General features: G+C 45.2%; 1 protein-coding gene across 1 annotated transcript; it reads right to left on the bottom strand.

The window, feature by feature from the left end:
- Nucleotides 1-35,964: 35,964 nt before the first annotated feature.
- On the bottom strand, nucleotides 35,965-37,562 carry LOC123079019 (uncharacterized). Its single transcript, XM_044501689.1, has 2 exons — nucleotides 36,369-37,562; nucleotides 35,965-36,238 (listed from the first exon to the last, which is right to left on the bottom strand). Exon 1 carries the CDS (start codon nucleotides 37,486-37,488, stop codon nucleotides 36,370-36,372), a length of 1,119 nt encoding a protein of 372 aa, XP_044357624.1. The 5' UTR covers nucleotides 37,489-37,562; the 3' UTR covers nucleotides 35,965-36,238; nucleotide 36,369.
- Between the last annotated feature and the right edge of the window lie 34,527 nt (nucleotides 37,563-72,089).

Genomic DNA, 72,089 nt, shown 5'->3' with positions numbered 1-72,089 from the left:
AGAACAAACGAAGAGATTACGGTAGGGTACGAAACCACCTCAAAGTTATTCTTTCCAATCAATCCGTTGGGCTATTCCTATAAGTGTCACAAACAGCCCTAGAGTTCGTACTAGAATAACACCTTAAGACACAAATCAACCAAAATCCTAATGTCACCTAGATACTCCAATGTCACCTCAAGTATCCGTGGGTATGATTATACGATATGCATCACACAATCTCAGATTCATCTATTCAACCAACACATAGAACCTCAAAGAGTGCCCCAGAGTTTATACCGGAGAGTCAAGACGAAAACATGTGCCAACCCCTATGCATAGGTTCATGGGCGGAACCCGCAAGTTGATCACCAAAACATACATCAAGTGAGTCACGTGATATCCCATTGTCACCACAGATACGCACGGCAAGACATACATCAAGTGTTCTCAAATCATTAAAAGACTCAATCCGATAAGATAACTTCAAAGGGGAAACTCAATCCATTACAAGAGAGTAGAGGGGGAGAAGAAACATAAGATCCAACTATAATAGCAAAGCTCGCGTTACATCAAGATCGTGCCAAATCAAGAACACGAGAGAGAGAGAGATCAAACACATAGCTACAGGTACATACCCTCAGCCCCGAGGGTGAACTACTCCCTCCTCGTCATGGAGAGCGCCGGGATGATGAAGACGGCCACCGGTGAGGGACCCCCCCTTCGGCAGGGTGCCGGAACAGGGTCCCGATTGGTTTTTGGTGGCTAAAGAGGCTTGCGGCGGCGGAACTCCCGATATATTCTGTTCCCCGATCGTTTTAGGGTATATGGATATATATAGGTGGAAGAAATACGTCAGGGGAGCCATGAGGGGCCCACGTGGGTGGAGGGCGCGCCCAGGGGGGTGGGCGCGCCCCCTGCCTCGTGCCTCCCTTGTTTCTTTCCCGACGTGCACTCCAAGTCTATCGAGTTGCTTTCTTTCCAAAAATAACTTCTCCAGAAGGTTTCATTCCGTTTCGACTCCGTTTGATATTCCTTTTCTTCGAAACACTAAAACAAGGGAAAAAACAGAAACTGGCACTAGGCTCTAGGTCAATAGGTTAGTCCCAAAAGTAATATAAAAGTGCATAATAAAGCCCAATAATGTCCAAAACAGAATATAAGCATGGAACAATAAAAAATTATAGATACGTTGGAGACGTATCAAGCATCCCCAAGCTTAATTCCTGCTCGTCCTCGAGTAGGTAAATGATAAAAACAGAATTTTTGATGTGGAATGCTACTTGGCATAATTTCAATGTAATTCTTCTTAATTGTGGTATGAATATTCAGATCTGAAAGATTCAAGACAAAATTTTAATATTGACATAAAAATAATAATACTTCAAGCATGCCAACTAAGCAATTATGTCTTCTCAAAATAACATGGCCAAAGAAAGTTATCCCTACAAAATCATATAGTCTGGCTATGCTCTATCTTCACCACACAAAATATTTAAATCATGCACAACCCCGATGACAAGCCCAGCAATTGTTTCATACTTTTAGTGTTCTCAAACTTTTTCAATCTTCAAGCAATACATGAGCGTGAGCCATGGACATATCACTATATGTGGAATAGAATGGTGGTTGTGGAGAAGACAAAAAAGGGAGAAGATAGTCTCACATCAACTAGGTGTATCAACAGGCTATGGAGATGCCCATTAATAGATATCAATGTGAGTGAGTAGGGATTGTCATGCAACGGATGCACTAGAGCTATAAGTATATGAAAGCTCAACAAAAGAAACTAAGTGGGTGTGCATCCAACTCGCTTGCTCACGAAGACCTAGGGCATTTTGAGGAAGCCCATCATTGGAATATACAAGCCAAGTTCTATAATGAAAAATTCCCACTAGTATATGAAAGTGATATCATAGGAGACTCTCTATCATGAAGATCATGGTGCTACTTTGAAGCACAAGTGTGGTAAAAGGATAGTAACATTGTCCCTTCTCTCTTTTTCTCTCATTTTTTTATTTGGGCCTTTTCTTTTTTATGGCCTCTTTTTTTCTTTTCTTTTTTACTTTTCGTCCGGAGTCTCATCCCGACTTGTGGGGGAATCATGGTCTCCATCATCCTTTTCCTCACTTGGGACAATGCTCTAAAAATGAAGATCATCACACTTTTATTTTCTTACAACTCAACAATTACAACTCGATACTTAGAACAAAATATGACTCTATATGAATGCCTCCGGCGGTGTACCGGGATATGCAATGAATCAAGAGTGACATGTATGAAAGAATTATGAACCGTGGCGTTGCCAAAAATACGATGTCAACTACATGATCATGCTAAGCAATATGGCAATGATGGAGCGTGTCATAATAAACGGAACGGTGGAAAGTTGCATGGCAATATATCTCGGAATGGCTATGGAAATGCCATGATAGGTAGGTATGGTGGCTGTTTTGAGGAAGGTTTATGGTGGGTGTATGATACCGGCGAAAAGTGCGCGGTATTAGAGAGGCTAGCAATGGTGGAAGGAAGAAAGTGCGTATGATCCATGGACTCAACATTAGTCATAAAGAAGTCATATACTTATTGCAAAAATCTACAAGTTATCAAAGCAAAGTATTACGCGCATGCTCCTAGGGGGATAGATTGGTAGGAAAAGACCATCGCTCGTCCCCGACCGCCACTCATAAGGAAGACAATCAATAAATAAATCATGCTCCGACTTCATCACATAACGGTTCACCATGCATGCATGCTACGGGAATCACAAACTTTAACACAAGTATTTCTCAAATTCACAACTACTCAACTAGCATGACTCTAATATCACCATCCTTATATCTCAAAACAATTATCAAGCATCAAACTTTTCATAGTATTCAACACACTCATAAGAATGTTTTTACTAATCTTGAATACCAAGCATATTAGGATTATTTAAGAAAATTACCATGCTATTTAAGACTCTCAAAATAATCTAAGTGAAGCATGAGAGATCAATAGTTTCTATAAAACAAATCCACCACCGTGCTCTAAAAGATATAAGTGAAGTACTAGAGCAAAACTATATAACTCAAAAGATATAAGCGAAGCACATAGAGTATTCTAACAAATTCCAAATCATGTATGGCTCTCTCAAAAGGTGTGTACAGCAAGGATGATTTTGGTAAACTAAAAATCAAAGACTCATATCATACAAGACGCTCCAAGCAAAACACATATCATGTGGTGAATAAAAATATAGCTCCAAGTAAAGTTACCGATGAACGAAGACGAAAGAGGGGATGCCATCCGGGGCATCCCCAAGCTTAGACGCTTGGTTATCCTTGAATATTACCTTGGGGTGCCTTGGGCATCCCCAAGCTTAGGTTCTTGCCACTCCTTATTCCATAGTCCATCGAATCTTTACCCAAAACTTGAAAACTTCACAACACAAAACTTAACAGAAAACTCGTAAGCTCCGTTAGTATAAGAAAATAAATAACCACTTAGGTACTGTTGTGAACTCATTCTAAATTCATATTGGTGTAATATATACTGTATTCTAACTTATCTATGGTTCATACCCTCGGATACTACTCATAGATTCATCAAAATAAGCAAACAACACATAGAAAACAGAATCTGTCAAAAACAGAACAGTCTGTAGTAATCTGTATCAAACGTATACTTATGGAACTCCAAAAATTCTAAAATAAATTGGTGGACCTGAGGAATTTGTCTATTAATCATCTTAAAAAAGAATCAACTAAATATCACTCTCCAGTAAAAAGTTGAAGCAAATCTCGTGAGCGCTAAAGTTTCTGTTTTTTACAGCATGATCATAAAGACTTCACCCAAGTCTTCCCAAAGGTTCTACTTGGCACAAACACTAATTAAAGAACAAAACCACATCTAAACAGAAGCTAGATGGATTATTTATTCCTAAACATAACCAAAAAACAAGAAACTAAAATAAAGTTGGGTTGCCTCCCAACAAGCGCTATCGTTTAACGCCCCTAGCTAGGCATGATGATTTCAATGATGCTTACATAAGACATAAGAATTGAAACATAAAGAGCATCATGAAGAATATGACTAGCACATTTAAGTCTAACCCACTTCCTATGCATAGGTATTTTGTGAGCAAACAACTTATGGGAACAAGAATCAACTTGCATAGGAAGGTAAAACAAGCATAACTTCAAAACTTTAAGCACATAGAGAGGAAACTTGATATTATTGCAATTCCTACAAGCATATATTCCTCCCTCATAATAATTTTCAGTAGCATCATGAATAAATTCAACAATATAACCAGCACCTAAAGCATTCTTTTCATGATCTACAAGCATACAAAATTTACTACTCTCCACACAAGCAAAATTCTTCTCATTCGGAATAGTGGGAGTATCATAAGAGACTTGAATACTATAAATTGTTTCCACATTAAAAGAGTAATATTCAGAGAAAGGGTACTCATAATCATGAAATTTTTTATAAATATAATCATCACTACTCTTTATAGCATAAGTTTCATCACAATAATCATCATAAGTAGAAGGCATGCTACCATCATAACAACTTTGCATATCAAAACTTGGGAGGCTAAAAATATCATCATTATTAAACATAGCATCCCCAAGCTTGGGACAAACATTAATTTCAGCAAATATATTCTCAAATATGTCATCCTCATCAAACATAGCTTCCCCAAGCTTGGGCCTTTTCATATCATAAGCATAATCACTCTCATCATTAATAGTATGGATAGGACCAATAGTATAGCAATTATCATATTCTTCCAAGAAGTGCCAAAAAGATTCTCAAGATCATAAGAAGTATCATTATCTTCCCAATCATAATCATCACAACAAGACATAGGCATAACGAGATCATCATCAAGTGCATCATCTTCCACAATTATTTTTGATTCATTTTCATGAGGCACAACAATAATAGGAGCAACATTATTTGGGAGAGATATCTTTTTACCTCTCTTCCTTTTTCTTTTCTTCTTCTTCACCTCATGTGTGGGTTCAATCCTCTTTTTGGAGCTCCTTATTAATGAGATTGGTTGAATAGAAGGCTCCTCCTCGTTACCTAGTTCATCATAAGAAATAATAGGAGGATATTGGGAAATCTCTTCCCTTTCATTAGTGTTCTCTTCATCTTCTATTTGCTTTCTTTTCTTTATGTACTTGGCAATATAAGGATTTTCAATGCAATTCACCGCGCAATACATATAAATCTTCTCTAGATCAAAATCAATAAATCTATCAAGATTAAACTTTGGAATACCCTCAGTTATACGTTTCATTTCCTCATACCCCAAAAGAAGACTAAGCTCTTTATGATGCTCAAGGGTAATCAAATTATCACAATTTTTGGACACGATTCGGTCATGAAACAATTTGCATTGGAGATTTAAATGACCATGTTCATTGCAAAGTTCACAAGGATCGCGAAAAATATTGAATTTTTCAGCATAAACATCAAGACTTTCTTGCAACAATTTAGTTTCTAAATGCTTATGCCTCTTGCAATATCTATCTCCCCTATTTGGTGTGTACTTGCAAACCCAATGCACTCCACAAAAATTGACATGTTTATAGGAGGCATTTTCATCATAACTAGTGCAATCATCATTAGTACCATGGATATTCAAGGAGTTCATACTAACAACATTGCAATCATGCTCATCATTCAAAGATTTAGTGCCAAACATTTTAAGGCATTCTTCATCTAACACTTTGGCACAATTTTCCTTTCCATCATACTCAGGAAAGATATTAAAAAGATGAAGCATATGAGGTAGACTCAATTCCTTTTTTTGTAGTTTTATTTTATAAACTAAACTAGTGCTAAAACAAGAAACAAAAAGATTCGATTGCAAGATCTAAAGATATACCTTCAAGCACTCACCTCCCCGGCAACGGCGCCAGAAAAGAGCTTGATGTCTACTACACAACCTTCTTCTTGTAGACGTTGTTGGGCCTCCAAGTGCAGAGGTTTGTAGGACAGTAGCAAATTTCCCTCAAGTGGATGACCTAAGGTTTATCAATCCGTGGGAGGCGTAGGATGAAGATGGTCTCTCTCAAGCAACCCTGCAACCAAATAACAAAGAGTCTCTTGTGTCCCCAACACACCCAATACAATGATAAATTGTATAGGTGCACTAGTTCGGCGAAGAGATGGTGATACAAGTGCAATATGGATGGTAGATATAGGTTTTTGTAATCTGAAAATATAAAAACAGCAAGGTAACAAGTGGTAAAAGTGAGCGTAAACGGTATTGCAATGCTAGGAAACAAGGCCTAGGGCTCATACTTTCACTAGTGCAAGTTCTCTCAACAATAATAACATAATTGGATCATATAACTATCCCTCAACATGCAACAAAGAGTCACTCCAAAGTCACTAATAGTGGAGAACAAACGAAGAGATTATGGTAGGGTACGAAACCACCTCAAAGTTATTCTTTCCAATCAATCCGTTGGGCTATTCCTATAAGTGTCACAAACAGCCCTAGAGTTCGTACTAGAATAACACCTTAAGACACAAATCAACCAAAACCCTAATGTCACCTAGATACCCCAATGTAACCTCAAGTATCTGTGGGTATGATTATACAATATGCATCACACAATCTCAGATTCATCTATTCAACCAACACATAGAACCTCAAAGAGTGCCCCAAAGTTTATACCGGAGAGTCAAGACGAAAACGTCTGCCAACCCCTATGCATAGGTTCATGGGCGGAACCCGCAAGTTGATAACCAAAACATAAATCAAGTGAGTCACGTGATATCCCATTGTCACCACAGATACGCACGGCAAGACATACATCAAGTGTTCTCAAATCATTAAAAGACTCAATCCGATAAGATAACTTCAAAGGGGAAACTCAATCCATTACAAGAGAGTAGAGGGGGAGAAGAAACATAAGATCCAACTATAATAGCAAAGCTCGCGATACATCAAGATCGTGCCAAATCAAGAACACGAGAGAGAGAGATCAAACACATAGCTACTGGTACATACCCTCAGCCCCGAGGGTGAACTACTCCCTCCTCGTCATGGAGAGCGCCGGGATGATGAAGATGGCCACCGGTGAGGGATCCCCCCCGGCAGTGTGCCGGAACAGGGTCCCGATTGGTTTTTGGTGGCTAAAGAGGCTTGCGGCGGCGGAACTCCCGATCTATTCTGTTCCCCGATCGTTTTAGGGTATATGGATATATATAGGCGGAAGAAATACGTCAGGGGAGCCACGAGGGTGGAGGGTGCACCTAGGGGGGTGGGCGCACCCCCCTGCCTCGTGCCTCCCTCGTTTCTTTCCTGGCGTGCACTCCAAGTCTATCGGGTTGCTTTCTTTCCAAAAATAACTTCTCCAGAAGGTTTCATTTCGTTTCGACTCCGTTTGATATTCCTTTTCTTCGAAACACTGAAACAAGCGAAAAAACAGAAACTAGCACTGGGCTCTAGGTCAATAGGTTAGTCCCAAAAGTAATATAAAAGTGCATAATAAAGCCCAATAATGTCCAAAACAGAATATAATATAGCATGGAACAATCAAAAACTATAGATATGTTGGAGACGTATCAATCCGCCACCTGGCGTAACAGCCATTGGTTGTAAATGGGTCTTTAAGAAGAAAACCGATGTGGATGGAAATGTTCAGATCCACAAAGCTCGGCTTGTCACTAAGGGTTATTGAGGGGGTCCTGGACTAAGGGGTCCTCGGGCGTCCGGCCTGTTAGCCATGGGCCGGACTGATGGGCTGTGAAGAACATGAAGACCGAAGACTGCACCCATGTCCGGATGGGACTCTCCTTGGCGTGGAAGGCAAGCTTGGCGACCAAATATGTAGATTCCTTTCTTTGTAACCGACCTTGTGTAACCCTAGATCCCCCCAGTGTCTATATAAATCGGAGGACTTAGTCCGGAGGGGAGAGACACATTACCATAGTCATACAGGCTAGGCTTTTAGGGTTTAGCCATTACGATCTCGTGGTAGATCAACTCTTGTAATACTCATATTCATCAAGATCAATCAAGCAGGAAGTAGGGTATTACCTCCGTAGAGAGGGCCCGAACCTGGGTAAACATCGTGTCCTTTGTCTCCTGTTACCATCGACCTTAGACGCACAGTTCGGGACCCCCCACCCGAGATCCGCCGGTTTTGACACCGACATTGGTGCTTTCATTGAGAGTTCCACTATGCCATCCCTAAAAGGTTTGATGGCCCCTTCAATCGTCGGTAATGACGCTGTCCAAGGAGAAACTTTCCTCCCCGGACAAATCTTTGTGTTCGGCGGCTTCGCACTGCGGGCCAACTCGCTTGGCCATCTGGAGCAGATCGATAGCTACGCCCCTGGCCATCAGGTCAGATTTGGGAGCTTGAATTACGTCACGGATATCCGTGGAGACTTGATCTTCGACGGCTTCGAGACCACGGCAGCCACTCCCTGTTCCCACAGTGAACATGACTTAAATCTGTCGCCGATCCATGCTCTGGAAATCGCACCTGTGACTACTCTGGCCTTAGATCCGGAGCAAATCGCGCCGTCCAAGGATGGGAAGCTCAACCCCGCCACGGAGGCCGCAGACTCTGCGGCGATGGAGCCGCACACAGACCTAACCTTGGGTGAGGCCTGTGTCATCGGAACCTCGGACTCGTCTCTGGCTCTAAGTTCTGAACCATGCGAGACTACGGACGCCGAACTTGATCGCTTATCGATCTTCGAGTTCAGCGCCGCAGACATCTTCCAACACTTGCCCTTCGGCGATGTACTAAACTCATTAAAGAACCCGTCCTTGTGAGAGGACTCACAGCCGAATTGTATCTGGTTCAAACTGGAGGCTGATGATGGAGAATCTCGTTTCCCACCCACCACCCACTTCATAGCCATTGTTGAAGACCTAACCGACACGCTTGACTATGACTCTGAAGACATCGACGGTATGGACGACGATGCCGGAGAAGAGGAGGCCCAAAACCCGCCATTCACGGGACGATGGACAGCCACTTCCTCATATGACGTATACATGGTGGATACACCAAAAGATAATAGCGGCGACGACAAGGAAAACCCAGAGAAGAGTGACCCTCCTAAGACACAACCAAAGCGCCGGCGTCAGCGACGCCGCTCTAAATCGCGCCGCAGTAGAGACAGCAACACCGGCACAGGAGACGACAACGCTCCAGATGGCGCCGACGACACAGAGGAACCCGATGAACAAACTGCCGAACAAGACAATCAGGAAGATGGGCAAGTCAGCCCTGATGGACAGGCCATAGAAGAAGACTCGAAGGATGGCAGTTATCATCCGCCCTCCGAGGAGGAGGTGAGCCTCGGCAACAATGTTCATCATGCCCGAGGAACCTCTCGAGCAGGAGCGCTTTAAGCTTCAGCTAATAGCCACTGCGAGGAGCTTGAAAAAGAAGTAGCAGCAGCTTCAAGCTGATCAAGACCTGCTCAACGACAGATGGACCGATGTCCTAGCAGCCGAGGAATACGGCCTTAAACGCCCAGCCAAAAGTTACCCGAAGCGCAAATTGCTACCTCAGTTCGATGACGAGGCGCCAGAGCCCGCACCAGCATCACGCAATGCGGTTGATTGGCCACCACGCGGTCAGGATAAAACGGCAACTCGAGCCGAAAACCAGACTGTCCCACCTCACCGTAAAGGCAGGGATAAGACAGCTCGGGGCTATACATATGACCTTCGTCAAGACCTGGACAGTAGAGCAGGACATACAAGATCGATCTATGGATCGCGAGGACGTGCCTTGACACGCGAGGATGGCTATCTATTCGGACGTGACAAACCTAGTCACGCTCGGGCCGAAAACCGCAGACGGACTCCATCGGAGCTACATCGCGATGCGGCCCGATATAGAGGTGCCGCACACCCTCTTTGCTTCACTGACGAGGTAATGGATCATGAATTCCCAGAAGGGCTCAAACCCGTAAACATCAAATCATACGATGGAACAACCGATCCCGTGGTATGGATCGAGGATTTTATTCTCCACATCCACATGGCCCGCGGGGACGACCATCACGCCATCAAATACCTCCCACTAAAGCTCAAAGGGCTAGCTCGGCACTAGCTAAACAGTCTGCCTGAAAATTCTATTGGCAGCTGCAAGGACTTGGAAGAGGCCTTCCTCGACAACTTCCAAGGTACATATGTCCGGCCACCAGACGCTGATGACTTGAGCCACATAGTTCAACAGCCTAGGGAGTCAGCCAGGAAGTTCTGGACTAGGTTCCTAACTAAAAAGAACCAAATCGTCGACTGTCCGGATGCCGAAGCCCTAGCGGCCTTTAAACATAGCATCCGCAACGAATGGCTCGCCCGCCACCTCGGCCAAGAAAAGCCAAAATCCATGGCAGCCCTCACGGCACTCATGACCCGCTTCTGCGCGGGTGAGGATAGTTGGCTGGCTCGTAGTAAAAACACAGCCAGCGAGACAGGACCCTCAGAGGTCAAAAACAGCAACGGCAAGCTCCGACGCTACAGACACAAACGCCGAAGCAATGGCGATAATACCAATGACACTACAGTCAACGCCGGATTCAGCGGCTCCAAGTCCGGCCAGCGGAAGAAACCGTACAAAAGAAACAATCAGGGACCATCCAGCCTGGACCGCATACTCGATCATCCGTGCCAGATACATGGCACCCCAGACAAACCAGCCAATCATACCAACAGAGATTGTTGGGTTTTTAAACAGGCCGGCAAATTAAACGCCGAGAACAGGGAAAAGGGATCGCAAAGCGAGGACGATGACAAGAAGCCCCAGCAACCGAACACAGGGGGACAGAAGAAGTTTCCCCCTCAAGTCAAAACAGTGAACATGATATATGCTACACACATCCCCAAAAGGGAGCGCAAACGCGCACTAAGGGACGTCTACGTGATAGAGCCAGTCGCCCCAAAATTCAATCCATGGTCGTCATTCCCGATCACCTTCGATCATCGGGATCATCCGACTAGTATCCGTAAGGGCGGTTCAGCTGCACTAGTCCTCGACCCAATCATTGATGGATTTCACCTGACGCGCATCCTTATGGACGGAGGTAGCAGCCTCAATCTGCTCTGTCAGGATACAGTGCGGAAAATGGGCATTAATCTGTCACGGATCAAGCCCACAAAGACTACCTTCAAAGGAGTCATACCAGGTGTAGAGGCCCGTTGTACGGGCTCAATCACACTAGAGGTTGTCTTCGGATCTCCGGACAATTTCCGAAGTGAGGAGTTAATCTTCGACATCGTCCCCTTTCGCAGCGGCTATCACGCACTGCTCGGACGAACCAGATTCGCTCGATTCAATGCAGTACCACACTATGCATATCTCAAGCTCAAGATGCCCGGTCCACGCGGCGTCATAACAGTCAATGGAAATACGGAATGCTCCCTCCGTACAAAAGAGCACACAGATGCCTTAGCAGCAGAAGTACAGAGCGGCCTTCTCAAGCAGAACCTTAATTCGGCTGCCGAGCCCATAGACACCGTTAAGAGGGTCCGAACTACCCTGCAGTAGGACAGCTCGGCTCGTCAGGAGCTCGACTAGCAATCCGGCCTCCGTCTCAGTCCCGATCAAGCGGTGGCATTCGTGCCGCGCGTACATAACTACGCACTCAAAATTCCATGGGCATCGATGGAGGCATAGCTACTTGTGATCCATAGTACGGCTCAACCGACACCGGATACACACATACTTTCACTTTTATTCCTTTCCTTTTCAGGTTTCAATCTCGCAGGCCCCATCGGCTGGCCTGATCACCAGTCCTCTTGAAGGATAGACACACCAAGACAGCGAGGAACGCAGACATATGGGGGACTTTCTAGGTGGTTTCATTCACGATCACTCTACCTATTTTTCAGGACCCACATGCAGCTCTCCCTTAGTTTTGGCATGTTAAATAGCCTGTTGCTCATCACACTACTTGTATCAAATGCGCCTTGACGTATTAATCAAATTACAATGGAAACAGTTCGCGGCCCGAGCTTTAGGGCCCTAGCTTATTATCTTTGGACCCTGTCTGTTTTCCTTTCCCTTTTTCTTTCCCTCCTATGGGTAACCTTATCAGATAGCACCCGTACACTTCGGTACGTTTCATATTTGCCAGGGGCTTCGTAGCACCCCTCACTACGACAACAAAAGTCCGAACACTTTTTATAGTATAGTTCGGCACCCCGAATTTAGCACTATATGCATCGGCTCCGAATCATGTCTTTGGCTAATAGTTGGGTTGCCCGGCTCCTGTGCTTGCTACCTTACGTTCCGCTATATCGGCTAAGGTAGTAAAGGGAGAACTACTGCGATTGTGCCTTGGTTTACCCAAATGAGCACCTCAGTAGAGAAAGCCGAAAACTGACTGTCATGATGCGGCGAGAGCCGGTCAGCTCTTCGGAGGTTGCAAATCGTTGGAGATTTCTTCCGCATTATGTGAAGGATCGGTACTTCCCGGTCAGGCACTTATAGCACTCTAGTCCGAATACTAGGGGCTGCGCCAACATTTTTTTATTGTCAAACTCCTATGGCTAAGTGAGGGCGTTAAAGCCGCATAGTCTGATTGCCTGGTTCATTGCGCTAAACAACTCCTTCAAGGACCATATAATTGGATCAAGAGTGTTTAGATTCCATCCTGAACACCCCCGTATTACCTACGTGGGGGCTGAAGCCGACGACTGGCCAACCCTCAGATTTAATAAAAACGGCCGCACAGGAGGTAAAATCTAACACAAAGCATTATATTACATAAATTGTCTTTGTTTCATCATACAGGGCGAGACAAAATACGAATGTATTCATTCAAAGATCACGTCTTTTGCACACTGCCCCGCAACAATGCGGGACCCCTCCAGGACGTCCCCAAAATATCGCTCGGGTGTGCCGTGCTCCTTGCCCTCGGGCGGCCCTTTGGTCGCTAGCTTGACGGCGTCCATCTTCGCCCACCACACCTTCACATAGGAGAAGGCCAGGCGCGCGCCCTCGATGCAGACGGACCGCTTGACGGCGTCCAGCCGAGGACATGCATCCACCAGCCACTTCACGAGGCCGAAGTAACTGTTGGGTATAGCTTCGGCTGGCCACAGCCGGATTATTAAATCCTTCATGGCCAGTTCGGCCACCCTGTGCAGCTCGACCAGCTGTTTTAGCTGATCGCTGAAGGCCACCGGATGCTCTGGCGCAAGATATTGCGACCAGAACAGCTTCTCTGTAGAGCTCCCTTCTTCGGCCCGGAAGAACTCCGCGGCGTCGGACACACTACGTGGCAGATCAGCAAAAGCCCCTGGAGAACTCCGAATCCGGGTTAGTAAAATATACTTCCTCTTCACATACTTGCTTTGCATACTAAATCCCTTACCTGCCGCGATCGTCCTGGCCTCCTGGATCTCCCGGAGGGCGCCCTGGGCCTCACTCCGGGCCGTCTCCGCACTCTGACGAGCCTTGGCGAGTTCGGTTTCTTGAGCCGACGCATCGCGCTCCAAGGTCTCACACTTCCTCACCGCGTCCTGCACCTCCTGTTGGACCTCGTTGACCCGGGCTTTGAGCTTCTTACGGGCGGCCTGCTCCTTGACAGCCTTCCCCTCGGCTTCGGCCAGGGCCTTTCTCAGGGCCTCAACCTCGGTCGTCGCTTCTATACATATCATGACACTTCGGTCAATGCATATCATTTTACTTTTTTCAAATATATAACAGGTTATTACATACCTTGTTTTTCTTGGAGCTGCCTCCTCACCTGGCCGAGCTCCTCCGCGGCCTGCTCCAGTCTCTGCTTCAGTCCGGAGACTTCGGCAGTATGCGAGGCTGCGGCCAACAGCGACGCCTGCGTATTCATTTTAGACCAACTTAGTTAGTTTCCTGCAAAAAGGGATTGATCCTCTGTCCGGCTTTTCCTTTCCGAACACCGGACAATGTCTCAGGGGCTACTGTCTATATTGGGATTTTCTCTCTTCGCATCGTTTACCTCAAAACCTGTCAGCAGGCTGCTGCAGGCTTCAGTTAGTCCGATCTTGGCGGACTGAACCCTTTCAATTACCATGCCCATAAGAACACGGTGCTCATCCACAATGGAAGCGCCTCGCAGCGCTTCCAGCAGATTATCCGGTGCCCCTGGTTGGACAGGGGTCACCGGCGGAATAGGCATACCCCCTTCTTTCAAAGGAGGTTGCGCGCCGGATTCCAGAGCCGTATCGGTCTCCGGAATCGAATCCGGCTGAGGGCCGAACTGGGTACGGCCCTCATCGCCAGTCTCCATGGGGATCGGTTCCCCCTGGTGTCCGGCGATGGAGGCTTCGCCTCCTGGCGCCTCCTGAACCTCTCCCCGGCCCGGGAAAGTCCTTCGGGACAGCACCTCTGCGTCGTCCTTGGCCTATGACTCGCTGGCCATCGCCTTTGAATCCAACGAACCTCGTGACGAGGATCGCTGGGAGCTGTCGTGGGCCGGACTGCAATAGCATAACTAACCATGTCAATACAACAAAGAGGAGAGGCCAGATTTATGAGCATATGTGAGTCCTAGCACTTACGATGCAGCCCGAGGCTTAGTGCGGGAGCGTCGCTCCGGACTGCTGTCAACGTCCCACGCGGAGTTATCCGCGAGGGAGCCCTTCCCTTTCTTGGACGTCTCCGCCTCCAGGTTCGTGGAGGCCGCCCTCTTCTTCTTTCCCTCATCAGGGGAGGGTTGTTCTCCTCCTCCTCCTCCTCCTCCTCGTCGTCCTCGGCGGAAGAGGAAAGGGTCACTTCGTCTTCGGACGTCACGTCTGAAGCACCCTTGCGACGGGGGCCACCTTTGGTCCCCTTGGCCTTCTTCTTGGCCTTCTTTTCCGGCGGCCTATAGGGCACCGGAACCAGCATCTTCGCCAGGAGCGGGATGACTGGCTCTTCGGGCAGCGGAGCCGAACTATGGATCCGCTCCACTCTCTCCATCCACGCCTGAAAAAACAAAAAATATAGCAAAGGGTAGGTATCCTCCCTGAACAAATAAGTAGAAGGTACGCCTTAAAGAACTTACCACATTGGCGGGATGGGTGTGATCGTGCCCACAGTCCGAATCTATGACCGGCAGCCTTTTGTTGCCCTTGAAGAGCAACTTCCAGGCATCTTCGTGAGTAGTTCCAAAGAGCCCTCCCAGGGTTTGGTGTTTCTCCGGATCGAATTCCCATAAAGGGAAGCTTCGGCGTTGGCAGGGGAGAATCTGGCGAACCAGCATCACCTGGATTATGTCGACAAGCTTGATGTTTTTATCCAGCATGCTCTGAATGCGCGTTTGCAGCACTATCAGCTCGTCTGACGCAGACCAGTTGGGGCCTTTCTCCGTCCAGGAGGTGAGCCGCATTGGAGCTCCGGCCTTAAACTCGGGAGCCGCCGCCCAAGTGGCGCCGCGTGGCTCTGTGATGTAGAACCACTGCTTCTACCACTCCTTGACAGTCTCCATGAAAGTGCCTGTGGGCCAAGTGACGTTGGGCATCTTGCTCACCATGGCGCCTCCGCACTTCGCGTGCTGACCATCCACCACCTTCGGTTTCACAATTAAGACCTTGAGCCATAGGCCGAAGTGGGGCTGGATGCGGAGGAAGGCCTCACACATGACAATGAATTCCGAGATGTTGAGGAAGGAGTTCGGGGCTAGATCATGGAAATCTAGCCCGTAATAGTACATCAGTCCACAGACATAAGGGTGAAGTGGAAACCCCAATCCACGGACGAAGTGAGGGAGGAAAACTACCCTCTCAGTAGGCTTCGGGGTGGGGATGACTTGCCCCTTGGTGGGCAGACGGTGGGCGATTCCTTTCGCCAGATACACCGCCACCCGGAGCTGGGTGATGTCCTTCTCCTTGATGGAGGAGACCATCCACTTGCCTTGGCCTCTGGATCCGGACATGATTGAGTGCTTCCTGGAGATAAAGAAGATGGGAACTTGGGCGCTGGAGCTCGAGAATGGAAGGATAGAGAGGAAAGAGAAGGCGTGGGTGAAGGAGGGGAGTCCTTATCTCCTTATAAAGGCCATGAATATTGAACGCCTCCCCACTCGCCTTAAAACTCGCCCATTCACAAGGATTGTGTAAATGGCACGGTTGGGTTACCCACGCCCGTATTGATGAGAATCCCGCAATAAGGGGACACGATCTCTGCTTTGACAAGACGTGCCAATGGCAACCGCGTCTCGAAACATGGAGCGGCACACGAAAAACGGTTCGGAATTATGACCGGGCAGACGTGATGTCATGTTACCAAAAGTTGTCAGTGGCTTGGATTCGTGGAATATTATATTCTCTGTGTGGTGGTGTGTGGTGTGTGTGTTATAGGTCTGGACACGTTCAATACGTCCGAAGACTATCTTGGAGTTCAGAAGGAGGAACCCGCCTTGCAATGCCAGAGATAGATCTACGCGCCAGATACCTTGTCATTGAAGCCAGGTTCAGGGGCTACTGAGGGATTCCTAGACTAAGGGGTCCTCGGGCGTCCGGCCTGTTAGCCATGGGCCGGACTGATGGGCTGTGAAGAACATGCAGACCGAAGACTGCACCCGTGTCCAGATGGGACTCTCCTTGGCGTGGAAGGCAAGCTTGGCGACCAAATATGTAGATTCCTTTCTTTGTAACCGACCGTGTGTAACCCTAGATCCCCCCGGTGTCTATATAAACCGGAGGACTTAGTCTGGAGAGGAGAGACACATTACCATAGTCATACAGGCTAGGCTTTTAGGGTTTAGCCATTACGATCTCGTGGTAGATCAACTCTTGTAATACTCATATTCATCAAGATCAATCAAGCAGGAAGTAGGGTATTACCTCCGTAGAGAGGGCCCGAACCTGGGTAAACATCGTGTCCCTTGTCTCCTGTTACCGTCGACCTTAGACGCATAGTTCGGGACCCCCTACCCGAGATCCGCCGGTTTTGACACCGACAGTTATGGACAAGTTCAAGGAATTGACTACGATGAGACTTACTCGCCGGTAGCGATGCTGAAGTCGGTGAGGGTCGTACTAGCTATAGCTGCATATTTCAATTACGAGATATGGCAGATGGATGTCAAGACGACTTTCCTCCATGGAAATTTAACCGAGGACGTGTATATGATACAACCCGAGGGTTTCGTTGACCCGACTAGCACTAGTAAGGTATGCAAGCTCAAGAGATCCATTTATGGGTTGAGGCAAGCATCTCAGAGCTGGAATATTCGTTTTGATGAGGTCGTCACTGGTCTCGGTTTCATCAAAAGTGACGAGGACGCTTGTTTATACAAGAAGTTAAGTGGGAGCTCGATAGTGTTTTTGATCTTGTATGTGGATGACATATTGTTGATCGGAAACGATGCTTCGATGCTGAACTCGGTCAAGGAGTCATGAATGGCAAGTTTTCGATGAAGGACCTTGGTGAGGCAGTGTATATTTTAGGCATTAAGATCTATAGCGATAGGTCGAGGAGGCTTCTCGGCTTAAGCCAGAGCACGTACATAGATAAAGTGTTGAAGCGGTTCAACATGAGTGAGGCGAAGAAAGGGTTCTTGCCACTCTCACATGGTATAAGGCTAAGCGAGACTCAGAGTCCTTCGACATCTGATGAGCGAAGCAGGATGAGTAGGATTCCGTATGCCTCGGCAATCGGATCCATCATGTATGCCATGATATGTACAAGGCCTGATGTTGCTTTTGCAATAAGCCTAACAAGTAGATACCAGGCCAACCCAGGTGAGAGTCACCGGGCAGCGGTAAAGACTATTTTGAAGTACCTAAGAAGGACTAAAGAGATGTTCCTACATTATGGAGGTGAGGAAGAGCTCGTCGTAAGGGGTTACGCCGATGCTAGTTTCCAAACCGACAGAGATGATTGTCGATCACAGTCCGGATTCGTGTACGTCATGAACGGAGGAGCAGTGAGTTGGATGAGTTCCAAGCAAGATATGGTGGCCGATTCTACCACAGAAGTCGAATACATTGCGGCTTGTGAAGCTGCAGAGGAAGGTGTTTGGATCCGGAATTTTCTGGATGATCTTAGTATTTTCCCAGCATCGGTAAAACTTGGACCTTTATTGTGATAATTCTGGTGCCATCGCATAAGCCAAGGAGCCGAGGAATCACCACAAGGTCACACACATAGATCAGAAATATCACCTGATATGAAAGATCGTAAAGAATGGTGATGTAGGGTTATGCAAAATTCACACGGATGCAAATGTTGGAGATACGTTGACTAAGCCACTTCCACAACCCAAGCATGATGGGCACGTTAGAGCTATGGGCATTCGATGTCTATTTGATTGACTCTAGTGCAAGTGGGAGACTGTTGGAGATATGCCCTAGAGGCAATCATGTATGATGATATTTCCTATGTGTTTATGAATAAAGATAGTCCTTGGACATTATCAATGATGTGTATCAGCAAGTACGTGACTTGTTTGTGGGACTATGCATTGTATGATGACTATCCTAAAAAGGTCCCTAGTCGAAAGGGTTGTTGATACGTCTCCAACGTATCTATAATTTTTGATTGCTCCATGCTATATTATCTACTGTTTTGGACAATGTTGGGCTTTATTATCCACTTTTATATTATTTTTGGGACTAACCTATTAACCGGAGGCCCAGCCCAGAATTGTTGTTTTTGCCTATTTCAGAGTTTCGCAGAAAAAGAATATCAAGCGGAGTCCAAACGGAATGAAACCTTCGGGAGCATGATTTTTGGAACGAACATGATCCAGGAGACTTGGACCCTACGTAAGAGAAGCTTCCAGGAGGCCATGAGGTAGGGGGCGCACCCACCCCCCCAGGACGCGCCCTCCACCCTCGTGGGCCCCACGTTGCTCCACCGACGTACTTCTTCCTCCTATATATACCTACGTGCCCCCAAACGATCAGAGACGGAGCCAAAAACCTAATTCCACCGCCGCAACCTTCTGTACCCACGAGATCCCATCTTGGGGCCTGTTCCGGAGCTCCGCCGGAGGGGGCATCCATCACGGAGGGCTTCTACATCAACACCATAGCCTCTCCGATGATGTGTGAGTAGTTTACCTCAGACCTTCGGGTCCATAGTTAGTAGCTAGATGGCTTCTTCTCTCTTTTTGGATCTCAATACAATGTTCTCCCCCTCTCTCGTGGAGATCTATTCGATGTAATCTTGTGTTTTGCGGTGTGTTTGTTGAGACCGATGAATTGTGGGTTTATGATCAAGATTATCTATGAACAATATTTGAATCTTCTCTGAATTCTTTTATGTATGATTGGTTATCTTTGCAAGTCTCTTCGAATTATCAGTTTGGTTTGGCCTACTAGATTGATCTTTCTTGCAATGGGAGAAGTGCTTAGCTTTGGGTTCAATCTTGCGGTGTCCTTTCCCAGTGACAGTAGGGGCAGCAAGGCACGTATTGTATTGTTGCCATCGAGGATAACAAGATGTTTTTTTATCATATTGCATGAATTTATCCCTCTACATCATGTCATCTTGCTTAAGGCGTTACTCTGTTTTCATGAACTTAATACTCTAGATGCATGCTGGATAGCGGTCGATGAGTGGAGTAATAGTAGTAGATGCAGGCTCGGTCTACTTGTCTCGGACGTGATGCCTATATACATGATCATACCTAGATATTCTCATAACTATGCTCAATTCTGTCAATTGCTCAACAGTAATTCGTTCACCCACCGTAAAACACTTATGCTCTTGAGAGAAGCCACTAGTGAAACCTATGGCCCCCGGGTCTATCTTCATCATATTAATCTTCCAACACTTGGTTATTTCCTTTGCTTTTTACTTTGCTTTTATTTTACTTTGCATCTTTATCACAAAAATACCAAAAATATTATCCTATCATATCTATCAGATCTCACTCTCGTAAGTGACCGTGAAGGGATTGACAACCCCTTATCGCGTTGGTTGCGAGGAGTTATTTGTTTTGTGTAGGTACGAGGGACTCGCGCGTAGCCTCCTACTGGATTGATACCTTGGTTCTCAAAAACTGAGGGAAATACTTATGCTACTTTGCTGGATCACCCTTTCCTCTTCAAGGAAAAACCAACGCATTGCTCAAGAGGTAGCAAGAAGATTTCTGGCGCCGTTGCTGGGGAGTCTACGCAAAAGTCAACATACCAAGTACCTATCACAATCCCTTATCTCCCGCATTACATTATTTGCCATTTGCCTCTCGTTTTCCTCTCCCCCACTTCACCCTTGCCATTTTATTCGCCCTCTCTCTTTCGTTCGCCTCTTTTTCGTTTGCTTGTCATTATGGCTAGTCCTCTATCTTCTCCTTTGTCTCCCGAGAATGAATTTCTAAATTTTAAGCAAAGGGAGGGAGAAAATCTAAAAGATGCTTGGTATAGAATTTGCAATGCTCAAAATAGATCTACCAGGAAGCAATCTACTTATGTTCTTCTCCGCAATTTTTATGTAGGTGCTAATCCTTGGTATAGATATATCCTCGATACCATTACCGGAGGGAATTTCTTAGGTAGCTATACTTTTGATTCTTATAATGCTATGATAGATTTGTTTGGCTCACCCCCTCTATTGGTTAATGGAACTATGTTAACTTTGGAGCATGTAATGCAAAGGCTTGAAATTATTGAAAATAAGGTTGCTACCGTAGAATCAATTGAAAATTTGGATAACAAGATCCACAACCGAATCTCTCAATATGGATCTAAAGTAGGAGTCACTTTGAAAAATATTAAAGAGAAGGAACCCATAGTTAATGAGAAAATAAATCAGGATTCCACTAGGATCGATAAATTTGAAGATATCATTACCAACTTGGGAACCGCTTTTTCTTCCGTAAAGAATACTCCAAGTCCTCCTACTAAAATTGCCAAGCTTATGTATGTTCCTAAAAATAAGGGTGAATCCTCTAGTAAGGAAACTGCGGATCTTAAATCTATAAGTATTCATCCCAACCTTGTTGCTATCATTAAGGAACCATTTGCTACAAATGAATTTTTCGATCTTGTGCCTAAAAGTTTGATAATTACTAAAAATAAAGAAATTTCTAAGGATAATATATGTCTCATTGAAGAATTGCCTACCAAAAATGGCAATACCTAGATCTATCCTCGCTTTTATGCCTAGCTAGGGGCGTTAAACGATAGCGCTTGTTGGGAGGCAACCCAATTTTATTTTTAGTTTTTTGCTTTTTGCTTCTGTTTAGGAATAAATCTTTGTTCTAGCCTCTGGTTAGATGTGTTTTTATGCTTTAATTAGTGTTTGTGCCAAGTTAAACCTATAGGATCTTCTTGGATGATAGTTATTTGATCTTGCGGAAATTTCCAGAAACTTTCTGTTCACGAAAATAATTTTTAAAAATCACCAGAACGTGATAAAATACTGATTCCAATTACTGCTGATCAATAAACAAATTGCCTAGGTCGTCCTATTTTTTCTGATTTTTTGGAGTTCCAGAAGTTTGCGTTAGTTACAGATTACTACAGACTGTTCTGTTTTTGACAGATTCTGTTTTCTATGTGTTGTTTGCTTATTTTGATGAATCTATGGCTAGTAAAATAGTTTATAAACCATAGAGAAGTTGGAATACAGTAGGTTTAACACCAATATAAATAAATAATGAGTTCATTACAGTACCTTGAAGTGGTCTTTTGTTTTCTTTCGCTAACGGAGCTCACGAGATTTCTGTTGAGTTTTGTGTTGTGAAGTTTTCAAGTTTTGGGTGAATTTTTTTGATGGATTATGGAACAAGGAGTGGCAAGAGCCTAAGCTTGGGGATGCCCATGGCACCCCCAAGATTATCTAAGGACACCAAAAATCCAAAGCTTGGGGATGCCCCGGAAGGCATCCCCTCTTTCGTCTACTTCCATCGGTAACTTTACTTGGAGCTATATTTTTATTCACCACATGATATGTGTTTTGCTTGGAGCGTCTTGTATGATTTTAGTCTTTTCTTTTGAGTTCACCACAATCATCCTTGCTGTACACACCTTTTGAGAGAGCCATACATGATTTGGAATTTGTTAGAATACTCTATGTGCTTCACTTATATCTTTTGAGTTATATAGTTTTGCTCTAGTACTTCACTTATATCTTTTAGAGCACGGTGGTGGATTTGTTTTATAGAAACTATTGATCTCTCATGCTTCACTTAGATTATTTTGAGTGTCTTAAATAGCATGGTAATTTGCTTAAATAATCCTAATATGCTAGGTATTCAAGATTAGTAAAAACTTTCTTATGAGTGTGTTGAATACTAAGAGAAGTTTGATGCTTGATGATTGTTTTGAGATATGGAGGTAATAATATCAAAGTCGTGCTAGTTGAGTAGTTGTGAATTTGAGAAATGCTTGTGTTGAAGTTTGCAAGTCCCGTAGCATGCACGTATGGTAAACGTTATGTAACAAATTTGAAACATGAGGTGTTCTTTGATTGTCCTCCTTATGAGTGGCGGTCGGGACGAGCGATGGTCTTTTCCTACCAATCTATCCCCCTAGGAGCATGCGCGTAGTGCTTGGTTTTTGATGACTTGTAGATTTTTGCAATAAGTATGTGAGTTCTTTATGACTAATGTTGAGTCCATGGATTATACACACTCTCACCCTTCCATCATTGCTAGCCTCTTCGGTACCGTGCATTGCCCTTTCTCACATTGAGAGTTGGTGCAAACTTCGCCGGTGCATCCAAACCCCGTGATATGATACACTCTTTCACACATAAACCTCCTTATATCTTCCTCAAAACAGCCACCATACCTACCTATTATGGCATTTCCATAGCCATTTCGAGATATATTGCCATGCAACTTTCCACCGTTCCGTTTATTATGACACGCTCCATCATTGCTTAGCATGATCATATAGTTGACATAGTATTTGTGGCAAAGCCACCGTTCATAATTCTTTCATACATGTCACTCTTGATTCATTGCATATCCCGGTACACCGCCGGAGGCATTCATATAGAGTCATACTTTGTTCTAGTATCGAGTTGTAATCATTGAGTTGTAAATAAATAGAAGTGTGATGATCATCATTTAATAGAGCATTGTCCCAATAAAAAAAGAGAAAGGCCAAAAAAAGGAAGGCCCAAAAAAAGAAATAAAAAGGGGCAATGCTACTATCCTTTTTTCCACACTTGTGCTTCAAAGTAGCTCCATAATCTTCATGATAGAGAGTCTCTTGTTTTGTCACTTTCATATACTAGTGGGAATTTTTCATTATAGAACTTGGCTTGTATATTCCAACAATGGGCCTCCTCAAGTGCCCTAGGTCTTCGTGAGCAAGCAAGTTGGATGCACACCCACTTAGTTTATTTTGTTGAGCTTTCATACATTTATAGCTCTAGTGCATCCGTTGCATGGCAATCCCTACTCCTTGCATTAACATCAATCAATGGGCATCTCCATAGCTCATTGATTAGCCTCGTTGATGTGAGACTTTCTCCTTTTTTTTCTTCTCCACATAACCCCCATCATCATATTCTATTCCACCCATAGTGTTATATCCATGGCTCACGCTCATGTATTGCGTGAAGGTTTATAAAGTTTGAGATTACTAAAGTATGAAACAATTGCTTGGCTTGTCATCGGGGTTGTGCATGATGAGAGCATTCTTGTGTGACGAAAATGGAGCATGATTAAACTATATGATTTTGTAGGGATGAACTTTCTTTGGCCATGTTATTTGAGAAGACATAATTGCTTAGTTAGTATGCTTGAAGTATTATTATTTTTTATGTCAATATGAACTTTTATCTTGAATCTTTCGGATCTGAATATTCATACCACAATTAAGAAGAATTACATTGAAATTATGCCAAGTAGCACTCCGCATCAAAAATTCTGTTTTTATCCTTTACCTACTCGAGGACGAGCAGGAATTAAGCTTGGGGATGCTTGATACGTCTCCAACGTATCTATAATTTTTGATTGCTCCATGCTATATTATCTACTGTTCTGGACAATATTGGGCTTTATTATCCACTTTTATATTATTTTTGCGACTAACCTATTAACTGGAGGCCCAGCCCAGAATTGCAGTTTTTTTGCCTATTTCAGAGTTTCGCAGAAAAAGAATATCAAACGGAGTCCAAACGGAATGAAACCTTCGGGAGCGTGATTTTTGGAACGAACATGATCCAGGAGACTTGGACCCTACGTAAGAGAAGCTTCCAGGAGGCCATAAGGTAGGGGGCGCGCCCACCCCCAGGGTGTGCCCTCCACCCTTGTGGGCCCCATGTTGCTCCACCGACGTACTTCTTCCTCCTATATATACCTACGTACCCCCAAACGATTAGAGACGGAGCCAAAAACCTAATTCCACCGCCGCAACCTTCTGTACCCACGAGATCCCATCTTGGGGCCTGTTCCGGAGCTCCGCCGGAGGGGGCATCCATCACGGAGGGCTTCTACATCAACACCATAGCCTCTCCGATGATGTGTGAGTAGTTTACCTCAGACCTTCGGGTCCATAGTTAGTAGCTAGATGGCTTCTTCTCTCTTTTTGGATCTCAATACAATGTTCTCCCCCTCTCTCGTGGAGATCTATTCGATGTAATCTTGTTTTTGCGGTGTGTTTGTTGAGACCGATGAATTGTGGGTTTATGATCAAGATTATCTATGAACAATATTTGAATCTTCTCTGAATTCTTTTATGTATGATTGGTTATCTTTGCAAGTCTCTTCGAATTATCAGTTTGGTTTGGCCTACTAGATTGATCTTTCTTGCAATGGGAGAAGTGCTTAGCTTTGGGTTCAATCTTGCGGTGTCCTTTCTCAGTGACAGTAGGGGCAGCAAGGCACGTATTGTATTGTTGCCATCGAGGATAACAAGATGGGGTTTTTATCATATTGCATGAATTTATCCCTCTACATCATGTCATCTTGCTTAAGGCGTAACTCTGTTTTCATGAACTTAATACTCTAGATGCATGCTGGATAGCGGTCGATGAGTGGAGTAATAGTAGTAGATGCAGGCAGGAGTCGGTCTACTTGTCTCGGACGTGATGCCTATATACATGATCATACCTAGATATTCTCATAACTATGCTCAATTCTGTCAATTGCTCAACAGTAATTCGTTCACCCACCGTAAAACACTTATGCTCTTGAGAGAAGCCACTAGTGAAACCTATGGCCCCCGGGTCTATCTTCATCATATTAATCTTCCAACACTTAGTTATTTCCTTTGCTTTTTTACTTTGTTTTTATTTTACTTTGCATCTTTATCACAAAAATACCAAAAATATTATCCTATCATATCTATCAGATCTCACTCTCGTAAGTGACCGTGAAGGGATTGACAACCCCTTATCGCGTTGGTTGCGAGGAGTTATTTGTTTTGTGTAGGTACGAGGGACTTGCGCGTAGCCTCCTACTGGATTGATACCTTGGTTCTCAAAAACTGAGGGAAATACTTACGCTACTTTGCTGCATCACCCTTTCCTCTTCAAGGAAAAACCAAGGCAGTGCTCAAGAGGTAGCAGCTGTGTGGACGCGCAGCCGAGTAGACTAGCATATGACACGGTCGATGGCTTGGTCTCACTAGCCATGGAGCATTGGATGCTAACCGGATGATATGGACTTGGAAAGGTCTGGTCGGATTCGACGTAGTCGGATCCGAGCCGAGATAAGGTCCGAGTCGGACAGACCGAACTATGAGACGCAACGATATATCATATGTGAGTCTCTAGTACAACATACGTTCTATGTCCTAAGACCTGAGCTGGCACATGTTCTCGGGATGGTGACAGACTTGCTTTGGGCCGACCAAACGCTACTCCGTGACTGGGTAGTTACAAAGGTAGGTTTTAGGCTTGTCCGGACCCATGCTGCGAGTCATGGTCGAGCAAGATGGGATTTGCCCCTCCGACCAGGAGAGATATACTCTGGGCCCCTCGTGTGATCCGACCAGGATAAGCATGGCCATGCGACAAGGATTATGAGATAATTCGGATAGTGGTCGGCATCACTGGAACGAGAAAGAGGTCGGGCTGGCACAAGAATGACAGACTCGCCTTGAGCTCGACAACATATATCGTGTGGCAAAAGGAATGGAAGTGTGATGTACAGGTTCGCTAACCAGCTTCATAGTCTGCTTGGTGTTCGGCATGCCTTGCTAGAGGCCGCTACCAACCGTGCAGTTCGGAGGTAATCCGAACTGCAACCAAGCCGGCTTGAACCTAAGGGGTCGCGCGCTTAAGGGAAGGAACCTACGAGGTCGGATCTGAGGACACTGGTCGGATGTGATCCGAGCTGTATTCGGATTGTGGCCGAGTAGACTTATGGGCTTTAGGGTCCGTGTGAGGCCCAAGTGTTGAGCCCGCGACGGACGCCTATATAAAGTGGAGGTGCCGCACACTCAGGCGATTGATCGCTTCGGCGCTGTCACTAGGGTTTGCATGTGTTGCGAATAGACACCTCCACTCGCCGCCGGTTGTGTGATCGGACCTAGCAGTCCGCCGCACGATGTTCCTCCTGCATGCGCGGATACCGTTAGAGGCGGTGCACCTGTGCCGCTCTGGCGAACTTGTACGTGGGATCGGACGACCGGCCATTCGAGGGAGATCGCACGAGGAGGAGACAATCCACGTGGACGCGCTGCCCCAACTCTTCTTCCGCTGCACGACACTACGCGTCTAGTGGTAACGATCTATGATCCATCTCCCGCAGCATGTTCTTGGTTGTTCTGCGAGTAGGAAAATTTTAATTTGCAGGCGACGCACCCTACGGTAGAACCCAACACTTGCCACACCCATCAATGTCCGGTTCTTCCTCTCCGCTACACCATTTTGTTGAGGGGTGTAAGGTGCGGAATATTGATGCTTGATCCCCTCATCACTAAGAAACCCATCCAAGGTGTAGTTCTTGAACTCGGTGCCGTTGTCACTTCTTATCGTCAAGATCTTTGCATTGTGTGGACGTTGAGCTTCATTTGCAAAGTCGATGACGGTTTGTTGGGTCTCACTCTTCCTCTTGAAGAAATATACCCAAGTGTATCTTGAGTAATCATCCACAATCACCAAGAAATACTTTCTACTCCCAAGACTATCAAAGGATGGAGGTCCAAAGAGATCCAAGTGAAGGAGCTCCAAGGGCCTCTTCGAGTAGATGATAGTCGTGGGAGGGTGAGCCTTCTCATGTAGCTTTCCTTCGATACAAGCACTGCAAGCACGATCTTTAGCAAAACTAACATTTGTTAGTCCACGGACATGGTCCCCCTTGAGAAGACTTTGCAAAGATCTCATATTGACATGGGCTAAACGGCGATGCCAAAGCCATCCCACGTCAACTTTAGCCATTAGGCATGTCGCGGTCTTAGTGGGTCGCTCTGAAAAGTTAATCACATAAAGACCGTTCTCGGCATGCCCAACAAAGGCTACTTTAAGAGTCTTGCTCCACAAGAGGGCCACGGTATCAATATCAAAGAAGGTGGCAAAGCCCATGAGTGCAAGTTGACGAACGGAAAGTAAATTGTATGCAAGGGACTCAACAAACATGACTTTCTCGATCATGAGATCATGAGAAATGACAACCTTGCCAAGACCCAATACCTTAGAAGACGAGGCAACACCCCACTCGACATTGGTGGGCATAGATGAAATCTTGTGCACGTCCACCACCAAGTCCTTGCTCCGGGTCATATGATTTGTGGCTCCACTATCGAGCAACCATGATCCCCCACCGGAAGCAAACACCTACAAGAGATCAATGCTTGGTTTTAGGTACCCATTTTGTAATGGGTCCTTTGATGTTAGTAACAAGGGTCTTAGGAACCCAAATAGACCATTCAATGTACTCATAAGGAGAACCAACAAATTTGGCATAAACATGCCCATCACTCGCACGACATAACACATAAGAAGGGTTAAAGTCGCTGGCTTTGTTGGAAGGGGTGGCATTGCCCTTCTTGACACCACCGCCCTTCACATTGTTATTCTTCTCCTTAGGAGCACCCTCTCCCTCCTTCACAAAAGTTTGCTTGAGAGGAGGAGGTCGTCTGGCCTTGTCATTCTTCTTCTTGTTCTTGGACTTGGGTGCAAACCCAATTCCCTCCTTACCCGCAACTTCCTTTTGATTGCTCAAAAGTTCGTTGAGGTTCTTCTCACCTTGTATGCAAGACACAAGGCCTTTTTCAAGTTGCTCCTTCAATTTTGCATTCTCCTCCACAAGATGCACATGCTCACAACACGGGTTAGTAGCATTTGTATTATCAATTAAAACCATATGAGGAAATGTGGCTTTCTCCTTGGTTACCTTCAGTTGGAGTTGATCATGAGACTCTTTGAGGCTAGCATGAGCACCCTTCAAGGCCTTGTGAGCCTTGTCAAGTATATCAAACTCCTCCTTGAGTCTAGCAAGATCAACCCCAAGTTTGGCCTTCTCGGAATTGAGCACACGAGATACAACAAGAGCATGATCAAGATCTTTCTTTAATTTCGGATGATCATCGTTGTGTGACTCCTCAAGAGCCAAACGATGACCACGCTCTTCCTCAAGCGCATTAGAGAGATCCGATATCTCATCGGCATAGTCACGACTATGCCCCTCCATCTTAGAGATGGTTTGTTCGTGAGCCTCGATCATGTCATTGGCTTCACCAAGTTGTTCCAAGAGAGCAACAAAGTGCTTCTTGGGTTTCCCCTTGAGCTTACTCAGAAAAGACTCAAATTCATTTTCTTCCTCCTTCGACCCCTCACTTTCATCAATGCAATCTGTCAAGGAGGGATTAGTAATGATGGTGGTTTTTATGTTGGGGGTTACCTTGTTGGTGGCTTTGGCCATGAGGCACTTGGCGGTGATGTTCTCGTTGGGTGAGTCGAGGAGGGACACCCGTGGAGTTGTTGCAATGGCAACGGAGGCCATGGCAACCGTCTCACCTTCATCATCATCATCATCATCCTCATTGTACTCTTCTTGTGCCACCAACCCCTTGGGAGGAGTCTTCTTGGTGAAGTTGTTCTTGTTGGGGAAGGACTTGGCCTTGTCTTTTCGGATAAGCTTGCCACCATTGTGTTCCCTCTTCTCGTATGGGCACTCCGCAACAAAATGGCTCACATTGCCACAATTCTAGTGTGTCCTCACACGTTGCTTGACCCTGGCGCCACTTGAGTTGTTCTTGTTGAAGTTGGGCCTTGAGTTCTTCTTGCTCCAAAATTGTCGTGAAGCAAGAGCCATGTGCTCATGATAAGCATACTTGGTATCTTTGGGGCAACACTCCTCTTCTTCCTCTTCACCCTCTTCTTCCACACTAGCCTTGGCCTTCAAAGCAAGGTTGGTCTTCTTTGCTCGTTGCGAATGCAACACCGCATTGTCGGCGGTCTTGTCCAAGATCCTCATTGCAACAAACTTATCCAACACTTCACTTGAGGACAAGGCGTGAAAGTCCGGCCTTTGACAGATGACGGAGGACATGGCCTTATGGTAAGGCATCATGGCCTTGATAAACTTGCGCTTGATCCAATTGTCATCCATATCCTTGCTCCCATGATCTCGGAGTGAGACCGCGGGAGTGGTTAATCTCCGGTAAAGCTCACGAGGTTGTTCATCTTCATTCATTGCAAACTCATTGGCTTCATCTTGCACCACTTCATAGTTGGAGCGTTGAATGCTTGCACTTCCCTTGTAAATGGAAACAACATGTTGCCATGCTTCCTTGGCCACGGTGAAAGGTCGGAGATGCGCAATATCTTCGGGTGGAATTGCATCTTGAATAATGAAGAGAGTGGACTCGTTGAATTGATGATCCCCGGCTTCTCTAGGAGTGAGGTTGCTTGGGTCATGCGGGTAGAAACCTTGCTCAATAATTCTCCAAAGATTACTAGAACTATGATTTAAATGACATTTAAAACGGTAGACCCAAGAGGCAAAATCCTCATTTTTCACAAACTTAGGAGGAGGACCAACATGATTCAAACGAGTGGAGGGAACTGGTCCTCCATAAGTAAGGGGTGGTTCAACATGGGCAAAGATGCCGTTTCCACTTCTACCACAAGTCAAAGGAACTTTATCACTAGTAGCTTCCCCCTTGTCGGAGTTAGCATCCGTCACCTTGTTAGTGGGATCGACCACTTCGAATGGTGCGGTGGATAATTTAAGACCGTCAAGAAACTCCTTAAACATGCCTTTGACCTCGGTCGTCATGGAGGTTTTCAATGTGTCCAAAGCCACATTGAATTCCTCACGAGAGACCGAGGATCCCCCATCGGCCGTAGACGAGGACGGATTCACACGGGGGTGCTCCTCCCCACCGTCTACGGTGTCAACCATACTCTTCGGACGGCGAAGTCCTTAATAAAGAGACGAGGCTCTGATACCAATTGAAAGGATCGATATAGTTGACTAGGGGGAGGGGGTGAATAGGCAACTAACAATTTTTAGCTTTTCTTTACCAAATTAAACTTTGCATCAAAGTAGGTTGTCTAGATATGCAACTAGGTGAGCAACCTATATGATGCAACAACGGCAAGCACACAAGCAAGCAAGGGATACAACACAATATAAGCTTGCACAAGTAAAGGTGAGAGATAACCAAGAGTGGAGCCAGTGGAGATGAGGGTGTGTTACCGAAGTTCTTTCCCTTTGAGAGGAAGTACGTCTCCGTTGGAGCGGTGTGGAGGCACAATGCTCCCCAAGAAGCCACTAGGGCCACCGTATTCTCCTCACGCCCTCACACAATGCGAGATGCCGTGACTCCACTATTGGTGCCCTTGGAGGCAGCGACCGAACCTTTACAAACAAGGTTGGGGCAATCTCCACAACTTAATTGGAGGCTCCCAACGGCACCACGAAGCTTCACTATAATGGAATATGGCTCCGCGGTGACCTCAACCGTCTAGGGTGCTCAAACACCCAAGAGTAACAAGATCCGCAAGGGATTAGTGGGGGGAATCAAATTTCTCTTGGTGTAAGTGTAGATCGGGGCCTTCTCAACCAATCGCAAGAAAATCAACAAGTTTGATTGGCTAAGGAGAGAGATCGGGCGAAAATGGAGCTTTGAGCAACAATGGAGCTTGGGGAGGGAAGAGTGTTGGGGAACGTAGCAGAAATTCAAAATTTTCCTACGAGTCACCAAGATCAATCTAGGAGATGCTAGCAACGAGAGGGGGGGGAGTGCATCTACATACCCTTGTAGATCGCGAGCGGAAGCGTTCAAGAGAACGGGGTTGATGGAGTCGTACTCGTCGTGATCCAAATCACCGATGATCCTAGCGCAGAACGGACGGCACCTCCGCGTTCAACACACGTACGGAGCGGGGACGTCTCCTCCTTCTTGATCCAGCAAGGGGGGAGGAGAAGTTGATGGAGATCCAGCAGCACGACGGCGTGGTGGTGGAAGTAGCGGGATCCCGGCAGGGCTTCGCCAAGCGCAAGCGGGGAGGAAGAGGTGTCACGGGAGGGAGGGAGGCGCCAGGGCTTGGGGCGCTGCTCCCATGCGCCTCCCCACTATATATAGGGGTGGAGGGGGCTGGTTTCTTGCCCTCCAAGTCCATTGGGGCATTGGCAAAGGTGGGGGAAAGAAATCCCATCATTTCCCTTCCCCACCGATTGTTATCCCCCTTTTTTAGGGATCTTGATCTTATCCCTTCGGGATATGATCTTATTCCTTCTAAGGTGGGATCTTGGTGCGCCTTGACCAGGGGTGTGGGGCCTTGCCCCCACTACCCACGTTCATGTGGGTCCCCCCATGCAGGTGGGCCCCACTTCAGAACCTTCTAGAACCTTCCCGGTACAATACCGAAAAATCCCGAACATTTTCCGGTGGCCAAAATAGGACTTCCCATATATAAATCTTTACCTCCGGACCATTCCGGAACTCCTCGTGACGTCCGGGATCTCATCCGGGACTCCGAACGACTTTCGGATTTCCGCATACTAATATCTCTACAACCCTAGCGTCACCGAACCTTAAGTGTGTAGACCCTATGGGTTCGGGAGACATGCAGACATGACCGAGACGACTCTCCGGTCAATAACCAACAACGGGATCTGGATACCCATGTTGGCTCCCACATGTTCCACGATGATCTCATCAGATGAACCACGATGTCGGGGATTCAATCAATCCCGTATACAATTCCCTTTGTCAATCGGTACGTTACTTGCCCGAGATTCGATCGTCGGTATCCCAATACCTTGTTCAATCTCGTTACCGGCAAGTCACTTTACTCGTACCGTAATGCATGATCCCGTGACCAAACACTTGGTCACATTGAGCTCATTATGATGATGCATTACCGAGTGGGCCCAGAGATACCTCTCCGTCATACGGAGTGACAAATCCCAGTCTCGATTCGTGCCAACCCAACAGACACTTTCGGAGATACCTGTAGTGCACCTTTATAGCCACCCAGTTACGTTGTGACGTTTGGTACACCCAAAGCATTCCTACGGTATCCGGGAGTTGCACAATCTCATGGTCTAAGGAAATGATACTTGACTTTAGAAAATCTCTAGCAAACGAACTACACGATCTTGTGCTATGCTTAGGATTGGGTCTTGTCCATCACATCATTCTCCTAATGATGTGATCCCGTTATCAATGACATCCAATGTCCATGGTCAGGAAACCATAACCATCTATTGATCAACGAGCTAGTCAACTAGAGGCTTACTAGGGACATGTTGTGGTCTATGTATTCATGTATTACGGTTTCCAGTTAATACAATTATAGCATGAACAACAGACAATTATCATGAACAAGGAAATACAATAATAACCATTTTATTATTGCCTCTAGGGCATATCTCCAACAAAGAGGTGGTCAACTTGGAGAAGAAGACCCCCCTTATATAGTGGGAGGAAAGGTCCAACCGTTACCCACTTATTCAGCCCACGACATGCGGTACTACCGCACATGCCCACGGTACTACCACAAGGGCATGCGGTACTACCGCTAGGCAGTGCGGTACTACCGCTCGCACGACAGGGGCCAGATGAGGCCCTGTTGCGAAAAGCAACGAGCGTTAGAACCGCCCGAGCGGTACTACCACGCGCCCTTGCGGTACTATCGCGCGCCCTTGCGGTACTACCGCAAGGCAGGGTTCAACTGGGCTGAGAAGGCACAGACTAATAAAATTACATCCGTGGCTAATTCCGCCGAGTTTCGGTCTGTGTAAAAATCCGGCACGGTACTACGGCTCACAGGGAGCGATACTACCGCGTAGGGCGCGGAAGTAAAAAATTACTTCCGCACCTACTTCCGTGAGTGTCAGCGTTCTGGGCTAGATGCCATGGTACTACCGCACGCTAGGAGCGGTACTACCGTACCATGCGGTACTACCGCTACCCTGGGCGGTACTACCGTGGCCTGCTGCGGTACTACTGCTCCCTTGAGCAGTACTACCGCACGCCACAGAACTATAGCACTTGGAGGCCTTCATCTTCGCAAAGACAAGGGAAAACGACCGATACTCCAATAAAGCGAAGGAAAGGTGGTGCAAAGGAACAGATGTGTACGTGTTGATCCCGCCCTAACCTTTCCGAAGCGGACCCCCTCTTAATAGTACGGCTTTGCTACAACTCAAATCCACCGAAAAGAAACGTAGAGAAACGCCGTCTTCGATATGCTCTGAGGGGCACCAAATTGTCTTGTGCCTAGACATGAGATATCTGAAATGCTCAATGCACACGATTAGTCCGCAAATGCATTGTCATCAATCACCAAAACCACATAAGGAGAAATATGCCCTTACAATGATGATTATATTCATCGTGAACTACATTGATCGTAACATTTAACGATTTGCTTTTGAGTTTTTGTATGATAAAAACTTATTTGTGTTTGAATTAGAACTCTATGTGCTTGGTAAAGATATTTATATTGGTTTAAGGTTTATTACTAAGTAATTTCATGCCCGTAAATTAATTCTAAAAGGGTTACCTATTTAGTTGTTCTTACAATAGTTCCACCAGGTGGATCATTTGTGTTATTGTTAATGCCAGCATTCTTCATATCTAGTTAATTGGCTACTCCCATGTGACCAACAATGCATGGGAGCCAAACCTGCAATTGAAAATGAGTCACTGGCTGGCCCTATGTAATAGCTTCTCAAAAGAGGCCGAACTCACAAGATTGAAAACACACTGGATTATCAGGAGATATATCATCTTACCAACCAGTAACGGGGAAATCATCACCCAAAAAATCATTGTTCGAACCTCCCCTGCGTACCCACTGCCCACAATGCTTACATGTTTAGAGAACAAGTCTCAAAAGATGCTTATCTGTTGTACTAAGCAACAAGATTATTAAAAACAACATCGCTAAACTGAGGGAAGGAGCAGCATAGTTCATAGAAACCTCTGACGGCTTCCTTCACCCTGCCGATGAACTCATCTTTGCTACTAACCCCTTGAAGCGTCCCTCGCCAGCTGCAGCAAAGTTCAAACAGCAGTAGTTAAATATACATAACTGTAATAATGTTGGCAAAGTTCAAACAGCAGTAGTTTGAACAATACCACCAGAGAATTGAACAAAACGACTTTACCTGCCCAACACAAGTCCAGGTCGACGCAAATCTCCCCAGACGCTCCCCGCTGCGGCCGCCGTTCTCTTGCACGAGCGTGCCCCATACCGCCGGGAGCAGATCCCGCTTCGGCAGCGCGTCGCCGACGACCTCCTCGAACCATATCCACCGGCACCGGCCGGCCAACCTAGCACGGTGAAGAAACGCTATTGCTTTTCCACATCGCTCGCTGACCACCGAACGATTCGAGGATTTCGCGAGGCCGGCGAGGGAGATCGAACAGAGGAGGAGGAGGCCACTCCAGAACAGGGCAGAGGGGATTGTGGGAAGAGGCAAGGAGGAAGGACTAGGATAGCGGCGGCGGGAGAGCCGGGGAAGAGGAGACCACCAGAACGAGGCAAGGAGGAGAGGAGGCGGGACGGCGGCGACGCGGGTCCTGGGGCTGAAGCAGAGGAAACGAGAGAGAGATGGCGTGTGTGGGTTTCAAGCCTTCATGTGGACGGCAACGCACGAACCGTCACTTCCTTTTCTTTTCTCTCGGCACAGTAATTGGGCACGCGCAAATCTCTCTCCCGATTCACCTCCCAGAACAGTTCGCCCTGATGACGTGGCTAATCCCAGCGATCGCCATTTGCGCGACTCTTATTGTGTTTTATTGTCATACGAAACGCAAGGGCCATCCACCCACACTCAGTCACAACCAATACAGTAGTCTATGTTTCCCCAAACCCCACTCGACCTTGCCGATTTCCACAGGTCGAACTGAACCATTTTTCTAAGATGCAAACTGAACCTTGATAGTAGCGGAAGTTACATTTCTATAGCACTTAGCAAAGAACCGCTCCTGCTGATGGTCCAAACTCTGCTTTTCAGTCAAATTGCCCCCCAACTGGATTGTGACCAAAAGCATTATTGGTGACGGAAAAACACACACGATGATTTCAGTCGGCTGCAAAACCGACGGCATTGCAATCACAAACGATAAAAACAGAATACCCCTGAGAGGTTATTGTACCCCAAAATTTATTGCCCATAAGTTTCAACATGCCACAACCAGCTCAAATGAAGCTTAATCAGCAAATCAACAAAACCATATTACTGAGAGAGGTCATTGTACCCCAAAATTTATTGCCCATAAGTTTCAACATGCCACAACCAGCTCAAATGAAGCTTAATCAGCAAATCAACAAAACCATATTATTGACACTTGGGCCATATCCTCACTCACAAAGTCACAGTTAAAAAGAACAGAGAAGATTTCGAAGGTTGCATATACCTTGTCATATTTGCAGCAAAATGAATGATGAAGGACGGAATAGGTAACCCAATGCAAGTGTACTTGGAGATAATAGTAAATGTGCTTACCGTCAGAGGGTAAACATCAAGTGTGAAAAGGAAAAATATTATATTGTACTCACATAAAGATATCGAGCTTAGCTCTACTGACCAAGAACTTTTAGTTTTACCGCACCCACTAGCCAGTAACTGCACCATGGCCAGGCTCCGTTATCTTATCAACCAAACTAAAACAATGATTCAGCTTCAGAGTACGATGGTTCAACGAAACACACAACATTCATGCAATGCTGGCTCTTAAGAACGCAAAAAAAAACATTCATGCACAAATTCATGTACATAAAGGCATGGCCTACATTAAAGATCAGAGCAAAACTTACTAAACTATCTTTGTTTATGCTTCTTCTCCCCCCTTCATTTGCACAAGAGCCAACTGAAGGAAATGTACATATTCGCATCAAGTCAATTTGTTACTCAACATTATGCCTGTATGTTCTGTAGTTCAGTGTCGATTCATGTTAGATGAATTCCCAGAGCTAAACCCCATAGTTTCCTGTCCAATTTCACCAACCAGTGTATCAGTTTCTTCTTCTGCGACACAACTACTAGCACCATTTCATCCTAAGACAGTAAGTCCATATGACAGACAGCTACGAACAATTAATCAAGTATCAACAACAAACCTCATTTCAGGTGCTCCTCAATCCAATTCAACATCTCATCATTCTGCAAGCTTGTCATCTCATGGTATCCATAAGCAAGATTCAGCTCCTCCTGGATGTGCTCAGCCCACTGGGATACCTCCTCCCAGAACCCCCTCTTCACCACTGCATTCTTCCATGGAGTTGCCCGGCCATCCTTCCTCATGTACCCTCTATCATCAGTGAACCCTTCCTCACTGAAAATCTTCCAAATCCTTTCAGACAACCCATGATCCAGCCCTGGTATCCTATCGGACAGCAGCGTCGGCGTCAGAGGAAGCTCCAGGCTCTGAAGCTCCCTCACCTCAACGCCATTGCTCCTCAGCATCTTCACATTCCTTCCCACCAGTGCGGCCGTCTTATAGTCCTTGGGCATGTGAAGGAACATGGACGGCGGGTAGCCCGGGGGCGCTCCCGCCGGGTCGAACACGCCCTCAGAGATCATCATCACGACGGCGGCTAGGCTCATCTTGGCCGCAAGCCGGGAGACGAAGTACCCACCTGACGACGCGCCGAGAGCGACCACTGGCAGGCCTCCGAGGCCGTTCTTGGCGGTCCAAGACTGGATCGCCCGCTTGGCGGCGCCCACCTCCTTCCCCAGCGACCAGCAGTCCCCGGCGCTCGCCACTGCCAGCACCGCTAACCGCCTCCGTAGCGCGCGGGCCGTGATGGCGACGTCCTCCGGCAGCCCGACGCATCCGGGGCAGCGCTGGGACGGCGGCCAGAAGTTCTCCGGGCGGCAGCGGCAGCCGTGGGCTAAGAAGAGGACCCCTCTGGCCGGCCCCGCAGGGAGCTCCCAGATGGAGCGCGCGCCCTCGATGGACTCCACTGTCGGGGAGGAGGGCGCCGTCGACGCCGTACTGGATTCCTTTGAGGTGCCGACGATTTGGGACGCCGGGGTGGTTTTGGAGTAGAGGAGGACGCCAGCGGCGGCACATAGGAGGAGGGCCAGCGACGCGAGGGGGGTGGTCAGACGCAGTGCTAGCCGCTTCGCGGCGTGAGATGGCGGGGGCGGCTTGCCCGGCCGGCGAGTCGTGCCAGCCATCTGGATCTGGCTGGCCGAGTGGAGCGGTGACGGGGAGGAGTTGGGTACGAGTGACATGACACGAGGGGGATGAGATCTCGTCGCAGGGTTTCGGTTGCCATTTCCGGGCACCCGCAGCTTCGAGGAGAACCGTTGAGTGATGGGCTTAAAGTCTGAGGCAACTCCACCGCTCGACCCAAACGGACGTCCGTTTTGTCCGGATTCTATCCGTTTGAGTAGGGATTTAGGGTCGTGTTCGGGCGTGTCTCGGGATGCGGTGGCCGTGCGCCCAGCGCGCGACCGCATCCGTTTGCCCCATCCTGTCCGCGTCTATTTACAAAAAGAGCAACGTTTCAAATGCCAAGCCCTAGTTCACGGCCCCAGTTCATCACGCCGGCAACAAAGCCAGCGGTCTACACGTCCATCTCCGGCATCGGCCAGCGGCCGGCAACACAGCCAGCCTCCAAAATGAATAGTTGTCCTCGCCGGCAACACAGCCGGCCTCCAAAATGAATGTTTTCTCGCAGGCACACTGCCAGCGGCCCAGCGGGCGGGCGGCACCCATGCCAGCCTCAAAAAGAACGGCCACGCCGATCGAATGACCTAGTTCAGGCCTTCGGCGTTGAGCATCTCCTTCTGCCTGGCCTCGAACCAAGCCCTCGTCTTGTCGCTCATCTTCGACAAGTCCACGCTCATGATCGCAAGGGCCACCTCCTTCGCTTTGGTGGCGGCATTGGTGGCCTCGATGTCGAGCTGCCTCTGCCTGGCCTTGACGTTGTCGGCCTCGATGTCGAGCTGCCTTTGCCGGGCGGCCTCTTCCATGTCGAGCTGTCTTTGCCGGGCGGCCTCCTCCATGTCGATCTTCCTCTTCTTGGCCGCCTCCTCCATCTCAAGCTTCTTTCTTTGAAGGTCTAGGTATTGCTTCATTTGCTCGTCCTTGCTTTGCCGCTTCTTCTCGTCCCTCACATCCTTTTGAGACATCATGTCATGCAATGCCATGGATGAGGCATCACGTATGTCATCAACCTTGGAGTTGGTCTTGCCCCTCGGCCTCTTCAACGCCTCGCCATCTCCACCTCCGGCGAACTTGGCCGTCTTCAGTCCTCTCTTCCTTTGTAGTTCACGGTATTGGTCCTTGAACTTAGGGCAATTGTTGATGAGCGTCCAACAATGCGTAAGAGTGAATGGCTTGTCATTGTGTCGGGACTTGAATGCCTTCAAAGATTGAAATGCCTACAACACATGATCAACAAGAAGTGAACATGCAAACATATACAAGGCCGAAGTCTCATGGCCGTAGCAAGGAAAGGGCTAGGAAGAGGAGAGCATACCGTGTCCCCAACGCCGAGACCACTCACGAGTCGTGCTTCAACGCTCTCAAATGCGGCTTGATACTTGTTGCACTCTTGTTGGATGAACAACCATCTCTTTTGAATCGAGCCGATGCCACGGTTGCTTGAAATTTGGTAGGGCTCGAACATCTTCCTTTCATGGAATGTTTTGTGGACTCTCGTCCAAAAAACAATGCCCTTTTGTTGCGCGCCGGTCCTCGGATCTTGGCTAATCTCCATCCAAGCTTGGCAAATCAACTTGTCCTCATCTTGTGTGTATGAACCCGTGCGAATGCTCTTCCTCTTCTTTTGTGCTTCCGCTCTTTGGGTCAGCTCGTCGATGAACAATGGGGCTCCACTAATATCAACGTCATTGCCTTCTTCTTCTTCATCATCACCATCACCTTCGACATAGATGTCATCGTATTCATGCCACGAGTCACCATGGTCATAGTCTGCATGGTCGTCGGCCTCTTCATCGGGGACGTACTGGGCGCGGCCATCCTAACTTTGGGTCTCCTCGGGGTCGTAGGCACGTCCGTGCCCAGCCTCGAAGATCATGTTCTCCATGTACTGGTTGTAGAAGGGGTCGTCGACCGGTGCCGTTGCTGTTGGCATTCCGTCAAACAACACGCGGGGGGCCGGCATGGTGCCCGTGAACGGTGCCCGTGCTTGCTTGCTCTGCATCTTGACTGACGGACGGCCGCCGCTGCTGGACCCAGGCGTGACATTAAGGTCGATGACGGCTGCGGGGCGCGGTGTCGACGGCGCGAACAAGACAATGTCCGGCGACCCCGAGAAACGGGTCTGGCCGTCGTGCCTTGGCGGAGGAAAGCCGGGCGACACGGGTGTGGTCCGCGACTGGCAGTGCGTAGGCCGGGTGACGTCCGGATAGTTAAGCTACAGTGAAACTTTGCTTATGGTGCCACGTCACCACGATTACTGTCGCTAATCTCGTGTTAGTTCAAAATGATTCGAATTCAAATTTGGATTTTTAACAAACATCAAAACTTTTGAAACATCAAAACTAAAATGTTCGGTATGTGGCATATTTACATATACTAAATTAGGTACCACCTTGGTATTTTACTAAAACTAAAGTATATTGAAAATTAGGGAAAACAGTAAGGAAAGAAATTAAATTAAAAAGAAAAACAAAAACAAAAAGGAGAAGAAAAGGAAACCCCCTTCCCCCCACTGGGCCACGGCCCAGCCGGCCCAGCCGCACCCCACACCCTCCCCCTTATCCACCCCACTGGGGGAAAACCCTACCCACCCACCCCACTCGCCCCACTCCTCTCTCCCGCTCCCCATTCTGGATCGGGATCGAGCACCCGACGCCCGACGCCCCGGCTCGTCCCCGCCGTCCCACCGTTCATTGGCGACCGCCCCGTCCTCATCTCCTCCCCATCATTCCTTCGTCACCGAGCCGCACCCGCTCGTCGTCGCCGTGTGCCACCACCGCCGCCTGAAGGCCCCGCCGTCGCTGACCACCGTCGCCGCTCGGATCGCCCTCCGCCTCGCGTCTCCGACCTCGTCACCGCCGTCGCCGGACTGCCTCCCCGTCAACGTCGTCGTCTCTGTTCTCCTCCCCAAGCCCCACTGCCCCGTTCCATGCGATCCCCCGTGAGCCCCCTCTCCTCCTCTCCCCTGTCCCCGTGCGCACATACATGCACGCGCTCACGCGCCGTCGCCCCTCGCCCGTGGTCGCCGCGCCGCTGGCGCCGTCCGGCTTCTGCGTCTGCATCCCCGTCCCGGCCAGCCACCGCATCACCGCGGCCCTGCCTCCGCCCCCGCTACCGCGTCGGCCTGCAGTGGCCTTCCCCCCCGCCTCCTGTCGCTGCTTCCCCTTCCCCGACGGCTGCGACCGCTCGCTGCGGTGGCCGCCGGCGCCTCGCCGTTGCCGCGCCCAACTCCGGCGCCCCGCCGCGCCTCGGCGGCCGTCGCCCGCTCACCCAGGCTCGCCCTGTCGGGCGCGCCCGCACCCGCTACCGCCCGAACCGCTATGGCCCCCTAGGGCCAATGACATGTGGGGCCCAGCCCCTAGAACATAAAAAAGATATAAAAAAGAATTAAAAATAATAATAAATACAAGTATTAATTAATTAACTTAATTAATTGTGTTTAATTAACCTAATCAATTAATTAAACTTGTTTAATCTTGCTTAATTAAACCCTAATTAACATGTTAGTCTATGACAGGTGGGTCCCACTGGACCCACAGTCCAGCTTTGACTCTAGTCAGCTGGGTTTGACCTGCTGACGTCATGGTGATGTCATGCTGACATCACCTTTCACTGTTCCCGATAATGTTGAATTAAATTATTTAAATAAATTCTAAAAATGATTTAAAACTTTAAAAATTAAAATAAAATAAACCGTAGCTCGGATCGAAATACTTTGTCCATGATGTTGGGGAACGTAGCAGAAATTCAAAATTTTCTACGCATCACCAAGATCAATCTATGGAGTAATCTAGCAACGAGGGGAAGGGGAGTGCATCTACATACCCTTGTAGATCGCGATGCGGAAGCGTTGCAAGAACGCGGATGAGGGAGTCGTACTCGTAGCGATTCAGATCGCGGTTGATTCCGATCTAAGCGCCGAACCATGGCGCCTCCGCGTTCAACACACGTGCAGCCCGGTGACATCTCCCACGCCTTGATCCAGCTAGGTGAGAGGGAGAGGTTGGGGAGGACTCCATCCAGCAGCAGCACGACGGCGTGGTGGTGATGGAGGAGCGTGGCAATCCCGCAGGGCTTCGCCAAGCACCGCGGGAGAGGAGGAGGAGGAAGAGGGGTAGGGCTGCGCCGAAAGAGAGACGTTCTCATGTGTCTGGCAGCCCCAAATACCTCCAGTATATATAGGGGAGGGGGAGGGCTGCGCCCCCATCTAGGGTTTCCCCCCAAAGGGGTAAGGCCAGCCCTAGATGGGGCTTGGGGGCGGCCAAAGGGGGGGAGAGGGGGGCGCCCCACTAGATGGGCCTTAGGCCCATCTGAGCCTAGGGTTTCCCCCTTCCCCCCTTTCCTGCGCCCTGGGCCTCTTGTGGGGGGGCGCACCAGCCCACCTGGGGCTGGTCCCCTCCCACACTTGGCCCATGCAGCCCTCTGGGGCCGGTGGTCCCGGTACATTACCGATAGCACCCGAAACTTTTCCGGTGACCAAAACAGGACTTCCCACATATAAATCTTTACCTCCGGACCATTCCGGAACTCCTCGTGACGTCTGGGATCTCATCCGGGACTCCGAACAACATTCGGTAACCACGTACATACTTTCCCTATAACCCTAGCGTCATCGAACCTTAAGTGTGTAGACCCTACGGGTTCGGGAACCATGCAGACATGACCGAGATGTTCTCCGGTCAATAACCAACAGCGGGATCTGGATACCCATGTTGGCTCCCACATGTTCCACGATGATCTCATCGGATGAACCACGATGTCGGGGATTCAATCAATCCCGTATGCAATTCCCTTTGTCTATCGGTATGTTACTTGCCCGAGATTCGATCGTCGGTATCCCTATACCTTGTTCAATCTCGTTACCGGCAAGTCTCTTTACTCGTTCCGTAACTCACATCATCCCGTGATCAACTCCTTGGTCACATTGTGCACATTATGATGATGTCCTACCGAGTGGGCCCAGAGATACCTCTCCGTTTACACGGAGTGACAAATCCCAGTCTCGATTCGTGCCAACCCAACAGACACTTTCGGAGATACCTGTAGTGCACCTTTATAGCCACCCAGTTACGTTGTGACGTTTGGTACACCCAAAGCATTCCTACGGTATCCGGGAGTTGCACAATCTCATGGTCTAAGGAAATGATACTTGACATTAGAAAAGCTCTGAGCAAACGAACTACACGATCTTGTGCTAGGCTTAGGATTGGGTCTTGTCCATCACATCATTCTCCTAATGATGTGATCCCGTTATCAACGACATCCAATGTCCATGGTCAGGAAACCGTAACCATCTATTGATCAACGAGCTAGTCAACTAGAGGCTTACTAGGGACATGGTGTTGTCTATGTATCCACACATGTATCTGAGTTTCCTATCAATACAATTCTAGCATGGATAATAAACGATTATCATGAACAAGGAAATATAATAATAACCTATTTATTATTGCCTCTAGGGCATATTTCCAACAGTCTCCCACTTGCACTAGAGTCAATAATCTAGTCCACATCACCATGTGATTAACACTCATAGGTCACATCACCATGTGACCAACATCCAAAGAGTTTACTAGAGTCAACAATCTAGTTCACATCACTATGTGATTAACACTCAATGAGTTCTGGTTTGATCATGTTATGCTTGTGAGAGAGGTTATTAGTCAACGGGTCTGAACCTTTCAGATCCGTGTGTGCTTTACGAATATCTATGTCATCTTGTGGATGCTACCACGCGCTATTTGGAGCCATTTCAAATAATTGCTCTACTATACGAATCCGGTTTACTACTCAGAGTCATCCGGATTAGTGTCAAAGTTCGCATCGACGTAACCCTTTACGACGAACTCCTTTTCACCTCCATAATCGAGAAAATTCCTTAGTCCACTAGATACTAAGGATAAGTTCGACCGCTGTCATGTGATCCATTCCCGGATCACTATTGTACCCCTTGACCAACTCATGGCAAGGCACACTTCATGTGCGGTACACAGCATAGCATACTGTAGAGCCTACGTCTGAAGCATAGGGGACGACCTTCGTCCTTTCTCTCTCTTCTGCTGTGGTCAGGTCTTGAGTCTTACTCAATACTCACACCTTGTAACACAGCCAAGAACTCCTTCTTTGCTGATCTATTTTGAACTCTTTCAAAATCATGTCAAGGTGTGCGTTCTTTGAAAGTATCATCGGGCGTCTTGATCTATCTCTATAGATCTTGATGCCCAATATGTAAGCAGCTTTATCCAGGTCTTCCTTTGAAAAACTCCTTTCAAACAACCCTTTATGCTTTCCAGAAATTTTACATCATTTCGGATCAACAATATGTCATTCACATATACTTATCAGAAATGTTGTAGCGCTCCCACTCACTTTATTGTAAATACAAGTTTCTAACAAACTTTGTATAAACCCAAAAACTTTGATCACTCCATCAAAGCGTATATTCTGACTCCGAGATGCTTGCTCTAGTCCATGGAAGGATCGCTGGAGCTAGCATACCTTTTAGCATCCTTAGGATCGACAAAACCTTTCTGATTGTATCACATACAACCTTTCCTTACGAAAACTGGTAAGGAAACTTGTTTTGACATCCATCTGCCAGATTTCATAAATGCAGCTAATGCTAACATGATTCCGACGGACTTAAGCATCGCTACGGATGAGAAAATCTCATCGTAGTCAACTCCTTGAACTTGTGGAAATACTCTTTGCCACAAGTCGAGCTTCATAGACGGTAACATTACCGTCCACGTCCGTCTTCTTCTCAAAGATCCATTTATCTCGGATTTCATGGCTTCTAACCATTTGTCGGAATATGGGCCCACCATCGCTTCTCCATAGCTCGTAGGTTCATTGTTGTCCAACAACATGATTCTCAGACAGGATCACGTACCACTCTGAAGTAGCACGCATCCTCGTCGTCCTACGAGGTTTGGTAGTGACTTGATCCGAAGTTTCATGATCACTATCATAAGCTTCCACTTCAATTGGTGTAGGTGCCACAGGAACAACTTCCTGTGCCCTGCTACACACTAGTTGAAGTGACGGTTCAATAACCTTATCAAGTCTCCACCATCCTCCCACTCAATTCTTTCGAGAGAAACTTTTCCTCGAGAAAGGACTCGTTTCTAGAAGCAATTACTTTTGCTTCCAGATCTGAAATAGGAGGTATACCCAACTGTTTTGGGTATTCTATGAAGATGCATTTATCCGCTTTGGGTTCGAGCTTATCAGCCTGAAACTTTTTCACATAAGCATCGCAGCCCCAAACTTTTAAGAAACGACAACTTAGGTTTCTCTAAACGGTGTCGTCTCAACGGAATTGCGTGGTGCCCCTTTTAAAGTGAATGCGGTTGTCTCTAATGCCTAACCCATAAACGATAGTGGTAATTCGATAAGAGACATCATGGTATGCACCATATCCAATAGGGTGCAGTTATGATGTTCGGACACACCATCACACTATGGTGTTCCAGGCGGTATTAATTGTGAAACACTTTCCACAATGTCTTAATTGTGTGCCAAACTCGTAACTCAGATACTCATCTCTATGATCATATCACAGACATTTTATCCTCTTGTCACGACGATCTTCAACTTCACTCTGAAATTACTTGAACCTTTCAATAATTCAGACTTGTGTTTCATCAAGTAAATACACTCAGCATCTACTCAAATCATCTGTGAAGTAAGAACATAACGATATCCACTGCATGCCTCAGCACTCATTGGACTGCATACATCAAAATGTATTACTTCCAATAAGTTGCTCTCTTGTTCCATCTTACTGAAAACGAGGCCTTTCAGTCATCTTGCCCATGTGGTATGATTTGCATGTCTCAAGTGATTCAAAATCAAGTGAGTCCAAACGATCCATCTGCATGGAGTTTCTTCATGCATATATACCAATAGACATGGTTCGCATGTCTCAATCTTTTCAAAAACGAGTGAGTCCAAAGATCCATCTACATGGAGCTTCTTCATGCGTTCTATACCAATATGACTCAAATGGCAGTGCCACAAGTATGTGGTACTATCATTACTATTTATATCTTTTGGCATGAACATGTGTATCACTACGATCGAGATTCATTTTAGGTGCAAGACCATTGAAGGTATTATTCAAATAAACAGAGTAACCATTATTCTCCTTAAATGAATAACCGTATTGCGATAAACATAATCCAATCATGTTTGCTCAACGCAAACACCAAATCTCGATGGTAGAGGGAGCATGCGATGCTTGATCACATCAACCTTGGAAACACTTCCAACACATATCGTCATCTCACCTTTAGCTAGTCTCCATTTATTCCGCAGCTTTTATTTCGAGTTACTAACACTTAGCAACCGAACCGGTATCTAATACCCTGGTGCTGCTAGGAGTACTAGTAAAGTACACATTCATATAATGTATATCCAATATACTTCTGTCGACCTTGCCTGCCTTCTCATCTACCAAGTATCTAGGGTAGTACTGCTTCAGTGACCGTTCCCCTCATTACAGAAGCACTTAGTCTCGGGTTTGGGTTCAACCTTGGGATTCTTCACTAGAGCAGCAAATGACTTGCTATTTCATGAAGTATCCCTTTTGCCCTTGCCCTTCTAGAAACTAGTGGTTTTACTAACCATCAACAATTGATGCTCCTTCTTGATTTCTACTTTCGCAGTGTCAAACATCGCGAATAGCTCAAGGATCATCATAACTATCCCTGATATGTTATAGTTCATCACGAAGCTCTACTAGCTTGGTGGCAGTGACTATGGAGAACCATCACTATCTCATCTGGAGATTAACTCCCACTCGATTCAAGCGATTGTGGTACTCAGACAATCTGAGCACATGCTCAACGATTGAGCTTTTCTCCCTTAGTTTGCAGGCTTAAGAAACTTGTCAGAGGTCTCATACCTCTTGACGTGGGCACTAGTCTGAAATCCCAATTTCAGTCTTCGGGACATCTCATATGTTCTGCGACGTTTCAAAACCGTCTTTGGTGCCACAATTCTAAACCGTTAGCATTACGCACTGAACTATCACGTAGTCATCAAAACGTGTATGTCAGATGTTCCGCAACATCTACAGACGACGCTGAGGTTCAGCACACCGAGCGGTGCATTAAGGACATAAGCCTTCTGTGCAGCAATGAGGACAATCCTCAGTTTACGGACCCAGTCCGCATAATTGCTACTACCAACTTTCAACTAAATTTTCTCTAGGAACATATCTTAAACAGTAGAACTAAAGCGTATGACATAATTTGCAAAGACCTTTTGACTATGTTCATGATAATGAAGTTCATCTGATTAATGAACTCCCACTCAGATAGACATCCCTCTAGTCATCTAAGTGATACATGATCCGAGTCAAACTAGGCCGTGTCCGATCATCACGTGAGACGGACTAGTCATCATCGGTGAACATCTCCATGTTGATCGTATCTACTATACGACTCATGTTCGACCTTTCGGTCTCTTGTGTTCCGAGGCCATGTCTGTACATGCTAGGCTCGTCAAGTCAACCTAAGTGTTTCGCATGTGTTCCGAGGCCATGTCTGTACATGCTAGGCTCGTCAACACCCGTTGTATTCGAACGTTAGAATCTATCACACCCGATCATCACGTGGTGCTTCGAAACAACGAACCTTCGCAACGGTGCACAGTTAGGGGGAACACGTCTCTTGAAATTTTAGTGAGGGATCATCTTATTTACTACCGTCGTTCTAAGCAAATAAGATGCATAACATGATAAACATCACATGCAATCAAATAGTGACATGATATGGCCAATATCATTTTGCTCCTTTGATCTCCATCTTCGGGGCACCATGATCATCTTTGTCACCGGCATGACACCATGATCTCCATCATCATGATCTCCATCATTGTGTCTTCATGAAGTTGTCACGCCAACGATTACTTCTACTTCTATGGCTAACGCGCTTAGCAATAAAGTAAAGTAATTTACATGGCGTTATTCAATGACACGCAGGTCATACAAAAAATAAAGACAACTCCTATGGCTCCTGCCGGTTGTCATACTCATCGACATGCAAGTCGTGATTCCTATTACAAGAATATGATCAATCTCATACATCACATATATCATTCATCACATCTTCTGGCCATATCACATCACATAGCACATGCTGCAAAAACAAGTTAGACGTCCTCTAATTGTTGTTGCAAGTTTTTACGTGGCTTGTATAGGTTTCTAGCAAGAACGTTTCTTACCTACGTAAAACCACAACGTGATATGCCAATTTCTATTTACCCTTCATAAGGACCCTTTTCATCGAATCCGTTCCGACTAAAGTGGGAGAGACAGACACCCGCTAGCCACCTTATGCAACTAGTGCATGTCAGTCGGTGGAACCTGTCTCACGTAAGCGTACGTGTAAGGTCGGTCCGGGCCGCTTCATCCCACAATGCCGCCGAAACAAGATAAGACTAGTAGCGGCAAGAAGAATTGGCAACATCTACGCCCACAACTACTTTGTGTTCTACTCGTGCATAGAAACTACGCATAGACCTAGCTCATGATGCCACTGTTGGGGAACGTAGCAGAAATTCAAAATTTTCTACGCATCACCAAGATCAATCTATGGAGTAATCTAGCAACGAGGGGAAGGGGAGTGCATCTACATACCCTTGTAGATCGCGATGCGGAAGCGTTGCAAGAACGCGGATGAGGGAGTCGTACTCGTAGCGATTCAGATCGCGGTTGATTCCGATCTAAGCGCCGAACCACGGCGCCTCCGCGTTCAACACACGTGCAGCCCGGTGACGTCTCCCACGCCTTGATCCAGCAAGGAGAGAGGGAGAGGTTGGGGAAGACTCCATCCAGCAGCAGCACGACGGCGTGGTGGTGATGGAGGAGCGTGGCAATCCCGCAGGGCTTCGCCAAGCACCGCGGGAGAGGAGGAGGAGGAAGAGGGGTAGGGCTGCGCCGAAAGAGAAACGTTCTCATGTGTCTGGCAGCCCCAAATACCTCCAGTATATATAGGGGAGGGGGAGGTCTGCGCCCCCATCTAGGGTTTCCCCCCAAAGGGGTGCGGCCAGCCCTAGATGGGGCTTGGGGGGCGGCCAAAGGGGGGGAGAGAGGGGGGCGCCCCACTAGATGGGCCTTAGGCCCATCTGAGCCTAGGGTTTCCCCCTTCCCCCTTTCCTGCGCCCTGGGCCTCTTGTGGGGGGGTGCACCAGCCCACCTGGGGCTGGTCCCCTCCCACACTTGGCCCATGCAGCCCTCTGGGGCCGGTGGCCCCACCTGGTGGACCCCCGGGACCCTCCCAGTGGTCCCGGTACATTACCGATAGCACCCGAAACTTTTCCGGTGACCAAAACAGGACTTCCCATATATAAATCTTTACCTCCGGACCATCCGGAACTCCTCGTGACGTCCGGGATCTCATCCGGGACTCCGAACAACATTCGGTAACCACGTACATACTTTCCCTATAACCCTAGCGTCATCGAACCTTAAGTGTGTAGACCCTACGGGTTCGGGAACCATGCAGACATGACCGAGACGTTCTCCGGTCAATAACCAACAGCGGGATCTGGATACCCATGTTGGCTCCCACATGTTCCACGATGATCTCATCGGATGAACCACGATGTCGGGGATTCAATCAATCCCGTATGCAATTCCCTTTGTCTATCGGTATGTTACTTGCCCGAGATTCGATCGTCGGTATCCCTATACCTTGTTCAATCTCGTTACCGGCAAGTCTCTTTACTCGTTCCGTAACTCACATCATCCCGTGATCAACTCCTTGGTCACATTGTGCACATTATGATGATGTCCTACCGAGTGGGCCCAGAGATACCTCTCCGTTTACACGGAGTGACAAATCCCAGTCTCGATTCGTGCCAACCCAACAGACACTTTCGGAGATACCTGTAGTGCACCTTTATAGCCACCCAGTTACGTTGTGACGTTTGGTACACCCAAAGCATTCCTACGGTATCCGGGAGTTGCACAATCTCATGGTCTAAGGAAATGATACTTGACATTAGAAAAGCTCTGAGCAAACGAACTACACGATCTTGTGCTAGGCTTAGGATTGGGTCTCGTCCATCACATCATTCTCCTAATGATGTGATCCCGTTATCAACGACATCCAATGTCCATGGTCAGGAAACCGTAACCATCTATTGATCAATGAGCTAGTCAACTAGAGGCTTACTAGGGACATGGTGTTGTCTATGTATCCACACATGTATCTGAGTTTCCTATCAATACAATTCTAGCATGGATAATAAACGATTATCATGAACAAGGAAATATAATAATAACCTATTTATTATTGCCTCTAGGGCATATTTCCAACACATGAAAGTTGCTCAGAACGACGAGACGAATCCGAATACGCAACCCGTTCGCCCGCCACACATCCCTAGCATAGCGAACCTGCAACATTTCACCTCCGGTTCATCTGTCCGAAAACGCGAAACACCAGGGATGCTTTCCCGGATGTTTCCCCCTTCGCCGGTACCACCTACTGCCGCGTTAGGGCACACCTAGCACCGCTCATTGTCATGACACGCATCGTCATGCTTATGTTTGCATTGTATTTATTGTTTCTTCCCCCTCTTCTCTCCGGTAGACTACGAGACCGATGCTGCTGCTACCCCGTTCGACTACGGAGTTGACGACCCCTCCTTCTTGCCAGAGCAACCAGGCAAGCCCCCCTTGATCACCAGATATCGCCTATTCCTTCTCTATACTGCTTGCATTAGAGTAGTGTAGCATGTTACTGCTTTCGGTTAATCCTATTCTGCTACATAGCCTGTCCTTGCTACTACTGTTGTTACCTTTACCTGCAATCCTAAATACTTAGTATAGGATGCTAGTTTTCCATCAGTGGCCCTACATTCTTGTCCGTCTGCCATGCTATACTATCGGGCCGTGATCACGGGTATATACTATATACTTTATATACATGACACATGTGGTGACTAAAGTCGGGTCAGCTCGTTGAGTACCCGCAAGTGATTCTGATGAGGGGGCTGAAAGGACAGGTGGCTCCATGTGTTCCTGACGACCCTCGAATTATAAAAAATGTTTGGCAATTTGAAAAATGTTCATAATATCGAAAAATGTTCACAATTTAAGAAAAAATGTTCGCAAAATTGATAGATGGCCGACCTCATTTTAAAAAAGGTGAAAATAAGGGGAAAAAGAAAAACAGAACATTATAGAAAAGAAAAAAAAGTTAATCAGAAAAGGTAGAAAGAAAAAGGAAATACAAAAGAAAACACCGGAAGAAAAAAACAAGAAAAGAACCAAAAAAGCTGCGGACCCAAAAAGCTGCGGACGCTCAGGGGGGTATGCGCCAACTCGCTAGCGGTCAACCTATGCGCCATATAGGGATCGCCGGCACCTCGGGACACGATCTAAAAATAACAAAAACACAACTCTTGTCTTTCAAAATAACAAATGCTAGTGTTTCAAAAAAAAATCTCCAACACACCCACCATGATTCTGTTCCTCCTCACTTCAGATGGCACATTTCCATCCTAGCTGTGGTGAAAAACTACATGAATACAGTGACAAAGAAGAGAGAATCGGTGGAACAAAAATGGAAGAGACCAGAGGCACGGTTTATAAAACTTAATGTAGATGCTTCATTCCACAATGATGAAGGGGTGGGCTCTATTGCAGGTATACTGCTTGATGATAATGGAAGTTTTATTGCAGGGTTTTGCAAATTCATACCATTGTCAGCGGATGTTGTTACGATCGAAGCAATGGCAATGCCAGATGGATTAAGTTTGGTGAACTCCTTGGGTTTCAAAGTAGAAGTGGAGTCAGACTCGTTGAGCGTCATCAATTGTCGCCGAGGACAAGATCAATGGTGGGATGCAGCTGCAACCATCTTTGCTGAGTGCATAGATTCGGCTACTTCTATAAGAAAGGTCATCTTTACTCATTGTTTTCGTGAAGCGAATTCAGTGGCTCATGAGCTAGCAAAGTTTAGTTTTTGTAATAAATGTGATAACAGTTGGACTAACGAACCTCCTGAGTTCTTAGTTAGCCAATTAGTTCCCGATACTCCCAAGGTGTTGCGAGTATGGATACCAAAGTGATCAAATTACTGATCATGGGACAACAGTGAAAGATGTCACAGAGTACTAGAGTAAGTACTGATGACATGGTTTTCTCGCAAGCAGAGATCATGAAGAGTTCGTTGTAAAATGTTACATCGATACAGTCTTCATCTTTTCTCCATGCGGTTTTCGATTTAAATTAAGGGTTTTGTGTAACACACAATGTGGTGGCAGAATTAGTTGGAATTTGTTCAAACTAGTTACTGTGGCGAATTCTATAACAAGGGCTAAGTATGTTGACGCTTTAGAAGCGACAAAGAAGATGTTGAATCATATAGTTCATTCATGAACTTAGTATAGTTCCAAGATGGCTTTTGACAATGGGACACTACTGCAGGTAGTTGCTCCATAACTCAGTCTGAGGAATCCAGGTTCGACCTGTGATTCACATACATACAAAGCCAAGTCCACACAAAATATGAATTTTGTGAAAACGTGAAAACGCGAGGACATGCAAAGATACACACGGAACTGAAGTCGTCAGATCCGTTGGACATCAGGCTATACCACAAGCGAAGCATATTTACACCGGTGTGCCACAGGTGTGAAGTGCATTAGCATAAGCTAGATTATTGTCTCTAGTGCAAGTGGGAGTCTGTAGGAGATATGCCCTAGAGGCAATAATAAATGTTATTGATTATCTCCCTGTTCATAATTATGTTTATGTTCCATGCTATAACTGCTTGTGGTTCCCGAGCCCGTATATCCATAAAGGCTCTGGGGAGAACCCATATGCACGTGTGGAATAATAAACGGTAAAATGTATTCCTAGTCGTGCCTCTAAGACTAGCTCAAGTGTTGCATGATGATTATGTTTTCCCAATCATGGGCATGTCTATGCCAAGCAACTTTGAGGGCACAATGTCAGGAAGGACATTTGTGTTGAATCGACCCGAATTGATGTTATGCTATGAGATACATTCGTCACAAGTTAATGGTTTATAACACAGAGATAGTTAATGTTTGCATAATTCCTTAGACCATGAGAGTATCGAGTTTCTTCATGCTTGCTTCATGAACTTTGGGGTTTGTTAAACGTCATCCGTAACTGGATGGCTATTACGGCGGCTTACGGGTTCATGGGAAAGTATGTTAAGTAACTTGATAGCTCGAGATTGGGATTTGCTCCTCCGACGATGGAGAGATATACTCGGGCCCTCTCGGTGTTACGGTGTCCATCATCGTCTGGCCAGACACTTTGTGATTTGATCACGGGGATGCCGGAACACGAAACGAGAAAAGAGAACAAAACCGGTAACGAGGTAACTAGCATAGTGGACAAGTTGTTGATCCACGGGAATGCCAACATGTCTCACCTCGGGTATTTGTAACATATCGCGAAGCAACAGGAATAGCACACGGCAACTGGAGGTTCACTCGAATATTTATTCGTGTGGGTATAGGGGTCAATATGGGTGTCCACGGCTCCGATGTTGATCATTGATCGGAAGGGGTTCCGGGTCATGTCTATACTTCACCGAACCTATAGGGTCACACGCTTAAGGGTCATCTATCTGCTGAATACTAGACAGGGAGTCTGAGAGAAAATCACCGAAAAAGTTTCGGACACCGAAAAGTTTCGGACAGCGGAATCGTACCGCAGAGAGAGGTCATCGGATAAGTTTCGATGATACCGAAAAGTTGTTTCGGGATACACCATTAAGTCAAATTGGTTTCGGCACATGCCTGATAATTCTTGGAGGATGCCAGAATCATTCTGGAAGCTTTTTGGAATTTTCAGAAATAAAAACCGAAAATGTTTCGGAGCTGCCGGTACCGCTTTGGTTGTTTTTCGCAGATGAAATTCACTAATCTGAAATTGTTTCAGAACGAATCCAAAATCATTTTAGTGGGTACTGGAATTATTCTAAGACCCACAGAAATATTTTCGGATTTAGTGGACGCGAAAAATTGTCTTCATGAATAGTGAAAACGCATTCTTGTTTGCTTTTCGCAGATGAAAATCACTAAACCGAAATTGTTTCGGAACGCGTTGAAAATTATTTTAGTGGGTACTGGAAATGTTCTGAGCCCACATAAATATTTTCAGTTCGAACGGACGCTGAAAAATGTCGTCATGAATAGTGAAAGTGCTTTTTGCTTGGCTTCTTGGAGAAGCCACCTTGAGGGCCTTTTTGGTATTTCCCCCCTTGGCTTCTTGGAGAAGCCACCCTTGGGCTTGGCCTATAAATAGGGGTGGAGGGGGCTGCCTAAAGGATCATCCCTTGCTCTCATACACATGCCATGCATTATCTGGCTTCTTCTCTCCCTCCCACGAAAAGAGTTTCGTAGAGCCGTAAGGCTGTCTGGGTTCCGGCAGGAACTAGTTCTGGACGGCGAAGCCCTGCCGGATAGATGACACCGTATGTGTGCAACTCTGTAGAGAGATCGTAGTTTCGGTCTTAGTTCGTGAGTGCCTCCCGAAGGGCTGTCCGTGTGACCGTCCGAGTTTCGAAGGTCCTCCCGAAGGGCTGTCCGAGTGACCGTTCGAGTTTCGAAGGTCCTCCCGAAGGGCTGTCCGCGACACCGTCCGGGGGGCTGTTCGACCGCCTCCCGGAGGGCTGTCTGAGGAGCAGATGAGGGTATACATCCTCGCGGTTGGGAGGTTGTAAATCCTAGCTGCGGGGATCTGCACCGCCGATCGTCATCGACTCTACTTCCCGCTGCGCTACGAGTCGGTAACGAAAAAGATCAAACCATGTATGCAGTCTCCATAGTGGTCCTGGGCTGGTGCGTAGGTCGGAAATTTTTTGTTTTCTGCTGCGTTACCCTACAGTGGCATCAAGAGCCGTGCTATGCGTAGATGCAGGTTTCGATCTAGAATACATGGAGATGTATGGGTATTGCATAATATAATTAGGTAGTAGATGAGATCTATTGCTGAAAATTATTTATGCGGGTGACAGATGAAATCTGTTACCCGACGTTCTTGTTGCTTCCCTAGAATTTGCGTTTGCTCAATCTCGAGACAGCATGGTGGAATTTGACAAAGTTCTGGCAATCCGTGATCCTGATTGATCATGGAAGTGCTATCAGTTCTTTGGGTTCTGCCGTAGTCAAAAGAAAGATGAAATTCGCAGATGAAAGGGCATTGCAGATATGATCTGCACGGGGGTCATGCGTATGACGAAGTTTAGTATGGGGCTCGAGATTTAATTATCTCGTGTTTCATACACCCCGAGATGTTAATCTAGCAACTTGAATAATCATACTTGATGATAAAACGTTGGTAGCTGCGGTTTAAGTCAAAACCTTAGAAGCCACGTAAAATAAATTTTGCATAAACCGATTAGAGGCGTCTAACTTGGTTTTGCAGGATGTGCATGTGATGTGGTATAGCAGTGCTCATACTAATTCGATTATGTATGAGATGACTATATGATGTAATTTGATTAACATGACCTGCGTGTCATGATTCGGCATGATGGCTGGAGCCATATGATTGCACTTTAATGACCTGCGTGTCAACCTTAAGTAATGCATTAATTTTATACGCTATGGAGATAGCAATATTATCTGGTGCATCGACAAGGTGGTGGCAATCTTCGCGAAGGTGAACACCAACACGAATGCCGAAGACGAAGAAATGAAATACTTCTCCGTCAGAAAGGGCTATACCATATCATGCTATTATGAATTGCCTGAGATGTTTATCCCTTATGATGCACCCTTCTTGATTGCGCGGTAGTCGCTTTTTATTAGGGTGATCTCTCACAAAAATACCAAGTAGTTAGTGTTCTCCCAAGTGTAGCACCGTCACGGCACCTATCTTTTCGGGGTGCGCCGTGTCACACGGGTACGAACGATTAGAGAAGTGTGAGGCGGGTGAGTTGAGACCTCGCAGCGAGATCACTTGGTTGTCTTGACGTTCAGGCATGACCGTCATGAGCTCGGAACACACGCATCGAAAGATGAACAAGAGTCACATAGAGATGTGATTGGCAAGTTGGCCTACCGGTTGAGATTTTTCGTCATCAGTGGTGTTACACCAATGGCGAACAATTGAAATGTGGGTCTTGTATCACTCACAATCAATTTTGAGAGATATTGATTTGAGTGGGAGCGCACTGTTGAATTAACATGTTTAATTCTCAATGCAATTAATTTTGAACACTGTCTAAGTGTGGTTTGCATAATAGTTGTAGAATAATGGCTCGCATTTCCACCTTCCCTATTAAAATTGAATAGCTGTTAAATATCTGGTTAAAACTTTACGATTGGTAACGTAATATGAGGATTGTCCTCAAAAGTGCCGAGAAGGACTTTGTCCTATCGCATGCTTTCCGTATCCTCCCGCTAATGCTATGGATCATGTGACTCTCGTCCTTCGATCCAAAAGCTAGAATTCTGTTACGGTCAAGTGGAATATGTTTGCTTCCATGAAACCCAAACTTCGAAAGTTGGGATAGTTATATGATATTCATGGAACTGAAAATTATTTTCAGATACAAACAAAGCAATGTTTGTTTGCAAGTATTAGTAAAAGTGTTTACTATGCATTTGACTGTTGGGAAAGGGATCCAGAAGAACGCCTGTCATATAATGAAAGGTGAATAAAACAACAACTTAAAGAGAAAGGAAGTGTCCAAAGGGTGTTAGTATGACTTACACGCCTAGGAAGTCCGGGGCTAATGCCACTCTTAAGTTGGGTGCTTCTTCTGAGAGTAGGAGAAATACTAAAAGTTAAACTGTTAGAAGTATAAAGGCAAAAGGAAAGAAGACTGGAATATCCAGCTCATGTATGAATGTCATACAAGTTTTTGATGTATAGAAGGCTGGTCAAAGATATAGTTCTTGCGAATTATGGTTAAACATGTTAATCACTAATTCTTGGGTATTGTGAGTTCATCACAAAAATGCCCGCTCGATTGCATTCTGTTGCAACTCGATGTAAGAACTACTATGGCCTGAAAGACTAGCTAGAAATGAGGTTAAGGTATACACAGGGAACATAGTAAATGTTACTATACCTTCCATCGGTGTATTGCCGTCTGTATTTATTTTCATAATTCATTTAGAGTTTTACAAACTCTATCCCATTGCATAAGGTATCTTGCAAGAAGGTTGTTCATAAGAGAACTTTTTATGTTCGATGTTATGAATAACACAAGGGCCATACTTTCATTATGAATGAGATGTATGTTATGAATATTGATAATAATACAATACCTCTGGGTTTACTTTCATAATTCATTTTAGAGTTTCATACACTCTAGCCCATTGCACAATGTTTGTTGCAAAAGAGTTGTTCATAAAAACAACAATTGTTGTTAAGTATTATGAATAACATGAAGGGCCATGCTTCCATCCAAGATGGATGTATGTTATGAATATTGATGGTAATATGATACATCCATAACACTGACGCTAAATGTCGCAAGACTAAAAGAATACCACACAAGTGTGGCACTACATTTGGTCACATTGGAGAAACCCGCATGGAAAATTCCATTATGATGGATTTTGAAGTCTTTTGATTTTGAATCATCTGACACTTGCAACTTTCCTCCGAAAAGTGAAGTGACTAAAATACCGTTCACAGGCCATAAGGAACGAACAACAAACTTATTAGTGATCATACATTTGATGTGTGTAGTCCGATAAGTGTTGTTAGTGGTGGATTTATTTATCTTCAGAAATGACTCAAGTAGATATATGGATATTTACTTGATGAGACGTAAGTCTGGATCTTTTGAAATCATTCGAAAGGTTTTCAAAAATGAAGTAGAAGTTATTGTAACAAGAAAATTATGTTTCTGCAATTTGATTGCACAAAGGAATATTTGAGTTACATGTTTAGCGAATGTCTGATGAGTTGTGAAAGGGGTTTCATAACTTGCACCTCCCGGAACACCACTGCAAGTGGAAAGTCCGTGGAGATGTAATCAAACCATTTATGACATGGTAAGGTCAAAGATGACATAAATAAATTTGCCATTATCCCTTTTAAAGTGATGCTTTAGAGACTGCGGCTTTTACACTGAAAAGAGCTACATCGGGTCTGTTGAAATGAAGCCATGGTATGGTACGCCCAACCATGTTATATCTTTTCTTAACATTTGGAATATGGGGCTTGTGTAAAAGGTTACAAACCTATTCCAAATCAGACAAGTGCTACTTTGTAGGTTATACCAAAATGTTGGGTATTCCTCCCTCACTATACCGAGGCAAATAGTTTTGCCGCGAAACGGTGTGCTTTTAAAGAGAATGGTTCTTTCAAAAAGGTGAGTGGGAGAATAGTGCAACTCGACGAGATAAACAGTATCTACGTCATCAGATCAAAGGAAAGAGACCTTGGAAGTAATTCCAGAGTTTCCTACTGCGACTGATACGGAAGTCTCTACAATAAAATGTATGAACTTCGGTCGAACTTGCAGCTGAACCACGTAGGCAAGGCTCGTGCAAACCTCTCAGGTGCGCAAACGAGATATTGTTGTTAGACAACATTATACCTACGATACACAAGGAAGCGTTGATGGGCCCTGACTCCGGAATTGGCTAAATGCCAATACAACCCGAGTTAGTTTCCATATAAGTGATTCAAGATTAAAACCTTGATACACCTTTCGGAAGACTTAGAGTCTAACGAATATTTATGGAACTTAAAACTGATACGGATAAAAATGTTTTATCCATAAAGCTCGACTTGTTGAAATAACAAGTTCAAGAGTTGACTACGATGAGGTTGTTTTCATCGTAGCGATGCTTAAAGTCGGTTCGGGTTGAACTAGCAATTAATACATATTTCAATCATGAGATATGAAACATGGATGATAAAAGGATTTCCATCTGATGGAAATGAAAGCTAGGACTTGTATATGATACAGTCCAAAGTAATTTGTCGATCCAGAGGATGCTAGTAGGTATGCAAACTTCAGAGTTCCAGCAATGGACAGAAGAGAGCAAAATGGAGTTGGAATCTTCGTGTTTTGATGAAATGGTCAAAGGGGTTTTGACTTCATCAATGGGTAACGAAGATGCTTGTAATTCAAGAAAGTAAGTGGGAGCGTAATAATATTTCTAAAAACCTTATGTGCTTGGCACATTGGTAATTGGAAATAAATTTCTTGACACGAATTAGGACTTCATTTGAAAATAGTTTTTCGATGAAGTGCTTAGGCTAAATAGCCTCAATATTAGGCATGATGATCTATGGAGATAGATTTACCTAATGGGGCTAAGCAATGAATACATATTGACAAGATGCTAAAACCTTTTAGCATTTAAAACGCCAAGGAGTGATTCTTGCCAAAGTCACATGGAAAGAGTTTTTGCAAGACTCGGTGTCCCAAAACACTGATGAGTAAAATACATGATGCAGATTCCACACACTTTTGTGTTTGGATTAATCATGTATTCCATGGTATGTAAAACAACCAGATATGTCCGATACTCCCAAGGTGTTGCGAGTATGGATACCAAAGTGATCAAATTACTGATCATGGGACAACAGTGAAAGATGTCACAGAGTACTAGAGTAAGTACTGATGACATGGTTTTCTCGCAAGCAAGATCATGAAGAGTTCGTTGTAAAATGTTACATCGATACAGTCTTCATCTTTTCTCCATGCGATTTTCGATTTAAATTAAGGGTTTTGTGTAACACACAATGTGGTGGCACAGTTAGTTGGAATTTGTTCAAACTAGTTACTGTGGCGAATTCTATAACAAGGGCTAAGTATGTTGACGCTTTAGAAGCGACAAAGAAGATGTTGAATCATATAGTTCATTCATGAACTTAGTATAGTTCCAAGATGGCTTTTGACAATGGGACACTACTGCAGGTAGTTGCTCCATAACTCAGTCTGAGGAATCCAGGTTCGACCTGTGATTCACATACATACAAAGCCAAGTCCACACAAAATATGAATTTTGTGAAAACGTGAAAACGCGAGGACATGCAAAGATACACACGGAACTGAAGTCGTCAGATCCGTTGGACATCAGGCTATACCACAAGCGAAGCATATTTACACCGGTGTGCCACAGGTGTGAAGTGCATTAGCATAAGCTAGATTATTGTCTCTAGTGCAAGTGGGAGTCTGTAGGAGATATGCCCTAGAGGCAATAATAAATGTTATTGATTATCTCCCTGTTCATAATTATGTTTATGTTCCATGCTATAACTGCTGTGGTTCCCGAGCCCGTATATCCATAAAGGCTCTGGGGAGAACCCATATGCACGTGTGGAATAATAAACGGTAAAATGTATTCCTAGTCGTGCCTCTAAGACTAGCTCAAGTGTTGCATGATGATTATGTTTTCCCAATCATGGGCATGTCTATGCCAAGCAATTTTGAGGGCACAATGTCAGGAAGGACATTTGTGTTGAATCGACCCGAATTGATGTTATGCTATGAGATACATTCGTCACAAGTTAATGGTTTATAACACAGAGATAGTTAATGTTTGCATAATTCCTTAGACCATGAGAGTATCGAGTTTCTTCATGCTTGCTTCATGAACTTTGGGGTTTGTTAAACGTCATCCGTAACTGGATGGCTATTACGGCGGCTTACGGGTTCATGGGAAAGTATGTTAAGTGACTTGATAGCTCGAGATTGGGATTTGCTCCTCCGACGATGGAGAGATATACTCGGGCCCTCTCGGTGTTACGGTGTCCATCATCGTCTGGCCAGACACTTTGTGATTTGATCACGGGGATGCCGGAACACGAAACGAGAAAAGAGAACAAAACCGGTAACGAGGTAACTAGCATAGTGGACAAGTTGTTGATCCACGGGAATGCCAACATGTCTCACCTCGGGTATTTGTAACATATCGCGAAGCAACAGGAATAGCACACGGCAACTGGAGGTTCACTCGAATATTTATTCGTGTGGGTATAGGGGTCAATATGGGTGTCCACGGCTCCGATGTTGATCATTGATCGGAAGGGGTTCCGGGTCATGTCTATACTTCACCGAACCTATAGGGTCACACGCTTAAGGGTCATCTATCTGCTGAATACTAGACAGGGAGTCTGAGAGAAAATCACCGAAAAAGTTTCGGACACCGAAAAGTTTCGGACAGCGGAATCGTACCGCAGAGAGAGGTCATCGGATAAGTTTCGATGATACCGAAAAGTTGTTTCGGGATACACCATTAAGTCAAATTGGTTTCGGCACATGCCTGATAATTCTTGGAGGATGCCAGAATCATTCTGGAAGCTTTTTGGAATTTTCAGAAATAAAACCGAAAATGTTTCGGAGCTGCCGGTACCGCTTTGGTTGTTTTTCGCAGATGAAATTCACTAATCTGAAATTGTTTCAGAACGAATCCAAAATCATTTTAGTGGGTACTGGAATTATTCTAAGACCCACAGAAATATTTTCGGATTTAATGGACGCGAAAAATTGTCTTCATGAATAGTGAAAACGCATTCTTGTTTGCTTTTCGCAGATGAAAATCACTAAACCGAAATTGTTTCGGAACGCGTTGAAAATTATTTTAGTGGGTACTGGAAATGTTCTGAGCCCACATAAATATTTTCAGTTCGAACGGACGCTGAAAAATGTCGTCATGAATAGTGAAAGTGCTTTTTGCTTGGCTTCTTGGAGAAGCCACCTTGAGGGCCTTTTTGGTATTTCCCCCCTTGGCTTCTTGGAGAAGCCACCCTTGGGCTTGGCCTATAAATAGGGGTGGAGGGGGCTGCCTAAAGGATCATCCCTTGCTCTCATACACATGCCATGCATTATCTGGCTTCTTCTCTCCCTCCCACGAAAAGAGTTTCGTAGAGCCGTAAGGCTGTCTGGGTTCCGGCAGGAACTAGTTCTGGACGGCGAAGCCCTGCCGGATAGATGACACCGTATGTGTGCAACTCTGTAGAGAGATCGTAGTTTCGGTCTTAGTTCGTGAGTGCCTCCCGAAGGGCTGTCCGTGTGACCGTCCGAGTTTCGAAGGTCCTCCCGAAGGGCTGTCCGAGTGACCGTTCGAGTTTCGAAGGTCCTCCCGAAGGGCTGTCCGCGACACCGTCCGGGGGGCTGTTCGACCGCCTCCCGGAGGGCTGTCTGAGGAGCAGATGAGGGTTTACATCCTCGCGGTTGGGAGGTTGTAAATCCTAGCTGCGGGGATCTGCACCGCCGATCGTCATCGACTCTACTTCCCGCTGCGCTACGAGTCGGTAACGAAAAAGATCAAACCATGTATGCAGTCTCCATAGTGGTCCTGGGCTGGTGCGTAGGTCGGAAATTTTTTGTTTTCTGATGCGTTACCCTACACCGAGGCCCAGCCGAGCCAGGCCGGCCCACCTCCCGTCGTCTCCCTCGCACGCACGACGCCGCCGCCCGAGTCCGCCAGGGACACGCCGCCCGCCGCCGCCTTGCCCTCTCCCCCACGCCACCCCTCCCCCTCCTTAAATACCCCCACCCCGCCTCCTCTCCTCACCCCGCCGCCGCCCCGACCCGCACCCGCCGCCGCCCGCTGCAGCGCCCCGCCGCCGCCCGCCGCCTCCCGCCGAGCCCCGCCGCCGCCTGAGCCTCGCCGCCCCACCGGAGCTGCCCGCCGAGGTAGCCGAAGCCTCCGTCGCCCGAGTCCGGTTTAAAAAAAAAACCGATTCGTTTTTTTAAAAAACCCTAGTTTTCGTTTTTTTCCAGATCGGTTTACTTTTTTTCGGTTTTATTACTTAGTGAACGTTCACCGACCCGTTCGTTTTAACGAACGTGTTCATCGGATTGTCGCTGTTAACGAACGTCCGTTCGTTTAACTGTTCGTCAGTTTTCTTTTTCGTCGGATTTTTCCGCGATTATTCCAGATCGTGATTTCAGATCAGATCTTCGTTTTCGTTTAACTTTTCGCTCGTTTATCGAAATCAGGCGATTCAAGCGCCTAGAGTTTCGTCTCGAAATTCTCTTTCCGTTTAACCTACTCCAACAAGTTTTTGCTACTGTAAAATTTGACCTAGATCCAGATTAGTAAACGAAGCTTGTTCCTTCGCCGTTTGACTTTCGTTGCTTCGTTCGATTTGATTCTTTTTGCAAACCGGAGTTCTTAAGTTGAAATTTCTGGTTAGTTCTTCTATTGGAGTTCTACTCGTGCATTAGATGAGTACTTATTGTTTGCTTGTTTGTTTGCGATAGAGTACCCGGAGTGCGCCGCTTGTTACTTTGAATCTCTAGGTTTCGCGGATCATCAGCAAGGCAAGTAACACTTTGATCATACTTTTCCATACCCAGTTTTTATTGCATTAGATCAATCCTCAAACATTGCATTGTTAGGATCTAATTAAATTGTGGGTATTGGGAAGTAGTTGAGGTAGTACCTATTACCTGTTTTATTATCAAACCCTTGGGAGTTACTTCTACGTTTGCTATTATATTGCTATGCTATGCTTGTAGACGTGGATTGGGTTTGAGAGACATTCACGACAGATGTGAGATTGTTAATTAATGGTTTACTTAAGGTGGCAACTAAAACTCACATCTGGGTGGATTGAGGCACCTGGAGAACCCAGTGTTGCCTGTATTTTTGGATATCCCGGAGTACCCGTGTGATCATCCTATGGACCGCCACCCAGGCTCAAAGGGATCATGAGATTATTCATGCTAGAAACTTCCGTGTGCAGCCACATGCTATTATGGGCTCTAGCATAGTTGATTAAGTTGTGTGAGCTCTTGAAGAGGTAGACTAGCAGATGTAGGGGATGTAGGTGGTACGGTCTACCCAGAGTAGAGAGTTAACGCTTCTGAAAGACTGTGTCTCGGTCATCCGTTTCTCAAACATCATGCAGTGCGAGAATCAAGCGGAGGCGATCGAGTCTTGTGGGGAAAAGTGCACAAACCTCTGCAGAGTGTACAAACTAATCATGGTTAGCCGTGTCCCCGGTTATGGACAACTTGAGTATCTAGTACCTGGATTATCATGTGAATCTCATCACCATGTTACTTTAATTAATTTTGCTGGGTTAATGATGATACTTAATTGGGATTGAGTTGGAGGTACCTTCTCAATGTTTAACAACCACCATGATAGTTAAATAAAATTTATTCCTTTGCAGTAGGGAAAAATTGGCTTTTCGCAAAACTGTAACCATAGAGCTTTCCACCAGCCATATATGCATGTAGTATAGCATTATTATGTTCATTATTCTCTATGTGTTATATTGCCAGCATATTCCATGTGCTGACCCGTTTCCGGGCTGCAACGTTTTATGTTGCAGACTTTTCAGACGACGAGTAAGGTGCCTTAGGTCGTGGTCTTATACTCAGTGATGCCGTTGGAGTTGATGGACTCACTTATCTTCCAAGCCTTCCGCTGTTATCGTATTTAGATGGCCTTAAGCCATATTTATCAGACTTATTCTCTTTTGAGATATTCGTTGTAATAAGTGTGTGATTGCTACTCTGTTATAAATCCTCCATTTGTACTGTGCGTGTCAGCATTACTGATCCAGGGATGACACTGGTGCATAGCAGCACAGACTGTTTGAGGTCTGGTCGCTACATGAAAAGTCTAGTATATTTTTTAGTCCCAATACAAAGGTGGAAGATAAGGCAAATTTGTACAATTCTAAATATTATGACTGAAGCCCTCAATGATAAATATTTGGGTTTGCCTGCTAATGTTGGTGGACAAAAGTGATTGTTTCCAATTCCTGATTGATCAAACTATTATAAAAATTAGTGGATGGAAATAAAAATTGTTATCCGCCGAAGGAAAGGAAATTTTACTCAAAGTTGTTGTTCAAGCTATACCAACTTATGCCATTTCCGTCTTTAAAATTCCTAAAAAAATGTAAAGGAATCATTGACGCGATGCCGTAACTTTGGTGAGGTGATGAGGACAACCAGAAGAGGATGCATTGGATGGCATGGTGGAAGATGTGTTCCCAAAAAGCCAAGGAGGTATGGGTTTCAGAGATATACATTGTTTCAACCTGGCTTTGTTAGCCAAACAAGCGTGGCGTATGCTTGATAACCCCGAATCCTTACGTGCTTCTATCTTGAGAGCTAAATACTTCCCGGAAGGTGATTTAATGAACACTAGCCTTAAAAAAGGTTCCTCTTTTACTTGGCAAAATATTATGGCGGGAGTGAATTCTCTAAAAAATGGCTACATCTGGAGAGTTGAAAATGGACAAAATATTGATATTTCGAGAGATGCATTGATCCTGAAATGTGCGAATAGGAAAATCATTACTCCTAGGGGGGCAACTTCTATCAAAGGTTTCTGAGCTTATTGATCCGGTCACGAGCTCTTGGGGTGAAGATTTGGTGAGACAAACTTTGTGGCCAATTGATGCTCAAAGGGTGCTCACGATTCCCCTTCCAATGCATAATATGTCGGATTTCATTACTTGGAGGTACACAAAATGGTCTTTTCATTATACGATCAACTTATTTGGAGGAATGGAACAAATAACATGGGACAAAATTGCAACATTCAAATAGTATAACCAATGTTAATCCTATTTGGGGTAAGATTTGGAAATTATCTTGCCCGAAAAAGGTAAATTTTTTCATTTGACATACTTTGCATGGAACCCTTCCATGTCGGGTTACGCTTGCTAATAGACACATGAAAGTTTCGCCCACTTGCCCATCATGCTTGAATGGGCCAGAAGATACAAAACACATCTTGTTTCTGTTCCATAAGGCGACAGAGGTTTGCGGCAAGCTAGGATTGCACAAGGTGATCAATACAGCTTGTGTAGTTGATCATGCGGGAGATGCGGTACTTGATTTCTTACTTCTTAGAGCAACTCCAACCGGGCGACCCAAACGGACGTGCCATTTGTCGGCTCTTTGTCCGTTTGGGTTGCCCAACGTACACCCATGTACACTTTCGTGTTTGGGTCGGCGCTTGCGTCCAATGCTGGCCCGACCCATTTTCTAGTTTGCGAACGAAAAAAATAAATAATGCAAATATTTTGAAATAAAAAATGTCAATTAAACAAAAATGCCGGCCACAAAGGCCGGTGAGAGTCCACGAGTCCACATTACATTAATTAAAATATTTAATAAAACTTAAAATGTGGAGGAGGCGCGCTGCCCTAGGTGTCCTCGTCGTCAGTGTCGGGGCTGGTGAGGTCGACGAGCGTCGGCACCAGGCCAGCCCAGGGGAACGCCGTCTCCTGATACGTCTCCTTCATATCTATAATTATTGATTGTTTCATGCCAATATTCAATAACTTTCATATACTTTTGGCAACATTTTATATTATTTTTTGGACTAACATATTGATCCAGTGCCCAGTGTCAGTTCCTGTTTGTTCCATGTTTTTTGTTTCGCAGAATATCCATATCAAATGAAGTCCAAATGCGATAAAAAATTATGGAGATTTTTTTTGGAATATCTGTGATTTTTGGAAAAAAGAATCAATGCGAGACGATACCCGAGGGGCCCACAATCTCGAGAGGCGCGCCCCCTACCCTAGGCATGGCCAACAGGCTTGTGGGGCCCCTGTAAGGCAGTTGATGCCCTTATTTCGCCGCAAGAAAGATAATATTCGGATAAAAGTCGTATTAAAATTTAAGCTCAACCGAAGTTAGGGATCTCCGGGAATTTAAGAAACGGTGAAAGGTAGAAAATAGGAAGGTAGAAACAGAAGAGAACAGAGAAATAGATCCAATCTCGGAGGGGCTCCCAATCCTTCGCCGCCATCAAGGTCATGGACCATAGGGGAAACCCTCCTCCCATCTAGGGGGAGGCCAAGGAAGAAGAAGAAGAAGGAGGGGGGCTGATACATCTCCAACGTATCTATAATTTTTGATTGTTCCATGCTATTATATTATCTGTTTTGGATGTTTTATATGCATTAATATTCTATTTTATATTATTTTTGGGACTAACCTATTAACCTAGAGCCCAGTGCCAGTTTCTGTTTTTCCTTGTTTTAGAGTTTCACAGAAAAGGAATAACAAACGGAGTCCAAACAGAATAAAACCTTCGCGATGATTTTTCTTGGACCAGAAGACACCCAGGAGACTTGGAGATCAAGTTGGAGGAGCCACGAGGCGGCCACAAGGGTGGAGGGTGCGCCTAGGGGGGTAAGGCGTGCCCCCCTATCTTGTGCCCCCCTGTGACTCCCCTGATCGAATTCCTTCGCCTATATATTCACATATAATCCCAAACCGCTAGAAGTATCCACGAAAACACTTTTCCACCGCCGCAACCTTCTGTACCCGTGAGATCCCATCTAGGGGCCTTTTCCAGCATCCTGCCGGAGGCGGATTCGATCACGGAGGCTTCTACATCAACTCTCATCTTTTGCATTACATTATTCGCCATTCGCCTCTCGTTTTCCTCTCCCTACTTCTAAAACGATTTTCGAAAAGATTTGCCTTTTATTCGTCGCTCTTCCGTTCGTCTTCTTCATTTGCCTTTTGTGTGCTCGTGTGTTGGATTGCTTGCTTTGTCATGATGGCTTAAGAGAATACCAAATTGTGTGACTTTTCCAACACTAATAAGAATGATTTTATTAGTACTCCGATTGCTCCCGCCACTAGTGCGGAATCTTATAAAATTAATGCCGTTTCGCTAAATCTTGTTATGAAAGATCAATTTTCCGGCCTTCCTAGTGAAGATGTCGCATCCCATCTTAATAATTGTGTTGAGTTGTGTGATATACAAAAGAAAAAAGATGTGGATAATGATATTGTTAAATTGAAGCTATTTCCGTTCTCACTTCGAGATCGTGCTAAAACTTGGTTTTTATCTTTGCCTAAAAATAGTATTGATTCATGGAATAAGTGTAAAGACGCTTTTATTTCAAAGTATTTTCCTCCCGCTAAGATCATCTCCCTTAGGAACGATATTATGAATTTTAAGAAACTTGATCATGAACATGTTGCACAATCTTGGGAGAGGATGAAATTGATGATACAAAATTGCCCTACTCATGGCTTGAATTTGTGGATGATTATATAAATTTTTTATGCCGGATTGAATTTTTCTTCGAGAAATCTTTTAGATTCGGCCGTGGGAGGCACTTTTATGGAAATTACTTTAGGAGAAGCTACTAAACTCCTAAATAATATTACGGTTAATTATTCTCAATGGCATACCGAAAGATCTTCCACTAGTTAAAAAGTGCATGCGATTGAAGAGATTAATGTTTTGAGTGGAAAGATGGATGAACTTATGAAATTATTTGCTAGCAAGAGTGCTTCTATTGATCCTAATGATATGCCTTTGTCTACTTTGATTGAAAATAATAATGAATCTATGGATGTGAATTTTGTTGGTAGGAACAATTTTGGTAATAACGCGTATAGAGGTAATTTTAATCCTAGGCCGTTTCCTAGTAATTCCTCTAATAAATATGATAATACCTACGACAATTCTTATGGAAATTATAATAATATGCCCTCTGATTTTGAGAATAGTGTTAAAGAATTTATGAGTTCGCAAAAGAATTTTAATGCTTTGGTTGAAGAAAAACTGCTCAAGATTGATGATTTGGCTAGGAACGTGGATAGAATTTCTCTTGATGTTGATTCTTTGGAACTTAGATCTATTCCACCCAAGCGTGATATCAGTGTGTCTCTCAAGGCTATGAGAATTTCCATTGATGAGTGCAAAGAAAGAACCGCTAAGATGTGTGCTAAGCGAGCTTGGTTTGTAAATACATGTTCTTCTAGTTTCCGTGAAAATAATGATGAATATCTTAAAGTGATTGATGTGACTCCTATTGAATATTTGTTTTCCAATATAAATCTTGATAAAGATGGGACTGGATATGAGTCAACTTTAGTTAAAAGGCATCCCAATGATTCGGAGTTTTGAGATCTTGATGCAAAAATTGATAAAAGTGGGATTGGAGAGGTCAAAACTTTAAGTAGCAATGAACCCACTCTTTTGGATTTCAAGGAATTTTATTATGATAATTGTTCTTTAATAGATTGTATTTCCTTGTTGCAATCCATGTTGAATTCTCCTCATGCTTATAATCAAAACAAAGCTTTTACTAAACATATCGTTGATGCTATAATTCAATCTTTTGAAGAAAAGCTTGAATTGGAAGTTTCTATCCATAGAAAACTTTATGATGAGTGGGAACCTACTATTAAGATTAAGATTAAAGATTATGAGTGCCATGCTTTGTGTGATTTGGGTGCTAGTGTTTCCATGATTCCAAAAACTTTATGTGATGTGTTAGGTTTCCGTGAATTTGATGATTGTTCTTTAAATTTGCATCTTGCGGATTCCACTATTAAGAAACCTATGGGAAGGATTAATGATGTTCTTATTGTTGCAAATAGCAATTATGTGCCCGTAGATTTCATTGTTCTTGATATAGATTGCAATCCTACATGTCCTATTATTCTTAGTAGACCTTTCCTTAGAACTATTGGTGCAATTATTGATATGAAAGAAGGAAACATTAGATTTTAATTTCTGTTAAGTAAGGGCATGGAACACTTTTCAAGAAAGAAAATTAAATTGCCATATGAATCTATTATGAGAGCTACTTATGGATTGCATACCAAAGATGACAATACCTAGATCTATTCATGTTTTATGCCTAAGGGCGTTAAAAAATAGCGCTTGTTGGGAGGCAACCCAATTTTATTTTTGTTCTTTGCTTTTTGGTTTTGTTTTGCATTAAATAATTCATCCAGCCTCTGGTTAGATGTGGTTTTGTGTTTTAATTAGTGTCTGTGCCAAGTAAGACCTTTGGGATGGCTTACGGTGATAGTTGATTTGATCTTGATGAAAAACAGAAACTTCTACGCTCAGGAAAACAATTCTCATTTTTAATTTTTAGAATTTTTGGAGCTACAGAAGTATTCGAGAGTTACAGATTACTACAATCTGATCTGTTTTTGACAGATTCTATTTTCTATGTGTTGTTTGCTTATTTTGATGAACCTATGGGTAGTATCGGGGGGTATGAACCATGGAAAAGTTGGAACACAGTAGATATTACACCAATATAAATAAAGAATGAGTTCACAATGGTACCAATAGTGGTGATTTATTTTCTTATACTAACGGAGCTTATGAGATTTTCTGGTGAGTTTTGTGTTGTGAAGTTTTCAGGTTTTGGGTAAGGATTTGATGGACTATGGAATAAGGAGTGGCAAGAGCCTAAGATTGGGGATGCCCAAGGCACCCTTCAAGGACAACCAAGAGCCTAAGCTTGGGGATTCCCCGGAAGGCATCCCCTCTTTCGTCTACATCTATCGGTAACTTTACTTGAGGCTATATTTTTATTCACCACATGATATGTGTTTTGCTTGAAGCGTCTTTTATGATATGAGTCTTTCCTTTTTAGCTTGCCACAATCATCCTTGTTGTACACACCTTTTGAGAGGGACACGCACGTGATTTATTATAATACTCTATGTGCTTCACTTATATCTTTTGAGATAGGAAATTTTGCTCTACTGCTTCACTTATATCTTTTTAGAGCACGGCGGGGGCTTTATTTTATAGAAATTATTGAACTCTCATGCTTAACTTATATTATTTTTAGAGTCTTTAAACAACATAGTAATTTGCTTTGGTTATAAATTTAGTCCTAATATGATAGGCATCCAAGAGGGATATAATAAAAACTTTCATATAAAGTGCATTGAATACAATGAGAAGTTTGATTCCTTATGATTGTTATGAGATATAAAGATGGTGATATTAGAGTCATGCTAGTGAGTAATTGTGGATTGTAGAAATACTTGTGTTAAAGTTTGTGATTCTCGTAGCATGCACGTATGGTGAACCGTTATGTGATGAAGTCGGAGCATGATTTATTTATTGATTGTCTTCCTTATGAGTGGCGGTCGGGGACGAGCGATGGTCTTTTCCTACCAATCTATCCCCCTAGGAGCATGCGCGTAGTACTTCGTTTTGATAACTAATAGTTTTTTGCAATAAGTATGTGAGTTCTTTATGACTAATGTTGAGTCCATGGATTATGCGCACTCTCACCCTTCCACCATTGCTAGCCTCTCTAGTACCGCGCAAATTTCGCCGGAACTATAAACCCACCATATACTTTCCTCAAAACAGCCACCATACCTACCTATTATGTCATTTTCATAGCCATTCCGAGATATATTTCCATGCAACTTTCCACCATTCCGTTTATTATGACACGTTCCATCATTTTCATATTGCTTTGCATGATCATGTAGTTGACATCGTATTTGTGGCAAAGCCACCGTTCATAATTCTTTCATACATGTCACTCTTGATTCATTGCACATCCCGGTACACCGCCGGAGGCATTCATATAGAGTCATATTTTGTTCTAAGTATCGAGTTGTAAATCTTGAGTTCTAAGTAAATAAAAGTGTGATGATCTTCATTATTAGAGCATTGTCCCATGTGAGGAAAGGATGATGGAGACTATGATTCCTCCACAAGTCGGGATGAGACTCCGAACGAAAAAAAAGAGGCCAAAAAATGAGAGAAGGTCAATAAAAAATGAGAGAAAAGAGAGAAGGGGCAACGTTACTATCCTTTTACCACACTTGTGCTTCAAAGTAGCACCATGCTCTTCATGATAGAGAGTCTTCTATGTTGTCACCTTCATATACTAGTCGGAATTTTTTCATTATAGAACTTGGCTTGTATATTCCAAAGATGTGCTTCCTCAAATTGCCCTAGGTCTTCGTGAGCAAGCGAGTTGGATGCACACCCACTTAGTTTCTTTTTGAGCTTTCATAAACTTATTGCTCTAGTGCATCTGTTGCATGGCAATCCCTACTCACTCACATTGATATCTATTTGTGGGCATCTCCATAGCCCGTTGATACGCCTAGTTGATGTGAGACTATCTCTTCTTTTTGTCTTCTCCACAACCACCATATTCTATTCCACCTATAGTGTTATGTCCATGGCTCACGCTCATGTATTGCGTGAAAGTTGAAAAGGTTTGAGAACATCAAAAGTATGAAACAATTGCTTGGCTTGTCATCGGGGTTGTGCATGATTTAAATATTTTGTGTGATGAAGATGGAGCATAGCCAGACTATATGATTTTGTCTGGATAAGCTTTCTTTGGCCATGTTATTTTGAGAAGACATAATTGCCTTGTTAGTATGCTTGAAGTATTATTGTTTTTATGTCAATATTAAACTTTTGTTTTGAATCTTATGGATCTGAACATTCATGCCACGATAAAGAAAATTACATGGATAAATATGTTAGGTAGCATTCCACATCAAAAATTCTGTTTTTATCATTTACCTACTCGAGGACGAGCAGGAATTAAGCTTGGGGATGCTTGCTAGGTCTCCAGCGTCTATAATTTTTGATTGTTCCATGATATTATATTATGTGTTTTGGATGTTTTATATGCATTAATATTCTATTTTATAGTATTTTTGGGACTAACCTCTTAACCTAGAGCCCAGTGCGAGTGCCAGTTTCTGTTTTTTCCTTGTTTTAGAGTTTTGCAGAAAAGGAATACCAAACGGAATAAAACCTTCGCGATGATTTTTCTTGGACCAAAAGACACCCATGAGACTTGGAGATCAAGTCGGAGGAGCCACGAGGCGACCACAAGGGTGGAGGGCGCGCCCAGGGGCGTAGGGCGCGCCCCCTGTCTTGTGGGCCCCCTGTGACTCCCCTGACCTAATTCCTTTGCCTATATATTCATATATATATA

Source organism: Triticum aestivum, chromosome 3D, assembly GCF_018294505.1.
Source record: "Triticum aestivum cultivar Chinese Spring chromosome 3D, IWGSC CS RefSeq v2.1, whole genome shotgun sequence".
NCBI classification, from domain to species: Eukaryota; Viridiplantae; Streptophyta; class Magnoliopsida; order Poales; family Poaceae; genus Triticum; species Triticum aestivum.
This window is presented reverse-complemented; position numbering and strand designations above follow the sequence as displayed.

Excerpts from the sequence above, each read along its gene's own strand:
- LOC123079019 (XM_044501689.1), bottom strand. The coding sequence starts at position 37,488 with ATGTCACTCGTACCCAACTCCTCCCCGTCACCGCTCCACTCGGCCAGC.